General features: G+C 38.3%; 1 protein-coding gene across 1 annotated transcript; it reads left to right on the top strand.

The window, feature by feature from the left end:
• Nucleotides 1–30589: 30589 nt before the first annotated feature.
• LOC139734691 (aspartate--tRNA ligase, cytoplasmic-like) lies at nucleotides 30590–56743 on the top strand. Its single transcript, XM_071645484.1, has 14 exons — nucleotides 30590–30738; nucleotides 43624–43711; nucleotides 44514–44601; nucleotides 45092–45184; nucleotides 46160–46262; nucleotides 46805–46907; nucleotides 47578–47721; nucleotides 49934–50045; nucleotides 51020–51154; nucleotides 52548–52639; nucleotides 54174–54376; nucleotides 55111–55234; nucleotides 55816–55927; nucleotides 56559–56743. Exons 1-14 carry the CDS (start codon nucleotides 30710–30712, stop codon nucleotides 56720–56722), a joined length of 1590 nt encoding a protein of 529 aa, XP_071501585.1. The 5' UTR covers nucleotides 30590–30709; the 3' UTR covers nucleotides 56723–56743.
• Nucleotides 56744–72089: the final 15346 nt, after the last annotated feature.

The following is a 72089-nucleotide window of genomic DNA, read 5'->3' as shown; positions in this document are numbered from 1 at the left end:
GAGCTCTTTTAATGCACAAAAAGTGGGGCTTATAACTGTTTTTTAAAGCCTGCCATGCGTTTTACAATCCATAACCAGCCTTCACAGTTCAAATGAGCTTCCCATTCATTGCACCTAAGCATGTAATGGATTATTACGCAACTCCAACGCAGCCAGGTTCTCTTGAACTTGATTGTTCCGGTTACGTAAGGAACAGGCTGTCAACAAACGAAGAACTATTAAAGTTTGTGGCTGTTAGTACAGTCTACTCTGTCGAAATATTGGGTCCCGTGAGATTTTCGTGCCAAAATTGATTTTTTTAGCTAACTTGGTCAATTTGGGGGTGCTGAATCCAAACAACTTTGGTTCCATTTTTTCCGACTACGTCTTCAGTCGCCATTTTGAATTTCAAAATGGCCGCCAAAGCAAACTGTATTTTGACCCAATTCTCATAATGTGAGCATCATAGAAGGTTCAGATTTGATGCAAAAAACATGTTTGTGATGTCAGACATTCTGATACACCATTTTCTAATATTGTAGATAGCTTTGATACAATTTTTAGGCAGCCATCTTGAAATTCAAAATGGCCGCCATAGTTAAATATATTTTTACCCATATCTCAGGTTGTAAGCATTGTGTGGAGTATAAATTTGGGGCAAAAAGCATGCTTATGATGTCAGTGATGCTAATATATACATTCTGTTATTTAATGATGGATCATTTTCCTTAGCGGCCATCTTGAAATTCAAAATGGCTACCATAACAAATGTAATTGGACCGGTATCTCATATCGTATGCATTGTGTAAGGTTCTAATTTGGGGCAAAGAGCATGCGTATGTTGCTAGACATTCTGAAACATCTTTTTCTGAAACGATGGTTCATTTTGATATTAAAGGTAGCCATCTCGAAATTCAAAATGGCCGCCATACCAGAATGTATATTTTGACCCATATCTCATGTTGTACGCAATATAGACAGTTCACATTTCGGGCATAAACCGGGCTCATGATGTTGAACATTCAGATGCACTTTTTCCCTCCCTAAAATTGCACATCACTTTCAAGGCTGCCTTCTAAAAATTCAAAATGGCTGCTTTTCATCTAATATCTCTGGTTACAAGCAACTTTAAGACATATCAATGTTTATGGCGGCGTACAGTGATGTACATTCTTTAAAACACACACATAGGGCCTATACATTCTGTAATAATAGATTATTTGTATTGGTCGCCACTCTTGAAATTCAAGATGTATTTCGACCATATTTGGTGCTGTAAGATATTTAAACTGCAAACCCAAGCATGGTGAAACACTCATGTATAAGTCAATCACTTCACTGAATATTGCGTAAGCGGAAGTGTTTCCTGTCCTGTAGGTACACTGTTGTGTTGAAATGCAAACAGGCTGCCATCTGAAACATTCCTTTAAAAGCATAGCGTTTGGGTAAAATTTGTGAATGGGAAATCATGTGATTTTGATGTTAAAAACAAATGATTAAAAAAAAACCCCTCTTAATAACTGTGTCTGAGTGACTAAATAATGCCCCATTTAGACGATTTGCTTGTAAGAACTTACAATGTTAGCCCTATATACTCTAATAATTCGTGGGATAGTCACTTAGATCATTGAATGTTTTCTATATAGGCTCATTCCCTGCACGTGTTTTTAAATAAACAGCACTCTAAAGCTGTACACAGGGGAGAATTAGTTCTAAATTCTTCCAGAAATAATGACTTTTGCATTTCTTGCTGTTGAGCATGATAATGAATTCTGTGGCTACCGTTGGTGTAGGAAGCTCGAAGCATTTTATAATAATTGAACAATTTATGCATACCCTTTGGAAATATCTACAATTTAATGTATCATATTTATATGTATTAGAGGCACAAATTAGGTTGTGAGAGTTTACGAGGTTAATTCTCTATTGTATCAAGTCTCTACGAGGGTAAAGCGGGAAATTGTCCTGGTTGAAATCATCCACGCCAAACTTCTGGAAGGCACGGACTGTGTCATAGCACATTCTGCATGATTCAAGGTTTAGATACTTCTTGGTCCATCTGCTCTTGGAGACATTCTCAAATTTTCAACTTCAGCCAGCACCATGAAAGGCATGAAAAAGCAGACCTTTAGTTGTTCCTGTTTTTTCGCAACAAATTGCAGAGCATAATCTCTCCAAATTGTCAATTGTACCTTTATCGTTTCCTTTTCCAGTGATGGAGCAGACAACATGCAATGCAGTAAGTGAAGCAAACCTACAAGATCCATCAGGATAATTGAAATGTTAGAGTCTACGTAATAATCATCAATATCTCTCATTTTCCCGTTGCTCTAATACATACAATGGAATGAGGCTATCTGTTGTGAGTGACGGGTGACAGTAACTCCCATGGCATCTTTGATGAACTCTTGTTTGTTGTTTTTTTCTTTCCATGATGTGGTCTCTGTGTCAGATGGAATTGACTGCTCAGTATTTCAACTTTCAGGCTGATTATTTGGCTCAGTTTTTTTGAGTTTCTAAGGCATGGGTAGGAAAAATGAACCTTTAATAGTGAGAATGAGGAGAAGGCCATGAAACAATGAGATTAAGAGTGATTGTGGAATTACTTAGAACTTATACCTTTCAATATTGTATCGTTTAGCAATGACTGGATAATGACAGGTCTATCAGGCTGTAGAACCAGTAGAAATGTTATGAAGAATTGGTGATCCCTTAGGCTTAATGACTTTGGATCCAATGTTACATGGTGTATTTTTTTTTTGCTCGAGCTGAATGTCTGGCCTTTCTCACAATATTCCAGAGATTGATATATTCTAATTCTCTCAGATACAAATTCTTAGTACAGAACATTAAAACTGCCCTTTTCATCTCTTTCTAGAGTATCTCCCTTGAATGTTTCTGATACCTGACTGCCAAACACCACATTCATCAGCTTCAAGGCAGTGACAATTTCTTACATTACCCTCGTGTTATGATCTTCTAAGTTGTGGAGGAATTCTGATGGATGCAAGCGCCACAGAACTGAGCTGTCATTACTCCTTTGTAGTTTTAGAATCATTGGCTGTACAGCAGTAAGCATCTTGGAAGTCTTGATAATTGAAGATGACCCACTCAAGGGCAATCAGGAAAAAAGCCTACCTCTTCCTTCTTCATTCTGTGTTATTCCAGAAATATATCTAGCAAACCTTAAGTGTGTCAGTTTATGGCCAACACACAAGCTTGTGAATGGGATGCCTGGTAGGGTGACCATGGCATTTCTTGCCATTGCGAGACTTTTCCTTTTTTGTCTTCATTCTCTTGAGGCAGCATCAAGTTTTTGAAGATCACCTTCAATTGCATCAATGCTTTTGTACAAATATTCATTGATTGGGATTAAATAATCATTAACGAGGTTCCACAACGCAAAATAACGTGTTGCCTGAGAGGCAAAAACGAACCGTTTTAGCGCGCAGTTTGCGAACCGCATACCCGCATGGCTATAGGGGATGTAACGCTAACACGCTTGCCCACACTATCGGACAGTGGTATGCCCCCTCCCTCCCCCCCCCCCCCCCCCCGTTACGTAGTTTTTGCCCGTCAGCATCTCTTGATGACGTAATTAGAACCTCATCCTTACATTTTGAATTGAGAGATGGCTGTCATTCTGCGTGAACTGGAAATAAATTCAGTCTAACTAGGACAATTTTGGCACATTCATCTAAGGTGCTTACCACAGTATTATAATTATGTTTTCTATGGCGGCCATCTTGAATTTCAACATGGTGGCCTATCTAATGATCCACAATTAGGAAACAGCTGTACTGGACCGTTGGACACCACAAGCAAGTGCATTCTTGAAAATTTGATGCTTCTACAATAATTGCAAACTGAGATATGGGTAAAAACATTATGGCGGCCATTTTGAATTTCAAGATGGCGGCCTACAAACTCTACAAAGCAATCCATAATATCAGAAAATGATGTATCAGAGTGTCTGACATCATAACGATGTATTTTGCACCAAATTTGATGTTTCTACAATGCTCACTTTGTGAGATATGGGTAAAAATACAGCTTGCTATGGCAGCCATTTTGAAATTCAAAATGGCAGCCTACAAATTGTATCAAAACAATCCACAATATCAGACAAAGATTTATCAGAGTGTCTGACATCACACTCATGCATTTTACACCGAATTTTAAGCTTCTACAATGCTCACTTTATGAAATATGGGTCAAAATATAGTCTGCTAGGGCGGCCATTTTGAAATTCAAAATGGCGGCTGAAGACGTGGTCAGAAAAAATGGAACCAAAGTTTTTTGGATTCAGCACCCCCAAATTGACAAAGTTAGCGAAAAAAATCAATTTTGGCACGAAAATCTCACGGGATTACATAGTAGCCTCTACTATGTGTTATATTTTGTCCTTTTTTTTCCGCACACACTCAATATATTGAATTCACGAAGATTAACGTGGACACAAGAGAGGGAAAGAGGTAGAGAGACTGGAGTTCAAACTCAAGCCTTGCAGAAGACTTAGGGCATATACACCTGAATGGTAACTCTATGGGAAGAGGAGGTTCAAGTTCTTTGACTGAAAGTCGATGCTTAGACAACCGTCCCCCCCCAAAAAAAAAAGAAAAAAAAACAACAACAATTGTTCCAATATTGTGTACTATACGAAGTCTTTTGTTAGAGCGAACTGAGAGACCAGGAGGTTCCGTTCTATGATTAAGCCTCCATATTTCCGTTGAACGAAAAAAACACCCCATGCACCAAAAACAATATCTCACCAGAAAGCAAAAGAGGGAAAAAAAAACAAGAAAGAAAAATAACGTAAGGTAATATACGCCATTACTTATTTCATCGTCAACAATCCTAATAGAGAGCTCTAGATCGGCAATGGGAACGCTAAGAAGACGTAGCCTCCCGGGTTGGACTATAGAAACAACTGCTTTGCGCACATCCAGAACACCATTTTTTGCCTAATAGCAATACCTCAATTTCACCTCAAGTTCACCTATAGTTCATCTATAGTCCAATTATGGAAAGTGATCAAAACACACAAACATGACAAAGAAGTTGTTACTCTTGATAATAATCATGGTATGATATGAACCCAATAGATTTAAGATTTCACTTATTGTTATCAAAGATTGATGATAAATTTAAACAAAATCATGAATCAAATTTACAGTTTGTGTTCATGTACTTCATGTATGTTTTGATTTTATTTTAGATCAATGTGGAAAATCATTGGAGAACCATTCTCGACTCGGACTGTCCTTGTATGCTGACCTTTGGTTTCCCTTTTAACAACGTTTTTCCTAAACAATCAATGTTAATGTGACATGCATGTAATGTCTTTATGTATATACCTGTATCTAAACATGTATACAAATCTTTGTTTATTGTGTTCATATTCTCATACTCCCAAGCTCATGCAAAATATGTGCCATATCCAAATTCAGGCGTAAATATATTTAGTTGTTAATAAACTCAAACTCAAACAAACAAAGGTAACAGCTGTGAGGGAGTCGAGAGAGTCCGGGGAACAGCGCTTATACATTTTGTTCACACGATAAAAACTACACAATCATTAAAGGCATAATTTACCATTTGCTGAAGAAATAAACAACCAGCATTAGTGTTTTAAAATAGTTCTAAAATGTGAGTTAGGGATAGAAAAAACCATTGTTAAAATTTGAATCCATACAATCAATGTTTAGTTATTGTTAAATTCATTAAATGTAAACAATCGTTATAATAAAATGTTTCCAGACTAAACCATCAACAGTTACGGTTTAACAAGCAAAATACTGATATCCCCTTATATTCTAGGCTTTATTGCAAAAACAAATTTATATGGTAGGATGTTTTGTGATACAACAGAGCTACACATATGCAACAAAATGTGATATCTTGAAATTTATTTAAATCACTGCTCCCAAATGTAAACAGGAGATTTAGATGCACACACACACACACAGACACAGACACAGACACACACAGACACACAGACACAGACACACACACATCTATGTATTTGTGGGAAATTAAATAACGATTATCACATGTATATGATAATCGTTATTCAATTTCCCACAAGCTTCTGGTTGCCATCAGGACCAAATTTTGTATATTTTTAAGTAATAGCACACTTAGAATTTAACGTTTGGAAATTGTCCTGTTGTTCTGTTACCATAACAATCCGATTATTATTATTATTATTTACCACTGTGAAACGATTCACCTTTTTGAGAGGTCTCTTCGACAGGATTAGAAAGATATTTTCTTTGTTGTACCTCTTGAGAGTTATCACAAGTTATAATGATAACCTGCATGAGTAGATGAGCTGTCATTCCATGAACTGGACGACAACTGAGACTATGGTGTGAAGCATAGAGAGCATTTAGCTAAGCTTCATAATCAGGTAAATTATTAAAACCTCTGTCACAATCAATTTTATTCATAATTTTCAATTGAATTTGTGTTTTCTTTATTTAAAAAAAAACATGTTATATCAAACAAAATATTTGGCTGATGCTGGATCGGACAAGAATTTACCAAGCGTGCACTGAGCGATCATTGTTATGGGGTAACCCTTCATACGGAACTGTTATATTTATTTTGTTCAACAACAACTTGAGAAAACACATGGCGAGGCACGACAATGTCCACGTGAGCTCTTTTAACGCACAAAAAGGGGGATTATAAAGCCTGCCATGCGTTTTATAATCCATAACCAGGCTTCACAGTTCAAATGAGCTTCCCATTCATCACACCTATACAAGCATGTAATGGATTAATGCGCAACTCCAACGCAACCCGGTTCTCTTGAACTTGATTGTCCCGGCTACGAATAAGGAACACGCTGTCAATTAACAAACGAAGAACTTAAAGTTTGTGGTTTTGTTTCCGCACACACTCAATATATTGAATTCACGAAGATTAACGTGGACACAAGAGAGGGAAAGAGGTAGAGAGACTGGAGTTCAAACTCAAGCCTTGCAGAAGACTTAGGGCATATACACCTGAATGACAACTCAATGGGAAGAGGAGGTTCAAGTTCTCTGACTGAAAGTCGATGCTTATAGACAACCCTCCCCCCAAAAAAAACCCAACTTGTGTATATATATATATATATATATATATATATATATATATATATATATATATATATATAAGGATACATACATACCAGGGCTTGACACTAACGGTGGTCCGGTGGCCCAGGGCCACCAAAAACGCACGTCGGGCCACCCAAAAAAAGTAGGATTTTGCCTTTCTTTTAGACATGGTACCTGCATCACTTCAGCAATACTTAGTTTTTATTTTTCTATGTTTAGTAGGACCGATTTAATTTTTTCTTATGTTTTTCTTTATTTTTTTTCGGGCCACCACATTTTACTTTCGGGCCACCAAAAATTAAAAATCAATGATTTTGGTGGCCTGATCGGGCCACCAAAAATAGAGCTAAGATGTTACATTTTAAGATCCTGAAGTAGCATTTAGACAGATTAATCATATTATTGGGTGTTATCAATGCAAAAATTTGATTTTGATTTTTTTCTTGGACATACTGTATAGTGTCGTGCTCCGGGGCTGTATGACTCATGGACTTTTTTTTTTTAAAGGGAAAGAAAACCCAAAGAGAAATGTGGATTGAGTGAAAGCAGCAACATTAGTAGAACACATAAATGAAAGTTTGAGCAAAATCGGACAATCGATGCAAAAGTTATGAATTTTTAAAGTTTTGGTGTTGGAACCGCTGGATGAGGAGACTAGAGGATATGACGTATGAGTGGACAACAATACAAAGAAAATATAAAGGAAATTCAACAAAAATTCACTTTTCTAGAATTATGAAAGAGCAGTTGACCAACCGCTTTCAGAAAGCAGGGGGAATAATTGCTACCCTTAACATATGTCAATATCAAATTGATGGAATTTGTATATACTTTTCATGAAAAATGGATTTTTGTAGTATTTTCTTTATATTTTCTTGGTATTGTTGTCCACTCATACGTCATAACCTCTAGTAGTCTCCTCATCCAGCGGTTCCAACACCAAAACTTTAAAAATTCATAACATTTGCATCGAGTGTCCGATTTTCTTCAAACTTTCACTGATGTGTTCTACTAATGTTGCTGCTTTCACTCAATCCACATTGTTCTTGGGGTTTATCTTCCCTTTAATGTCGAGCTCGTGGGCTGCACGAATTTTGGGTGTCGGCCTCTGGGATGATTTCGATTTGTTCTACTGAAAGCTGTGGACATTAGTGATATGAATTCATATATATATATATATATATATATATATATATATATATATATACATATATAAGAAGAATGAGTCTCAAATACGCCATCGGTAGATACAACAAGAAGGTTTTTATTCACAAAATTTTCAGCCTGACTCATTCTTCTTATTATAACATTCGAAGTCCAACACGTGGAAAATCCCAAAATGAACACACACACACACACACACACACACACACACACACACACACACACACATTTATATACATGTAAATTATTTCCCATTCAAATGACTTATCGATGATCATGATTCGACAAAGAGCGTTCCAGAGACTCCAACCCCAAGCACCTTCCTTGCTGCCGGGGTCCAACTCTAGTGTCCTAGATGTTACCTCGTGCTATCTAAGGCATATTTTACAACATACGATGACACAGAGTAAGAAATCATTTCAAGCGGGAGAAATTAAATCTCAAGCGGGAGAACAGAAGATTTTGCCAAAATGGGCTTTCGGCGGGAGATCTTCCGTTGAAAGAGGGAGAGTTGGAGTTTCTGGCGTTCGTCCAGTGACCCCCCCCCCCCCCTTCTTCACGAGCCCTGAGTATTGACCGATGGGCATCGACTGCGTTATGTCGATATCCGGAATTAAATCCTCGAATTTGCTCTGTTTGTGAGAAGACTTTTCCTTGAATCAGTGTGGCCAAATGAATGGCCATTATCATGCCTTGTTGCCCACCATTTGACAAACCATATGGACCTATAGTATAGGTCCATTGACAAACCAAGAGTTTATATAGTACATCCCCCCCCCCGATAAAAAAAAAGAAAGTACAGCAGTTATAGATTCACTTGTTTACTTTCACACGATCAAAGCCAAAGGCTCATTCTCTATAATTGAATTGGTTGAAGTTGAAAACTTGTAGTACTTCTATTATGAAGCCGGCTTAGGTAGCCCCTCCCCCCCCCCCACCCCCACCCCCCAAAAAAATACTAGCTACAACAAAACAAAACAGAGAAAGAAAAGGCAAAATAAGGCAAGAAAATGAAAAGTCATACACCTGAGGGTCTAATTAGTCAACAACACTGTGCAATCGGAAAATGGACGTATGACTAGAAATATCTACACGGTGTACTTCATCTCTTTTTACTCTAACATACGATCATAATAATGTGGAAGATATGTTTTTGATGTATGTAGTAGACATGAACAAACATTAACCACCATTTTTGTATGTGTTTGCACCTGTGTGTGTGTGGAGGGGGTGGGGTATTGAGGTGGGGCGGGGCTACTTTCACTCTTCTTTTTTTACGATGCAATGAAAGAGAAAGGGATGGCCCAGACACCTTAATCAGCTTGATCTGTCACGGGATGTTCCTCGTCTTTTAAACGCGAACTTGATTGGCACTATTGACAGGTATTGGTTTCTTGACAATGAACCTGAAGTCGGACGCTACCACAGGAGGGGTCTCCCATTGTTGGCTAATAGAAGAAAAATCAAGAAAGTTCCAGGGAAGCACACCACCAGGGACGCCAATCGACCGCGAATGATCCCCGCTGCTTTCATGACAGCCCAGAGTCTATTTTTAGTGGGGCTTACTGATGAACTTCAACTCGCAGAATTCGAAATAATTTCATTTGCGACGTCGAGTGCGATACTTCCAGACATGGAAAGACAAAGCTTACAAACATATTATACCACGATGTTGTCTCTAAAAAAACAAAACAAAAAAAAAAAACCAACAACAACACATAATTCATTTTTGTCTCAAAGTCCTCGCACCCCTTTTGCATCCCCTCTATCACTCTCATCTTCGTTCTTGAGGAGCCATTTTATAATCATATTTTATGATTCATTCCGACTGTCAAATTTGAATTATATCATTATTTTTTATAATGTACTTTTATGACTGTGCTTCAATCGGTAATGTTCTTTCGTAATATTAACATATACTTGTAGTCTCGCACGATACCTCGTTTCGCTTTGTTTGGTTTGTGTTTATCTATGCTTATTTGTTTTATGCCTGTTTTAGTATGTTTCATTCTCTCCATGTTCCTTTGATGTTATCTGTAACTTTTATCAATTTTAAGTGCCTGTTTAAGTACGTTTTATTCTCTCTGTGCTCCTTTCATATTGTCGGTAACTTTTATCAAGTTATCAAGTTATGCTATTACCAGGCATAACTTGCATGTTCCCTCGCCATGTCTTTTATGTCGTTATGCTGAGACGAGAGGAAGGTGCATTCCGATGTCTTTTGTTAAACATTTCAGTGCTTTAGCAATGATTGACAGATGATGTCATCTTAAGAATATTGGTTTGGAAGGATTTTTTTTTTTTGTGGGCGTTCCCAAGTAATCTGAAGAAAAATAGAAGAAAAAAAAATCATTAAAAATATATGGAATACTTCTAGATAATTCGTTTTACCGCAAAAGTGATGTTGAGGGTACTTCAACGCAAATCTATATGCATTTGGATTTCAGGGTCCCTTTAAGATGTTAGCCATGTTCGAGCTGGAGGAAATTCAGATATGATTGACATGAAAATGATATCATCACGATAGATTATATTACAATAAATGACGATTGGAATGATAAGAAAATATTCAGGTACCATGCATGTACTTCAAAAAAGACCAAATAGGAGAAAAAACGGACGGGTTAGATTTACTCAGTAGTGAAGATTGATAAAGGCATCATCAGCTTTCATTTATGATCATAAATCTCTCACTCTGTCCGCAACTGACTGCCTACCTCTCCTTCTCTTTCTCTTCCCATATACGTCCTTATAGATAGGCCTACACACGCATGCGCATACACACAAAAAACCAACAACATACATACACAAAAACACAAAAACTAACAACATACATACACAAAACACACAAAAAAAACCAACAACATACATACACAAAAACACAGCACATATTCATACACAATGTGACGCTCGCCTGCTAAAAAGCGACGTAGGGATGACGTTGACTAAGTCTCATGGGAAAAGACATCTTGATATTAAACCACATGAACCGCGTCGGCTCCGCTTTCAACGATGGCGTCAAGTTTCCTTCGTAGTGCGTAAGTGGACGAACATCGATTCGAATCGCAGAGGAGCGTCGTCAAAATAAGTTCTCTTCTGTCGTTCCGCTAGCCTTACATGTCGGCGTATTTCATTTCTTTGCAAGAATGTTGTATTTTCCTTCCTCTCTTGACGAACCATATTGACCTAGGATTCACTATGAAAGTCTCACCCCCTCCCCCCGCCCACCTTCCTTCTCTTTTGCTACAACTGCGTCGGCTATTTTTTGATTAGCCATTTCTCTTCGTCTTCCCATCCAATATACCCCGAACTAACATACTGGTATCCTGCCACTGACTGATGAGAAATCTTTGGAGATCGAGGGTCCAGTTGAGATTTTCTCAAGGCTGCGACACACTAATATGGTACTCTCGCGATTAGAGACAATATAAAATGAAATAACGCGGTGCAAAATCAAGTAAGTGATGAGGGCTTAGTAATGCAATAAGTTAGGCTGTTAATCACGCGAACAATAGGCGATGAATGCCACAATTCACATGTAACGTAACGTATAGGGCCTGTAACACATACACAAGCGAGTTGGTACCAACAAAGCATGATGCGAACACGGTCGCTGTGTGTACACACGTATTTTGTACACATGTGTGCGATGAACCGATTGAAAAGCGCGGGGAGAAATTCTAGACGTCCGATACACCTCGAATTTCGCTACCCGGTGTGTTTCTACTGAGAATCGTCCTTCTCTTTCCATGATGTCTCTGTCCCTTCAAATCGGCTATTTTTAGCTAGGTAGCAGCTGGCAAATATTTGATTGAAACATGATTTGAGAGCAGCATTAGTGCGACACGACCTACATGACCTTTCACCCCACACGAAGCTCCCATGTTTTCTCCCTGTCAGGAGGTCTAGTACGAGAGGGCTAAACATGGAGGTAGAAAAGAAGAATAAGCTATGGGTAAATCGACGTACGAAAAGTACCCAAAGCCTCAACGGTATTTGCTCTCTGTATGTTTAATGTATATTTTCGATGTGTTTTTAAGAATAATTGATAAGACTTGCGATGGCTGTATTTTTTTTTTTTTTTGATGATGAAGCAACCCAGATTCTACTATACTATAAAGTAATTGAGAAACTTGAGGACAAATTATGCACAAAACATGCCAAAAAACCCCACAAAAAACTGCTCGAATGTTTGAAAGGAATGAGGCATAAAAAATACGGTCCCGTGTAGGCAGCAATCTATTTTTATCTCATTTCATGTTAATTCAATTTTTTTATGTTCATCAATGGACCAATGCATCAGATAATAAGTGAAATGAATTATACATGATATCAAGTTCGGATGGGCTATCAAATAATCATTCCAGCCTATAGGTGGTCAATACATGAACATTTATATAATTATGTGTGAATATGTTGCAGAAAAGATGGAACCTGCTTCAAAAAGCCCAAACTTGTCAGTCGTAAGGGGTCCCAGAGGAAATTCAGAGTGAAGGAGATAAGGAGCACACACAGATATATACCACTTTGACTTTGAACAATCTATTACACACTCATATGGCGACGACTATGATCTGTGATAGTCGTCAGTCAGTTATGCCATCATCCAATTTTGAATCAAATCCAACAAACCCAAATGAAATTATCCTTTATTTTCGGCGTAGGCCTACATGAACGTACAACGTATTATGAACGGTTGATTAAACATTGGTAACCATTGTATATTGATCAAGTTTCTAGGTAGGTCCATAAATATCTTGTTACAATGACAGAATTTCAATAGAACTCAAAGTCAGTTTCTGGTAAGGCTATCCAGAGGTTGTACTCTTTGAGGAAACTTACAGAATTTCGCGTTGATTGTAGTATTCTCATCCTAATATCACTAGTCTCTCATATAGAGCCTGGTTACTTTCAGTTTGCTGTGTAGGCCTAATCATGACAACATTGCAGAAGATAACACACCGACGACATAATAGAAGAACTCCACAAAAATGGATTTTTCATGAAAATTACGCATTCCATCAACTTGTTACTGACATAAAGGATAATATCATCCCCCCTGCTTTCTGAAAGAGGTTAGTCAAGTGCTCTTTCATTAAGCTGGAAAAGTGAAAGTGTGATGAATTTTCGTATTTTCTTGATAATGTGGTCAACACATTATAAAAATGACATAGATGTCATAAACTGGAGTATAGTCTCCTTATCCAGTCATATCAACACAAAAACTTTTACAATTCTTAACTTTTGCATCGATAGTCCGATTTTTTAAACTTTCACTATGTGTTCTAGTAATGTTGCTGCTTTCACTCAATCCACATTTTGGTTTCCTTTAGTCTCTAGTATTTGTCTTTGCGCAGTCCACTAGCAATCGTTTCAGGTTGCCTTTTGTTCCAATTAAACACAACTCACTTTTTCAGTAATTTTGTCACTCACTATAGATATTAACTAGTTTTCACTTCCTCTGAGCGATATTCCTTGGACGATATACTCGTACACATGCCATATTAACCATGCATAGTTTTGCCCGAAATTGTCTTATTTGGTTTCTAAGTCCTCCTCTCCTGCGTTTTTGTGGTATCATAATTGCATGTCCTGTTCTTTTCTCTTTCCCTATTCTTACTAATTTATTCATGATTTCTCATTTCTCATTTTGATTGCTATGTAAGTGTCCCAGGAGTTGACATTTCGTTTGGAAGACTTAAATTGTAAACATTCAATGTAATCATGTAGCATGATGCACCTACTTTCTTATTCTAAACGTTTCACCTGTACATGTGTGGTATATTTTGTTTTCAATTATTCCCAGGAAGTGGACGCTATTTCTTTTTTGTAATAGACGAAAAAATGAATAATATATATATATATATATATATATATATATATATATATATATATATACAGTCAAACCTGTCTATAGCGGCCACCCAAGGGATACGGAAAAAGTGGTCGTTATAGACAGGTGGCCGCTATAGACAGGTAATCCAACTTTGTGTGCATTGCCTACATGTACATGTATCATTGTTGTATATACATGTACATTTATGTGTGTACGTATGCACACGTGTGTATCATGCATAGAACAATGCCGGTGTTTATGAAATTGTTGCACAGTACACTATAGTAGCATGTGCACAGTCATGAATTAGTGCATTATTGTGACTGAATAAGTGATGAATGCAACGGTGGCGATCACTGAATGTTGCCCAGAAATGACTGGCACGGCTAAAAAGCAGAAAAACACCCTGAATTATCAGCTCGGCTACGGCTCCATCGGGTTTTTGGCCACTATAGACAGGTTAAAATCTACCGCGGGAAACAACATTTGTGGCCGCTGGCCGCGTTAGACAGGTGGCCGCTATAGACAGGGTCTTTAACATGGCTTTTCTCTCGGGGGGATTTTTCAGTGGCCGCTATAGACAGGTGGCCGCTATAGAGAGGTGGCCGCTAGGTTTGACTGTATATATATGTAAGTATATATAATATATGTTTATATATATATATATATATATATATATATATATATATAATTCCTGTTCGTATGAGAGAAAAATACATCTTGTGAAAACTTGCTTCATATCGCCTCAGATGGTTCGAAATGCTGGGGTATTTCAAAGAGTACGACAGTTATACCGGAAACCAAATATTTCAGAGTTGAGTAAGAATCACTGAACTGGGTATTCTCCTTTATTTCCCAAGAAGAAGTCAAAAAAGTTACTGACTCGTAGGATTATAACGTTCCTCAAAAGGGGTCTAAGAAGAAGGGAAAAAAAAACACTTGCCCGGCATCGAAGGTAAAGAATCAGTATTTATAAGATTTCGGAGTTTATTGTGTTAGCAGTGACAGTAGGTGTTACTAGTTAGAAGTAGGCGTGTTTGCATACGCCCTCCCTTCACATGGAATGTCGGCTTCAACAAATGAAAATATGATGTAATTGCATGGTGGCATTCTATGCATTATTTCATGCATCGTGATTAAAGTGGTCAGCATGCTGAATTAATTCTTTAAACCCCTTTGCTATCAGTCAAGACATTGCAAGATAAAGCGTTATTATTGACTATTCCCATTTTTACCCAAATGCTCGTCTTCGTTAGATTGAAGTCATTAGTAGATCTTCAATTCCGCACACCGACCATTCAAGAAGCCACAGAACGAAGCCGGGCTACTTATTACAGCAAAATGATGACATTATTAATACATGTAGTTGAAAGAGAGGGATAGAAATAGATAGAGAGAGATAGATGAAGAGAGATAATTTATAGGGAGAGAGATTCGCATTATTATATAAGATCCTTTGATGGTATGTAAGAACGTTGTCAAGAAAATGATGCCACACCGACTCGATCTTTCCTATATAACCTGCAATCCCAAGCCTTGTCCAGCCTTCAAGGATTAGTAAGATCGATAAATCGTGACATAAAGGGTTTGCAGTGCAGGACTTCAGGGAGATAGATACCCAAGCAAAACCAGATTGAACTCCCCAATTAGACTTACAGACCAGACTTTTATTAACGATGAATGGCTATCAAATCGCTTCACAATATTACACATAAATATATTTGTCTCTGTTCAGCTACGGTTGGGCTACAATCAACAATTAGAAATCTTACACGTTACCAGGAGGGGGAATCGATTCTGATCACATTTCGGACTCTCGACTTTTTGATGCTTTGTTTTGATGTATTTTACGCAGTAACGCTAACGAGTAAACGACTCGCTGTGAGGCCATTCAGAGGCGAGTGCACTTCAGTTGAGCGTCGGAAGCGATTACGCATCACAACATATGCGAAACCTCGGTAGAGAAAGACGTGCTACCTGCATTCCGCTTGATTGACGCAATACTATGCAGTGACTTTACTTTTAAGACGCTTTTTGTGTGCAGCAGCGGACGGATAGAAGCTCCACTGCTTTTTGAATTATATTTGGTCTACGCTACTAACAATGATGTGATATTTTGTGCGTGAAACCAAAGTGCCTTCAATCGGAATTACACACTTCTCAACATTGTTCTCATGTAACTAAAGTGCTGACTCGAGAGGTGATAAGTGCGTCCGCTAAGTGCACATTAATTCATACGTAACATCGGGCGTTGGATCATTCTACGAATAGATGTGACACTTTCGTAGGATGCCTGGGGTTCGAGCCCCACAGCCGCCGTCGTCTGGCCCTCCAGCTAACTACAATCGTAGAAGGCGCCACTCACTGCCCGCTCTGTCGTCTGCTCAACTCAACAGACTCTCAGCGAATGCTTCCAAGAATGAGAACAACTTGAGTAAGTCGCTGCCTGAGAAAACAGCATCGCGAAAAGACGAAAAGAACGCTGAAGAGGGTAGCACGGTAAAAGGTGACAAAAGTGGGAAATCGGCGATCAAACCCACTAATTCAATCGATTCAAAATCATCAAGGGAAAGTAATAACAACGAAAAGGATGTTAAACTAAACAGTGACTCTATCGACATTGCAGACAATTTAAATCGTTTGTCTGTCTGCAATGGCTCCTCTACATTGCAGAGTAAAATTCAGTCGAGCAAATCTAATGCAGTCTTTGTATTTCGCTTCGAAGAGGAAGACGATAAGTCCCCATCGCCCGACTCGAAGACAGATGCACCCGAGAAGCCGTCGTCAGTGTTTGCATCCACTCCTTCCGTGCATCCGACATCGCGGAAGGACGAGTCCTGGTCGGCGGATGCAGTTGAATGCAGGAATGCTTATAACGTCCTGCTGCGCTCCTCCGAATTCGACGCGATGGGATTTTGCGGGGTCAAACACAAGCGATTTCGCGAGAGCGGAAAGTTGTACATGACAATGTCGCCAGTGTTGGAGCTCAAGACTCCCACGGACGAGACGGAATACGAGTCGGAAGATGAATGGTTGTCCGTTAGCAGCTCAGACTACTGGACGGATGCTCGCTCGTCGACGAGTACGAACTCCCCTAAGCTTTCTCGCGAGAAGGACCCGTCGGGGCGACTGAGGGTCACCGTTAACGGGCGACCTGCGGCAAGAGAGGTCGCAGATGGAAACTCTACTCACAGTCTACGAGCCGCGCTGTCCCTCTCGCCTCGTCGTAGCTCAGGTAGTCGAAACCCTCTCGTTGCTCTGAGACGAATGAACCAACGAAATCAGGAGAAACCTTCACCGCCGAGATCGCCGCTGCGAGGTCGGCGACAGATCCGAAGAGGCAGCTTGGACTCGGCTGTCGGACACATATTCCAAAGTTTGCAAAGTCCATCATCTCTCTCGCCATTATCTGCATCCACATCTAATGCAAAATTAGGATCATCATCATCATCATCAACATCATCGTCACATTCATCACTCTCTTCCTCATCGTCACTCTCATCCTCATCATCGACGTCGACAAGCGTCACACGTGGTGGCGTTCAAAATGTGTCATCCGATCCAGCGTTCTCTCGAAAGCCTCACATTTACGCGCGTCGCAGCAGTCTCGGCACCTTGCCCGACCTCGTCAACAAGGACATTGATCATGGTACGTCACGACGCAGGTCGCTCCTCGTACACAACCTCATTCACTGATTTGCTCTGGTCTGGTCATGGATTGTGCATCGGCACCATGTGTCGTCGTATATGATTATGAGGAATTTGAAGACCAGAGACATTTTTACAGCGACGATGACGATATATCAACTAGAAATGTCGCCTTTTCAGTTCTTTTCTCAGGATTCAAATAGAAATAAGTTAACTAGTGACCGGTGTCCTGTCCAGTTGTAAGGGTTTCTTTCATACTATTTTGTCCGTCTTACATCTTACATTGTTTTTATTTCAATTCATGTTTTCATAGTTTATGATTTGTTTTCTCACTTAATTTTAAAGAAAGTGTGCTTGACGTGAAAACAAGAGAAAACTATGATTTTATTGTTTGTTAAGATCTTTATCTTTTCCATTATACTCTTTATGTTGCAATGGGTCTTGACACTGGAACCGGTTCTTGTTTCATAATGGCAATGCAATCGAATATTTGATTAATGCAACTGTTACGAACTTGACTTCTCTCGTTTTTATTAACTCCTATGGATACTGTATCATGCACATTGGTCCACTTTATGATCACTCTGAAATATTTCATGATTGTGCTTAAATTGTCACTGTCTGTATGCAAAGTCTGTCGTGAACTACAATATTTTCTTTGATTCGGTACAACTCCCGATGTAACTCGAATCTTGCTCAGGTGCTATTATGATATTATGTGAATATCACGGTATACTATGTATAGTGCGTCAACCTGTACTTCCTAAACAGCGGTATGAGATGAAAACGCGGTATGTGATGTACATGTACCTAGATTTTTTTAACCGCAGCCGTCTCGAAAATTACATTATTACATTTGATTTCTACATCAATCATTTCAAACTGTAAAATATCATGCATTGTACAATCCCAACTGTAATTTCGTGCCATATGAGGAAGACAGTATTTTAATAGAACATAATCTTATTAGCAATGGCAAAGCCCCGCCATTGCTTTTTTAGGAGTGGAGGGATTTAAAGAATAAGTTGGCAAAACCACTGACAACTTCTCATCAAATTTCACAAAATCAAGTCTATGGAAGCTGTGATGTTTTGCCCCTCATGAAGGGTAGACTACAAGAAAGAGAGGATGCTAAGCGAGCTATAATCTAAACACAGTCGAATTGAAGGCGTAATTATTGCACTTGCTTATTATATTGAATATTACAATGATCATGTTGATGATGATGAATGTGTATGTGTGCGTGTACGTGTACGTGTGATTAAACTATGCCATAGTTTACTAGCGAAAGTCCTTTCTTGCATAGCACTGGAAATCAAATGAGCCACCCGTTTCTTTTTCTTCTTTTTTTTTTGGAAGTATTTGTCAAAATACGTGCATGCGAGGATAGATGCGTTAATCCGTGTTAATCGGAATCAATTCAGGTCTGAAATATTATGTCAATTCATCAAAACTGAATTGGTAATATATGTATATAAGGTGTACATGATATCTTTGTGCACTTATGTATGAGATGTGGGAAATTTTCACACTGTGTACGTCATGGAATGATTTGCGACGTTTCCATTACATACTCTGATCTCTACTGATTACTGCAGTCATTGTTATCTTAGTTATTGAGTTATTTTCTGGATTTGATTTTTTTTTTCTCACTCAGAGTAAAGTGTACTCCTCTTCAGGAAAAAAAAAATCGTATTTTTCACACAATGTTCTCATCGGTCACGGACTATGGAAGAACATCACTAGATATTAAAGGACAAGTCCACCTTCATATACATAAGAATTGAGAGAATGCAGCAATATTAGTATAACACATCAGTGAAAGTTTGAGGAAAATTGGACAATCCGTTCAAAAATTACGAATATTTGAAGTATCTGCGCAGTCACTGCTGGAAGAGAAGACTACTACAGTGTATGATGTCACATGCGTACAACTATTTATAAGGAAAATAAAAAGAGAATTTCACAAAACTTCACTTTTTGAATAAAGTGCACAGTTCTTCGACTTGCTACTGACGTATGTTAAGGGTAATATTATTCCCCCTGCCTTCTGAAAGAGAGAAGTCGAGTGTTCTTTTGTTATGGGAGAAAAATGGAAATATGTTGAATTTTCTTTATTCTTTCTATATATCGTTGTACTCATGTGACATCACAAGCTATAGTAGTCTTTTCATCCAGCCGTGAATGAGTAGAAACTTAAAAAATTCATAACTTTTTAACGGATTGTCCGATTTTGCTCAAACTCTCACTGATGTGTTCTACTAATATTGCTGCATTCACTCAACCCACATGTCTATGAGGGAGAACTTGTCCTTTAAGAATACAATCAATATCGTGCCGGGCTCTTTCCTCTTTGTATATGTTTTGAGTGTCGATTGACATGTGAAAAACTCCATAGCGTTGTATACACTGACATAAGTACCCGGTACAAAAAGGGTTAAAGAAGATCGTGTGTTGGGGTCCTATCTGATGCATACACCAAAGGATCTTTTTTCCTCTCTGAATTCAATGCCGTTTTTTTTTTATACAGGTGCATATTTGGGGAGCCTGAAAATGTTTGGCTTTGATCTGGTATACTCCTTACTTACTATATAGGATGAACAGTTCCTAAGGCCGTAGCGTAAATAGATTATCATCGATTATCATCGATATCATCATCATCATTATCATCATAATCATCAATATCATCATCATTATTACTGTTGTTGCTATTAAGGCGTAGTAGATGTGCTTGATTTCACCTTGACTCCCTTAAGACATGACAAAATCACGTGCTTAGACCATGGAAAAGTACACTTAATGACCGAATGACCTGTGGAATTAATGTTATATACGATTTCTGCGATGATTAAAAGTGTGATCCTCATCATATTGAACGACTGTTAGTTGGCTCTCATGTTGATTTGACATGTATGTGGAAGAACTTTTCGCTCTTTTTATTCCAAATATATAGGCCTGTAGCCATTTTTGTTTTGTTTTAAAACCACCATACATGTAACATTTTTTGTTGATGTAAAAAACGCGTGAATGAAGTTATAAAATAATCATCTGGACATGAATGTCAGTAGGTTTCATTTAAACCATGATGCTAAAAATGATGTAATGACAAGATGGTGTTTATCAACGAAAAATGAGCTTCAGGAACACGTGCCATTTTTCGGTTTCAGAATGAATACATAACCCGTTTACTTATTTTTATCAGAGTGGCAATAAACTGGGAAATCGGAGAACTACTTGTATACTCGAAATGTAACGAATGAAAGCCGATTCGACACCGGTATAATCAATTTGGGTGAGGTATGGAACACAGCGTAATCAATTATTGTCACTGTGAAGTGATGTCATTGGGTGTCTTTAGGCGTTTTCACATCAGCCCTATAAAAATCCAAGCTCGAAATATTTTTCGCAGAAAATAGCAAAATAGCGCGCTATTTCGAAACATTGGGCTGATGTGAAAACGCCTTTTGAGGCAGTACGACCATGCGTTAGCGGGATTTGTCACAGACGTTGTCTGTGAGTTGAAAGCTTGACATGTCTTATTTTGTTTATTCCGTCCCCCACCCCCAAAAAAGAAACAATTTAAGTATGATTCACTTTAATATTTAGGCCTACTACTCTTTGTGCATGCAATTATAATTATGTATATGTGTTACATAATAATTGCACTATATGCTCGTGTGAGCCGCAGGAATTCATAATTTCTGAAGGTGTGTGTAGGGGGGGGGGGGGGGGTCGACGAAAACGAGTACTAGTATGCCGTGAGTGCGTCCCATATTCACGGGGGTGCCGGGGAGGGGACGCTTTCAAATCAGCTCGCAAATAATTATGTTCAATCAAAATTACGATAGAAGAAATTGTTACTACATGGGTGGTCTTTTTCATTATATTTTTAATCTTACAGTGATATCTCGTTTAATAATCATAATTTATACATGTGGTATATGCGTGACTGACAGGACTTATTTCTATTTATTTTTGTCGCTTGTTTTTCTATCTGTCACCAGTGGCATGTGGAGGGAATCTTGTGGGTAAAGAAGACTCTCGTGAGATGTTTGAAGTTTATTAAATTTGTCTATCGACGGGCGATGCGAACAATCGCCTGCCACCTCTCTGGGTCTGTATCTCGCACGTTTGATTCACCGTGAAAAAAGTGCAAGCAAATAACGTACATTGTACATGTTATATATACGTATATGAATAAACACCTACAATCGCTCATATTGGAGGTATAGTTAGTTTGTCTGCTTTGGTGTATGCACGTGTTCCTGTTTTGGGGTCTGTTTGAGGTGTGGTGACATGCACGTTTGAAGTATTGTCGAAACCGCTATAAGGTATAGGCCTTATAAACACAGTATAGTTAGAATGTGTGCTTTGATGTGTGTGTCTGTGTGTGTGTGTTTGTGCGAGTGTGTGTGTTTGTGTGTGTGTGTGTGTGTGTGCGAGTGTGTGTGTTTGTATGTGTGTGTGTGTGTACGTATGTGTGCGTTATTCAAGAATGACCGTTTGTGTGTGCTTCCGTGAATACATAATGAAAGGGAGCAGAGACTATAACGATAGTTGTTGCCATGGTTACAAAACCACGGAAAACGCTTTAACCCAATTAAAATTCAGCTTTTAAAACCAAGTTTGGCAAACTCTATCAATATTCGGATCCCTGTTGAATAGACGGCCACGATATCAATACTGTGAGTTCTTAATGGTCAATTCAAATGAATGATCAAAACGTGAAAAATATTTTTAGTATTGTTATAATTTTCATAGCTATGATTGATATCAAACTCCAATTCTTTACTACTGGCTTGCCATGTAGAACCAAAGATTGTCGTGACATTAGCTGTGGCAGGCTGGATAAATTTAGGGCAGAATTCACCAGAGATAGAGAGGATGAGTCGTATATGCATGCTGCCTGTGACCCGAAATTAGCTACATTTAGTGAAAATTCGAGCAAGAATCTAATAAATTCTAAGCAGTTTGATTTCATTTTGAACGTGATAACGTCCATAGCGTCTATTTTAGCATATTTATATTTTAGTAATCACACAACTGACGTGCATAGTATTTATAGTACCCACTTTTTTTACACATAACCACACTCCCAATGGGCGAACGACACTTTCAGTATAGTGTTCACTGCAGTTTTATGTCCACATCTCTTTCCCTCTTTTAGGTCTTGAAAGTCCACCGATCAATGACGTTTGTAAATGATATATACGTCCAACAAGAACAAGCTAAATGTGGCTAGAAGGATCTAGAGTATTGTTTCACTCAGTGTGAATGTAATCATTCAGTGTTAATAATGCGAACAATTTATCTTAGATATTAGTATTAGGTGGAAGATTTTTCGTAACTGTGCGTATCGACTTCAAGCTTGGTCTTCATTGTTGCAACCATTGACATACCCAGGTCCACTCAGTGCAGGATTGAACAAAAAGCGTGTTGTATAGTGACGCACCCGTGTGAACTGTATTCGTGCTCTTGTGTGTACACTAAATATTTGTCTTGGGCACGCATGTTGCCATTGTTTATACCAGGCTTGTTTTGATGTTGATTCGCCAGCGTATTGATTGACGTATTACATACACAACTCTAGGGGGACTGCGCATCACGTGACTTTTGCCGTGAAATACATTCGACACTCCCCCGGCAGCCATCTTTTCTTTCCACACCTTTGTGATATCTGCAAAATTGATCACTTCATACATCAGTGATGAATAAGGAAACCTTGAAGATAACAACCTTTCAGATATAAAAATGAATCACTTCAGTATTTTCATCTCTGTGTCAAAGAATATCGCGCCGAGACTAAAATCATTATCTTTAAATTGCCTCACTATTATACCCTATCAGCACAGCCATATCTAGGGTACCCCTTATTGTCTCGAATTTCGTAAATACCTTTTTTTTTTTACATAAAGATAACAACCACTATGTCTCAGTCCAAAATTGCCAGAGCAAATTGCTCTATTTGATTTGGTGTGAAAATTTCCATCAAAATGATATGAAAATAATTCGGTTGCATATGCATGGGTTCTTGACACAGCTTTGGCCAGCACACTACATACAGAGGCATTCGTGAATCATGGATTACGGAAAAAAAAGCTACAAAAGAAGATCATCTCGGGGATTTCCTATGTCCTCTCACAACTATATGATTGCCACATACATTAGCCGTGCGTGACTCAGAACATGTGCTTGCAAGCGATTTGCTGGCATCGGTCCTTATTGGCGGGGGGAAGATGGGGGTCTCTGGGGGCAAAACACGCCCTTGAGTCATTGTCGAATGGCACAAAGGCCTGTAACCAAACAACGCCCTTCTCCCAGATGGGGAAGATGGAATTAAACGTGGCGTTCCTCGTGAGCTCACGTAGTGAGACGTCCATTGCTTCCTTCTGCTTTGCACAAGGTTCAAGATTGTAGGTATGGATAATGAAAAGGAGGAAACAGACAGGGTATTGATCGTTGTTTGAAAAGAACAAAAACAAAATATGGAACAAAAGCAGTTGTACGGGCATGACGGTCAAGAAAATACGTGGCGGAGTACGTGTTGCCGAGGGCACAGCGGACATTTCGTTTCACAGAGATTAAGTTGTAGATCCTTCAAGAATAGGAACGACTGCTTCATGATCAAGCACGTGACCAGACTACACACGTCATAATCATCATCAGATTGCTGAAGCTTGAGAAGAGATGATTGCTTCTGAAGGAAGGGCCGAGTAAGAAATCTCGATATTGAGAGAGGTGAGGGGAAGTTTTTGGTAAAATCAGGAAGTATACCTGACCCTGAAGAAGAAAGGGAGGACAGTCTATGAGAATGGTGAAGTGAGGAGGCAGAAACATAATGACAAATTCTGCGTAAAGTCGAGATAGAAATAAGATAATAATGAGAAGGTTCGGCAAAACAAACAAATAAAATGGGACAAAAACAAAACAAAACAAAAACAAGGCGGAATGAGCAGCTGCGTTGAGAAATAGGAGTGAAACTAGAAGATGCGGAAAGGTGTCGATGAATTTTAAAACTAAATATTTTAATATTCCTGAGTCCTTCATTCTCTTGGTAAGCCAACCTCCCCTCTCTCCTTCCTTCCCCTGTGTTTCCTTGCCTATTTTACGCTCGAGCCTCTTGATTAAGACCCTCGATTTATATCTTATATCACTCTGGCTTAACTGCCTCACAGAGAAAACGCAATTAGCTAATACTTTGAAGAATAGGCTTCCAAAGAAAACGGCTCATCTACGTGAGGGAAATGATATCGATTAGGTCGGGGCGATCGATAGCATCTGAAATGGATATACTCCAGTCATCGCACATCGAAGTATACCACTCCATGCCATGCCCCTTGTGTTCATTGTCTAGACGCACCAGTCCGTTAGTTACGTGCTGTCGTCAGCGGAGAAGAAAGGGAACATTTCGTGACGAAGAACTGTCGGTGCGGATCGAGAGAGAGAGGGAATAAAACAAATACAGACATCATAATAGAGTAGGTTACATCGTACTTCCGTATGAGTCATGTGTGTGTGTGTGTGGGCGTGTGCGTGTGTGCGTGTGTAGGGGGAACTTGCCATGTTTATGCATTATATAAATCAAATTATGCAGTTTCGGCTTTCTGTAGCACCAAAATGGCTCTTTGCTGAAATTCAAAAGATTTGTTTTGATTTTATTTGGAAAGTAAATGATCTGTTGATAGAGCTTATAATGTATCAAGATTATAAAGATAGATGGTGGTTTGAGGATGGTGAATGTTGAATTGTTTGTAAAAACTCAGCGTATAATGTGGGTGAAAAAAAAAACCCTCCTGTATGGAGAGCGAAGCATGAGTGGGAAAGTGTCATTTTGAATATAGTTTCAGGTCAGTACCAATAGGGGTAGAAGTATTTTCCTTCGCAATTATGATGCCCAAAATAAATTATCTAGTAAGACATCTTTGTTTTATTTACAAATGCCACAGGCTTGGCAGGATCTCCCCAATATTGCCGATATTTTGAAGAGGGGAAAATAAACCCAATTAGATTGAACGATTTTTTTTTTAATTGAAGGGAAAAGGCATTTGATGCAGCCTTACGATTGAAGGGAAAAGATTTATCATCTGGAATATTTGATTTAAGAGCAAGTTGCCATAAGACCGGTTGTTTATTTTCAAAGCTTGGGTTTAACCAAGGAGTTTGTTTCAGTCTACTTTAAAAAATGGAAAATATGATGGTATTTTGCATGATTGGTATGAAGTAGTTATGTGTGATTACAGTAATATATCTTTCAAAATTTGTTAGCAAATTATTACTCTAAAAGATGTACATTCAAGGAATATTTATGTACATTTTGTGTCTGGTTTAAATGGAAAAAAACCATTATATTGCTCAGAAAAATAGAGACGGCCATCAGAAAATTGATATTTCCGAAAAAAAAGTTTAAGAGCTGTTTCTATAAGGCCTAGAATTTCAATGCTTATCGGAGATCTTATCAGAATTTCAATTTAAATTACTTAATGGAGCGATTTAATACTAAGGAGCGCGCACTTCAATTTGAATTTTGATTGGTTGCTGATAACTTAAATGTTTTGCTTTTTTTTGTAGTCAAATTTCAGAAACTTACTCGCATTTATTTTTGAATTGCGTTGAAATTAAAGAATTTTGGCAGGATATGGTTGCAGCATAATTAAGAAGTGCAGATTGGCAAGATATACAAGTGGGCATAGAAAGGAATTTTCATAGAGTAAAATGGTGCAATATTGTTATTTTGATAACAAAAAATGCCTATAAAAGGCAAGGTTACCATCAAGATTACCGTCATTGGCAGAATTGAAGAATATATTAGGTACATATTGTGAGGAAGAAAATAAAATCTCCATTAAAGAAATAAATTGGATTTAAATTATCAAAAAGAGAGTGTTTTAAACATTACAAACAACAATTTTCATCTCCCACGTGTTTTTTGTCTTTGTGTCCCGCCTGTTTTTATCATAACATTGTCGATACCTAATATCTATTTCTGACAGGTATAGGTTTTTAAGTAGTTTTATAATATCTCTTTATTTTTTATTATAACAAAGGTGATTTTGAGAGGCAAAATAGAAATGTTATCGTAATGGTATAGGGGTTGGAAGGAAAGGATGGGTAATTGTGTATATTGGCGGAGTGGGGTTTCCTTTTAACCCCCCCCCCCCCTTTTTTTGAGGGGGAGGGGGGTTATAGGCCTATAATTATTATATGGTTGGAAGGGTAAGTGAGGTTAGCTATGGGATGTCTTTTTTATTTACATATGATATACTACCGTTTTTTCTTCGGTCATTGCTGTACGATTGCCATTATTCTGAAAATGTATATCATTCCATCTGTTATCTCTGTCTTAAAGAGAATTATCCCTTTATGTTTGTACGGCAATATTAAAGAGAATTTATGTATTTTATATTGGTTCTTTTTTCGCGAGGGAATGAATATTATTAGGAAAAAATTGTGTGTGTTTGAGTAATGTGTGCTTCCGTTACTTTACTTTTTTTTTCCTTTTGAAAGTCGATATTATTGAGCGGCTCACATATCTACCAACTTGTCCCTTACGTGGGCCTCTCTTTTCAAAATACAGGTATACAGTGATTTCGAACAAAATGATTTTATGTATGTTTACATGTTTTTGTATTTTTTCACAATTGTATCGGGAACGTGTGATATTGGAAATAAAGTCTGATTAAAACTGAATTGAAATGATTCACTGGTCAATCACCCCACTCCTCCCCCCCCCCCCCCCAAAAAAAAGGAAGAAAGAAAACAAAGAGAGAAGAGAAATATAAAATGTAGCCTTGTCGTAGATGGCGCTACACCAATCTGCCCAGAGCGCGGGTTGATAGATCTATCAACACCTAGATGCCAATCAACACCTAGATGCACGTTCAGCTCTTCAGCATAGAGATTGTCCTCACTCTCCATACATAAGCTCTTTGCTTTTAAATCACGTTTTTGGAAATTATTACAGTTATCTTGCGCTTATACATGGTACTTCATTTTTCTGTTTATTTGGTGGAAATGAAAATAAATTTGAATCATGAATATTTATTACGCAAATTTCAACGTTATTGACGAGAAGGTCAACAAATGGCTATTGGGAACATCACTTAACAAAGTAGGCCTACATGTGAAAATGAGTAACAAATGGAAAAAAAAACACAATTGTATTTTTTAAATATGTATACATATGCATATAGTACAAGGCAATTAAGGATGGGGAGGGAAATGGAGGGTCCCACTAAGGAGCAAAGCTTGACAAGTACGATATTGAACCCTCAGAAAATACATAAGAGAGCGAAAGATGAATTAAGTTACAAAACGATATAAAACAAAATAGAACGAACCAATGTCAACTGGCGTGAAATCAAATTTGGAAAAGAAAAAAAAAACGAAGAAAGAAAATGAAACAAATAACGTGATACAAATTGCCGGTCAGAATGAAATATGGTGACAGAATAAATGTGGTATATTCGGGGAAGGAGTTTGACTCTTATAGGTGGAACTCTCATTTCCTCAAAGATTATCAATGAATTATTGAAAACTCAGAGCATATATACTTAATACGCAATAGCATATGAGAAGGTATAGATTGTATCATTATACAAGTAAAGAGAGAAGAGCTAAAAATCATCTGAATTAAACGTTCAAAATAATGGAAGGATTTACATTTTAAAATTCATTTCGCAGTTTTAGTACTTGCATGTCAATTGAACTCATCCAATATGGCACCTTGCAAAGATCCGCCTAAAATATGTAGATAATGTGTGATACACTGTGATAGCCGGGAGCCTTCGATTATTCTTTACAGATGAATGACACTATGTACTGCTGTTTTGTTCGTCATCGTAATCATCATCGTCATCGTCGTCGTCATCTTCATCATCACCATCGTCATCATTATAATCATCATCAAAATGACCAATTTTGCCACTTGATTAAAGGGGACGGCTAGTAACTGATCAGTGGGAATCAATGGGAATGTTGGGGGATGATTGTTCTAATTCTTGTGGGATTCATTTAAGAGTATACATTATATATCTATTGTTGTGTGAAAATCATCTGCTTCAGATCGGTCTCAAATATTAAAGTAATGTGCAGTTTAATGGCTCCAGGTTAGCATGCCTGTACAGTGACGGGTCATTAAACTGTACATTACTTGAATATGAGGCCGTTCTGAAGCAAATTATTTTCACACAACAATAGATATATAATGTACTCTTAAATGAATCCCAGAAGAATTGAAACAATCATCTCCACCATTCCCACTGATTCCCACTGATCAGTTACTAGCCATCCCCTTTAACAATCCGTGTGGCTTATCACTTAATATCAAGACAACTAGGCACTGTGACATGTCTCTGACTGGTAACACAATTTCCTTGAAGAACAACTTATTCCTAAAGTTTCATCCACTAACTTCGGTGGCATTATAAGGCCTATATACTTGATATCATGCACGACAAATTCATGCTGGGTTATAAGAGAATATCGGGGAATCAATAAAAAATATTTTGTAATGATATTAGCATATATATACATAGAAGTGACTGCACTTTGCAAAGTGATCGCAAAAGCTTGTTTGAGGAACGCATGGCACGCTTTTACACTAACATATTCTAAATAAAAACTAAAACTTTGGCCAGAATTTGCACCAAGGTTTCTCCTCAAGTACTCCGTTTAGTCGGTCCCTCTAAGGGGGTTGAATGTCTCCTACATGCATGGTAGACTGTGAATATAGACCGAACTTCCAAGAACTGCAGCTAGTATTAAGTCTGCGATATTACCAAAAGACCAACGTCTTTTTTAAAACAAAGAGTTTACCATCGATTACAGGATCACCCAGCATCATGATCATTTTTTTAAGGTAACTCGGAGAAATTTCTAGAATGGGTAATAGTGTGAAAGATTACACACGTTCGCTTTTCCTATATAATTTGCTTGAAGAATATGATACATTGTAGTACATGGGGATCAATGTAGATTATGAAAAAAGCTGACATTACTGTTTGATCTTATTGCCGCAACTGTCTTATAGGGGGATTCCATCCTAATATTATGTTACTTTGTATGAAAACAGAAAAATCAGAAAAGTAGATCAATGAAAATCTATAGGAAAAGATTAGACACACACACACACACAAGTTATGAACCGTGTAAGTTTTTCAAGATAAACACAAATTGGCAACTCTTTGTGATATATGTTGATCAGCTTTCCATTCTATTCGTACACAAAAAGTTAAACAGGTACCATAATTATTTTCATTTCTGTTACAAAAGGAATTTTCTTCAGATATTTCCTTACTAAATAATATGATAAGAGTACAATGTAAGACGTTTCATGCCATCCTTATCAGCGGATAAGTTCTGTTGTTCAAGAAAAATGTTTTTTTTTAAAGTGAAAATTAGTGAAATTTTGTGTACAAAACAAATGGAGAACTGCTCAACACTAAGTTACACTAAGGACCTTGATACCCCACCCTAATCACCACACATTGACAATGTACAAAACAAGAGTGAAAGGAAAGGTCCATCCCCTCTGCCACACCCACCCGATTGAGCACGTTTATGTCAAATGATGGCGCTACTGTAAGCACTACAACTTCGGCAGCCACGTGCCTAGCTAGCTGGCTGGGCAGCTGGCGCTGGGCATCAATGTGCGTGGGCAATGCGAGAATCGCATCAATGCTTTGCTTTTTGGCTGATGCAACGTAGATCCCACAACCTCGCCTCCCGTAGCTAGCTTACGGCTGGACGTTGGACCGAACCTAGTACCTGCACACAGGCGGTAGCAGCAGTCGAGTCCTCGTTGTCACAGCTCTGGAGGCCGGTGTGTTGTACGTTCGATTCGACACATAACGCGTATATCTTGCCAGCCAGCTGGGCGAGTGACTCTACATCCTATACTATTATACTGTAACGTTAGGCAGTGAGCTTGTCTGTGCTCATTGACATAGATATCAAGAAAACTGTCCACACCACCATGTCAGAAGTTGCCGGCAAAGAACAAGGGTAAGTAAACTGCTGCCCCTTCCACCCTACGAAGACAAGGGAAACCCTGTGTTATTCATTATAGTCTAGACAACCGTTGAACGAACGATCGGTCTGTACTAGTATCTGTCCGTCGGGGAATGTTCCGCGGAGACTACGTCTGGCTTCACGGATCCCCTACGTATAACGGAGGACAGCGTTTATGGCAAAATATAAAAAGAGTCCTCCAGACAGACGGATCTTTCTGTCTAAGACAACCGGAGCTATTTTACCTATGTAAAATATGTCATGAATTTATATGTGTGTAGGCCTAGGCCTAGTCCGTAGAGGCTAGACTAGTGTAGTACTGCACTGGCGCGGCAGTATTGAAACCAAATGGGCAATTTAGTAGACAACAAGATGGCATAATATACATGTACACTGACTGTATTTATTTTGTTTGTACTGTAGAATTCGCTCTTGCTAACACTTACCACCAGTAGTTCGTCGTGTAACCTGAAGGGTTGTCTTTCACGGTTATACTTATAGTTCTAGTTCATAACTTTACTGAAACATTATTTTGAGAGACCAGTAGTGGCAGTGCAGTGGCAGTGCACTGCGCTGTATCTGTATCACTAACATTTTTACACTCTGAAGTTACACTACAGGTACTATAAGGTGTACTAGAAACATATGTAAATTTAATACCCGGTAGTCTAAACTTTTTGATAGTGTGGTGAAACATCATGATCACAGATAATATTTATGGAAGTGATGATTTATGCAAGTGTTCTTGCACTTTGCAGGATGTTTCATCATTGTGCGCGCTGTCTAACCAACATGACATCCAAAATAAGAACTTTCCATGTTTTATTAAACTGGTAACTGTTAGATAGTTTATTCTGCAGCAGGGCAGCTAGTGCTAAGAAGGATGCTTTGAAGGATACTTTGTCACCCGGAGTCTGGACTGGATCGTGATCCTGGATGTGACACTGATAATGTAAATGACACTCTGTTGTCATTGGCAGATTCAGAGCTCAACCCAGCATTGATCATAACGTTTAAGAATTCATTCTTGTCTTCTTCTTCTGTTTATTCTGTTTTCTTCATTCCTAGTAGTAGAAGGTTATTAAATGCAGATGAGATGACCTGTGTGTGTGTGTGTGTGTTTGTGCGCATCAAATTGCAAGGGCACCCTGGTGTACAAGTGCTTGGATGCATGGAGGGTGCATACTTAAAGGGACTGTACCTTACTGGTTGAGGTAGGGATTCATGTTTTGAACATTCCTAAGTGAGAAAAAATTAAAAAGCCTTTATGAAATATGAAAGAGCATAATTTTAAGAAGGATTCAACGTTTATTTGATGAAAATTGGTTTTCAAATGGCTGAGATATCCCAAAAAGTGCTAATAATAAAAGGCGACATGCCCCAACTTTATTAGTATCTCTTTGTTTCGCCTTGTTTTTGGATATCTCAGCCATTTCAAAACCGATTTTCATCGAATAAACTTTTGATACCCCTTAGAACCGCATGCTCTTTGACATCTCATAGAGTGGTTACTGAAGATCTCACAAAACATAAAAAAGCTAAATCTTCACCTCGACCAGAACTGTACACACCCTAGCGCAAGTTAAAAAAAAAAAAAAAAAAAAAAAACTAATCTCATGCTCTAATTTACTCCTTCCAACAGATGACAACAGAAGGCTTCCACCGTGGGTAGAAGTACAGCCTCGTGGGGTTGTTCCGTATTGCAGGACAGTGGGGGGGGGGGGGGGGGGGGAGAAGGACTGCTTGTGTTGTTTTGTTCTAGAGTGGCGTGTACGTGTCTGTCTTGCGAAGGGTTGGATGTAGTGGTTCAGGTTGAAGTCCACCAGTAAGTTTTGCATTTTGTATGTACATGTACAGCAGAGTCAGCCTTATGAATGTCTTCTCTCCCCTGCTGAAGCGATGTCCAACCAAGTTGCTGGAGCATTTCAGATGCACTTTTCTAGTACCTAGCGATTTAGCACAAACCTTGCTGCTCTTCTTCAAATCATTTCTAGCTGACGTATGCATCCATCCAGCTGTGTTAGGATCCCGCTCCATATAGGCCTATCCACCTAGTGTGTCTCTTGCTCACCTTTCAACCGATGACCGTGGTCCAGATAAGATAGAAGAAACAAAAGACTCCCCAAACAAGGATAACGAGGAGGATGAAGCTAAGGAGGATGGAAAGACGGATGCGTATATTACTCTACGAGAGGGTGAACAAGCATCTCTTGTCTTGAGTGTTGTATGTAATTGCAGATTCCATTGTAAGAAGGCCAGGGTGTTATTTGCCTTTTGACAGATCTAATGTCTGATATGTGGACCATTCTCAGAAAAAGTGTTCAAATACGGAATTTTGGTGTCGCCGACATTCCATAATAACATGATCAACCATATACATTACCACAGATACGTTACCACAGATACGTGACCGAATTTTGCTGATTGGTCTTGTACTTTCAGGGGATCAAATCTGGTCAAAATTCATCCCTACACATTACATGCTTCGTTTTGTTGGACCTCAGGATTATATTCTTATACCAAAAGGACAGGGACTCGAAAAAGAGCAACACTTCCTCATGATTTTTCTTTCTGCGTCAGTGTCTCACAACTTACTGCCAAATTTTCCGACAGATACGTTACCACGTAATCAAAATGCTGAAAAAAATTGTAAATGTTTTGACAAACAAATCGTTGTGTGCTCACAAACTCCAAAGTTCTATATTATAAGACCCAGGCACTTTCATATTCTATGCAACAATTTTTAACGTTCATTTTACAAGACGAAGCTATGATTCAGCATATCAGTTTTTTGCTTTTCAGAATTAGCAGATACGTTACGTATAATTCAGGGCACCCATGGTGACAAATAATGTTATGTAAAACAAAGTGTTCATAAAACAATTCTGCATCGATGCTTCCATAAAAAATTAAAGTTATGTTCAAATGAAGAATATTCAGTAGAAATTGCTCAGTAACTTCACTGACAGATTCATGTATGGTACGCCAGATACGTTAGCTAACTTTGAAAGAGTAAAAAGTAGTTTATGAAAAGCTTCCGAGAAAAGTTTCAGTGTTCTGTTGCATATTTATTCTAGTGTTTTTTAACATATGAAGAACTACTCAAGATTCATTGATAAGTTGAACAATTATTTATTCATTTTCATTAAAAGGGGTGAGCCAGATACGTTACCATACGTCAAACAACATTTTTAGTACATCAAGTTCATAGAGACTGTACCTACTTCCTTCTAAGTGCCTGCAAAAATATATTTTTTTTATCCTTGTTTGCATTATCCATCAAAACTTAATGAATATTTAGAGTCAGATGGATAAATACATTCAGACGTAAGATGAGAATATTCTGTGAATGAAGAACTCAGCTTTCACATTTAGGGCTCTTTTCCACTACATTTCATAGTTTGAATATTACGTACAGTGTTTAAAATGGTTAATTTGGGCTTACATCATTCATTTTTACATCATTTCACAGGGTAAATAATTAAACAGGTGATATTTATTAATTCATACACAACTAAAATTATTAGTTATATTTTACCAGATACGTTACCAAAGGCGATTCGATGTTTTCAATAGTTATTTTTCAGGAAAGCAATTCATATTTGTTTCCTGTGAAAATTTCAGATCGGATTGTTCCCTTTGCATGATTTGTGGGATTCGAAACTTTATTTGTAAGCGAAATTTGTTGAAAATACAAAGTGAATCTTAAGGTTATATTTCTTTTCAGCAAAAAACATATTTCAACCTACCACACAGACATAATTTCTACCAATTAGCAAGAGATTACAACATCTTTACCTCTTGAAAAACCCCAATATCTTTAGGGGGACAGATGTCTTTTCCTGAACAGAAATTGGATCAAAATAATAAATTTAATTCAAAGTTAGGAGTCCATTACAACATGTAAATTTGCGGTAACGTATCTGATTGGTGATCAAAAATCATATATGATGCTCTATTTCAATTCATTTTTACTCAATGAATGGCAATCATTTAGAAAGTTCCACTTTTTGTTTTGTATTTGACCGGTTTTGGAGTTATCGAAAACACATCTTTGAATGTATTACTTTGTGGTTGATTTTTCAGTTTTACTCATGTGAAATTGAACACTTAATATAAACTGAGAATGGCCCATGTGTAGATTCCACTCGAGGACAGTCGTGATGGTGATGCCCAGGTATTTGGCAAATGGACGCGAGTCCAGAACTGTATCATTCAGGGTGTATTGATGGTGGAAACTGTTCCTCTGACAGATGTTGAGTGACATTTTTTTTTTTCTTTTGCATTGAGATCCAAGCCATCTGTTTGACCAGCTGCTGAGTACATAATTTATCTAGGTCTTGTTGCAGGAGCTTCGCATCCTCCGAAGACTGGATAGTCGTGCACATGATGGTGAAATATGATCTGCAAATAGTCTGACTGAGGTGTCTGTCTAAATTATATTTTTAACCCTATTCTAACTGGGAGGGGGGGGGGGGTATCAAATTGACCCCCCCTCAACATTTTGTGCCATGATTCTGCAACGCACAAAATATTTTGGCGCATCGTTTCATGACTTTTTAATTGAAGTCTCCCGCATATTTAGAGATCAAATTTGTGACATCCGGGTACCATACACAGTTCTGAAGTTAAGTAGTGTTTTGCATATATGCATGTCAACCTGAAAACCGCTCAAATTCATGATATCGTGTGCAAATCCAATACATTTGTGTGTGTGTGTGTGTGTGTGTGTGTGTTAAATTGATATAAATTTGATTATTTCAACTTTTGACCATTGAAAGTAATCAATTCTAATGTATAATTTAGATAAGCTTGAAAAAAAATGCCTGCAACAAATTTTTGCAAAAAAACAAAAAACTAATGGAAAATAAAAGGTAAAAAACCCAATAAAACCCATGATATTAAAGGACAAGTTCACCTTCATAAACATTAGGATTGAGAAAATGTAGCAATATTAGTAAAACACATTATTGAAAGTTTGAGGAAAATCGGACAATCCGTTCAAAAGTTATAAATTTTTGAACTTTTTGTGCAGTAACCGCTGGATGAGAAGACTACTGCAGTGTGTGAATAACTTAGATGTCACATGCGTACAACAATATAAGGAAAATATAAAGAGAATTTCACAAAATTTTATCTTTTGAAAAAAGTACACATTCGTCCGACTTGTTACCGACAAATGTTATGGGTAATATTATTCCCCCTTGCCTTTAGAAAGAGGCAAGTCAAGTGCTCTTTTATTATGCGAAAAAAGTGAAAATATGTTGAATTTTCTTTACATTTTCTTTATACGTACTGTTGTACGCATATGATGTTGTTGTTGTTTGTTGTTGTTTTGTGTTTAGTGGCATTTTCCATTCTCTTTAGAATATTTACGCCAAACACTTATCTATAAATTTCTTTTCCTTTTATCATTTTTTTTTTTTCAAAAAGAATATTGTAATGAGTATCCTTGGTCAGCTGTCGGTACGTCTATTTGCCTGCTTAAAATATCATATCTTCTGGCCAATCCGGCTCATTGTCTCGAGCAGACTTCTCAGCCGTTAAAACGGCCTAGGCCCCTCCGATATGCAGGCAGTAGAGTCCGATGCTTACCAGCACAGGAACCTCAATTGGTCCGATACAGAGCCAAACAAAACAAACAAGCAATACAATATTAATAAATTACAAATATATATAATAATCACATATACATTCTTTAATAAAGTAAGCAATCTCTGGGCTGTGGTGCGCATGAAAAGCCTCTTCAGGGTACCTCGAGGCAGAGTTAGTGCAAACTATGTACATTCATAACATGTATGAAAGTTTATCTATCAGAAAAATCGTTGTGATCTTTTAACATATAACACGAGAGCTTTTTGGTATACTGGGTTAGTTGAAATTAGTAAGCTTTGAATGCTGTTCTCATGAATTTTTGTTTCAACTAACATCATACCTCTGGGTATAATATATCTGGGGCAGAACATAAGAAAATGATCAACTGTTTCTGGGACGTTACAATATTCACACATACCCGACACATGTTGGTTTATATGAAACAAATTGTCATTTAAACCTAAGTTCCCCATCCTAAGGCGATGTAGGATTGTCTCACAAGCTGTAGTAGTCTCCTCATCCAGCGGTTCCAACACAAAAATTTTAAAAATTCATAACTTTTGCATCGATTGTCCAATTTTCCTCAAACTTGCACTGATGTGTTCTACTAATATTGTTGCATTCTCTCAATCTTTATGTTTATGAAGGTGAACTTGTCCTTTAACAAAACAATAAAAATCAAGATAAACTGATTTTGATCATACTATTTTTTTTTTTTACAAGAAAATTGTTTGATGTGTCTTGAGGAACTCTTACACCAAAATTTAGCAATCCTTCAGTCTTTTTAATGGGGTTGTAGGGGTCATTCCATGGGGTTGGGTCTTCTCTAGATATTCATGTTGTGCAGGGAATAAAAGTCATATTCTGACAGATTTATCAAATAGTTGTAAATGATGTGGTTTGTGGTTATTCTTGGAGAGAAATGTGTGAAAAAATATTTGATGAATAAAAAACAAGCCTGTGTACAAATTTATTTTGTCTGTGACTATTTCACTTTTGATGTCTCATGGTTTTTCTAGGTCCAAGTTGTGACATAAATGTATGCCATTTTCATGGCAATGTACTACAGAAATATACAACCTTATTTAGCTTTCAGCATTATGCATTATACCTATGATAATAAAGAGAGGCCAGTGACTTCAACAAAGTCTCTAAGGCACATAGATAAAACACCAGAGCATCTTATTAAAGCCACCTAGCCCGGTAGCTCATACCAATCGGTATTGCATGGTTTCACATACACTCTTCCGATCATATTAAAATGATCAGAAACCTTATTTCTATAAATGAGAATTATATTTCAGGAGTATTCTTATCCAAAAAATTAGCATCAAAATCCTCCAAATAAACGAAAAGTCCGGCCTCTTCGCGTAACACCGGCCAAGTCGCGTATCGCGGCAAAAAAAAAAAAAAAAAAAAAAGAAGAAGAAGAAGAAGAAAAAGAAGAGCTACTAACTTCAGCAATCGTACAGTATTCATGTACGTCACTAGCAGTTCTTCCCCAATACCAACCTAACGGCGGGAAAACCACTCACAACCCGTTGCGTTATCCTGGACGGCACAAGATCTGTTTTTTTCTGCCGAAGTCCGTGTAACACTGTGACGGGAGTTTTGATATTTCCGCTGTCAGTCGGTAAGCTTTTGCGCTATGTTACGTAATAAATAACGTAGGTTGTACTCTGTAGTTCTAAAAACTGTATTGGAGGAAAAAATAAAACACATCTAAACCTCTGAACTGGCCAAAAATACCGTGGACGATGATACTGTAGTCCCACATACCGAGATATTTGTTGCGGGTTCATGATCGTAATTTTGATCGCCAAATTTTACCTTCCATGCACGTCTCTGCGAAAGAAGCATATGTTCCTCTCTTAGAAAACCGTACAAAAGTATATCTAGTGTATCTTCACGGCAATATAACATTATTTTACCTCCCGATTATTGTGAATTTTGGACCTTTTGTCATTGGTGTCTACCGAGGTTGACAGGGCAAGTGCTGGTACATGTATGTGTAATTCCGCGAAAAATTTATCATTTATAATACTGTAATGACATTTGCTGGGTCAGTTTACCCAGCAAATGTCATTATTATAAATGAGAAGTTTTTCGCGGAATTAGACTTACTTGTCCGGTCAACTACCAAGGTAGACGTGCATGCTAGAGTAGTAAACTAGTAACATAACATTATTAGACCTACCACTGTACTATAGTATAGTTGGGGGGGGGGGGGGGGGTAGCCTGACCAGACCGCTGCAAAGCACAGCAGTCTGACATGTAGCCGGGTTGGACCTACTTGTAGTACTACTCATCGACAGCCTAATGTTTATTTGCTTGATAAGAATATTTAATACTGAAATTCACGTAACGACCTACGTCATTGAAAAAATCCAGCTCTATCAAATGCCGTTGTTCCCTTTTCGATTCGAAGTTTCAGTGCAAAAATATCGCTGACGAACTTGCGTGGCCTCGTTTCAGCTCCCCGCGGTAACGCTCATTATTACTAAGCTACTCATTTGGAAATGCTAACAAAATGACACCAAAAAGGTTGTGCCACCTCGGATGGTACCAACAACCCATTTTTGGGGTCTTGGCCCATGGACTAATACGCGTCCGGTCCCACAACCTGTCCGGTCCCACAACGCTTTGTCATACTAGTCGGAAATCGTAGACGTTGAGAAATAGACTCAGTTTGCCTTATTGTGCTGGTGATATTTCGGGAACTAGGAGCTGTGGAATTCTTTCTCTCGAACAGATTTACTTCGAAAATGTCAATGTTTTCCTACCAAGATTTCACTGACCCGGTAGATGCTCTGATGAAGTGACAATTTTGATGGGGGTTGAATAAAAAAATGGGGCCTAGTATTTTGTATGGCATGGGGTCTATTTAGGGGTCAATTGACCGTCGTAACTGCAACCCTGACCCTAACCCTAGCTAAGACACCGAGATCTGCTTCACTCTAGGACACCGGGGGCTGTGCCCTGCCCTTGCTAGAAAAATATCTACACTTTGTAGCTTACATCTGAAAACAAGTTTTTAGCTTATAGTATGAAAATGATATGTTCCCGTGTTTTACATGCTATATTAGTATTTACATCATTCTGAGTGTAACCTATATTTTTTGTTTCAATTTTGATGGTGGGGGGGGGGGGTACACTTGAAACTCTAGCTAATGGGTATGCCAAGAGGTAGAAATGTAAGCAAAATTGTTCAAATTGTTTACAATGTAATTCCATTCACAAACACACAGACACATCAACAGGAATTAATAGGAATATAAAGTCATCCACGGCATTCAAATTATTTAATTTCATTCGTAAATACACACAGACAAACTACGTGTTAAACTACGTGAAAGAGTGAAAAGGACACTTCCACAGCACTTCACATATACTTATGAAGTAGTAAAGCCATCCAGCTGGAGACAGAAAATGAAGGCAAGAGATCCACATGGGTATGAAGATGTCAAAACACGAGATGCGCTTTACAGCAAGAGGAGGAGTGCTGCTATGACTGAAGAAGAAAAGCAAAGACAAAGAGACCTCACAAGGGAAAGAGTGCGGCTTTGGAGACTGAGGAAAAAACAGAGAGAGGAAGCCGAAAAAGCAACACTCAAGAGCGAATGTAAAAAACTGGACAAGAAGAAGTTAGCTGCACAGAGGAAAAAATGGGTAGAAGAAAAACAAAAACAGAGGGCTAATTGGACAGCGGAGAAAAGAGCAGAAGTCAACCTCAAACAAAGAGCACAGAGAAGACGAAAAAAATTGTATGATTTCTCTTTAATAGTTTTTTAGTTGAGTTGACAGTTGATGATGTTGTTGTTTGCATAAGGTCAAATTGTGTAAGGCTTGACTTTCATACCAGAGTTACAAAGAATTGAAGTCTGTGTAACAAGTATTGTTGTTGGAGAGTACTCACAAACACAGCTTGTTTTGAGGAAATGTTTACTGAGGTAGTAAGAGTAATGACCTACGTAACGTAGGTACTGCTGTATGGAAAGGCTCACTACAAGCTTACTTTGAGGAAGATGCTTAAGTATGACTGTTGGCACAAGAGAGCATGATTCAGTGTTTAGAATTTCAATGACTAGATTGTTTGGACAGAAGTTTTGCTGCATGTTTTTTATGTGTGTAGTAACAATATTAGTGTCTTATTGCTTTCTCTAGATGAAACAGGCAAAATAATTTGAGGTTGGATTAAGTTTCATGAAGGTATAGCATAATCTCTTTTTAATAGATTATCCTAATTTTCATGATTTTGTTGACCTACTAGTACTACAACATACTGTTTCCTTGTAAATATATTTTTAAGCAAAACTATGACTTGCACTCTTCCTCACCTATGTTACACAGATGTGATGTCCGTGTAACAAAGGTGCTGATACTTTTGTAGGCTGCCATTTTATATTGTCGACGTCCGACACTTCACTCTTGAGATGATCTTTACAATTAAGGATGCAGCTTGCCAGTAATGATTGACAAAATGGGGATTGGTTCATTACCCTTGAAGTATGCAAATTTTCAGAAAAACAATTTCCCTTTACTAAGAGAAATATTTTCCAAGGCCCTAAAATTGGCTAAAAATCACAAAGTACAGTAGCTCATGGCCTCCTGCTTGATATGCATAATTCCAAAGAACTGTTACGTTGTATTTGTGGGAACATACATAAAGTCTACGTGTGTAGAGTTTTAACATCACAGACCACAACAAAGGAAATCAGTTGATATGTCCTAGTGTACCTGTGTTGCAAAGACATACTGTCTGTAACATAGTAGTACACTGTGGGTGAGGTTGTTGTACAAAAACCCCTAATGATAACAATAAAATCAAATTTTCACTTTGATATCCATACAACTCACTTGCTTCAAGTGTAGTATTTTTAATGATATATTGTTATTGTGTCACTCTTGAGGAAAAAGTTCAACTGTTGGTTAAAATTGTAATTGGCTTTTTAGACATGTTTAATAATAAAAGTGTCTTGCAGTTGATATCAGAACATACAATCTTACTAATGTTGATCTCATGTGCCAGTTAGATAACATTTTGATGTGTTATGGTGGAAAAAACAACAAAAAAAACTTGGATGTGTTCATTATTATAATTTCAGAACACAAAATTATCGAGGATGTCAAAAAAATGTGTAACATAGGTATTTTTGTCATACCGGTACCTGTTTAGCCATGGTAACTGAAAGTGTGCAAAGTAATAAACAGATTTCTAGTGGAATAAGTTGAAGAATGGGAGTAACAAATCAGGGGGAAAAGGAAATTTAATTTACATAACTTGAATTTTCAATTTGTATGTCGCAATTTCAGTTTCAACCCCATGGAATTATGCCCATAGGTGAAAATATGATTTCATGCGTAAATTTGCGTAATCAATTTATTAAAAATAGAAAGCCAATATTTTCTATTGTATAGCCATGTAATCTTATAGTTGACATCCGGCTCTATCTTCAGGCCAAATTTTGCGACATCTCCAGGCCAAATTTTGCGACGATCATCGGCGGCCGAGATCTGAAGGGGGGGGGGGGGGGGGGGGGGTCAAATCGACTCCGACCCCCAGGTAAAACCTTGAAAACAAACAGAAAACAAAAGGGACTCACTTGAACACTTCAGTTGCCGAGGAATCAACATCGTATCTGATTGTCCCCGCCGAACGAGTTCGAGCAGGGGACTATGAAACGAGCTCCGTACGTGTGTGTGTCCGTGTGTGTGTCCGTCCGTGTGTCCGTGTGTGCGTCCGTGTGTGATCAAAATCTTCAATTTGCTACTTCTCTGTCATTTATGAGCCAATTTTGATTCTGTTTGCTTTATATGATAGCACTATGTGGGAGCTTTGAAACTTCTACACAGAATTTCAGTTGTGACCTTTGACCTTGACCTTTGACCTATGTTGTACATTTTGCTACAAAATGCTACTCCTTCGCCATTTCTAACCCGATTTCGATCCCGTTTGCTTTATGTGATGGCACTAGTAAAGGGCTTCAAAACTTCTACACAGAATTTTGACCTTTGACTTCTTTGACCTTTGACCTTGATTTTTTTACCTTTATTGTACATTTTGCTACAAAATGCTACTCCTTCGCCATTTCTAACCCGATTTCGATTCCGTTTGCTTTATGTGATGGCACTAGGTAAGGGCTTCAAAACTTCTACACAGAATTTTGACCTTTGACTTCTTTGACCTTCGACCTTGATTTTTGACCTATATTGTACATTGGCTACAAAATGCTACTCCTTCACCATTTCTAACCCGATTTCGATTCTGTTTGCTTTATGTGATGGCACTAGGTAAGGGCTTCAAAAGTTCTACACAGAATTTTGACCTTTGACTTCTTTGACCTTTGACCTTGATTTTTGACTTGTATTGTACATTTTGCTACAAAATGCTACTCCTTCGCCATTTCTAACCCGATTTCGATTCCGTTTGCTTTATGTGATGGCACTAGGTGAGGGCTTCAAAACTTTCTACACAGAATTTTGATCTTTGACTTCTTTGACCTTTGACCTTGATTTTTTACCTATATTGTACAATGGCTACAAAATGCTACTTCTTCGCCATTTCTAACCCGATTTCAATTCCGTTTGCTTTATGTGATGGCAGCAGGTGAGGGCTTCAAAACTTTCTACACAGAATTTTGACCTTTGACTTCTTTGACCTTTGACCTTGATTTGTGACCTGTATTGTACATTTTGCTACAAAATGCTACTTCCGGCGGGGACATATATTACGCACCGCGTAATTTCTACTTTTCCTTGTTGAAATAGATGTAAGCCTACAAAGGCTGTTTGTCACTGCAAATTTTGCCTTAGTCCCATCAATGTTGACTTTTTGTAACATGTTTAAGATAATATTGTAGTTAAGCGCCTAGAATTCCAGTAAAAAATATATATGTTAGAGGAAACTCAATGGCTAAGGATTGCCTTTGGTTATAAGGATAGGAAAAGGCAAAGAAAAACCAGTTAGAAAAGGATCAATGATTTGGAATAGGACAGAAGTCTTGCTTGATGTTTATCTTCGAAGCTCAATCTTTTGAGGTGCTTGTAAGTTGTGAGGTGTTGAGTTCAAGTCCTCTGTTGTGCCTGTCTGTAGTCAAGCACCTTATCCCTATTGCTTTGTCTTTCGCAGATGACTTGAAGCTGTTGGTTCCATGATAAGTTGCTCTTAAGCTCTGAAGTGGTTCCTGAGTGGTCAAATAAATTGAAGTGCACAGAAATTTATGATAATTTAAAAAAAAACGGAATTTTTATGATTGTGACAGATCTTTCATTTTTTCCTCACAGGGAAGGGAAGCTGTCCAAGAATGCCTTGAAGAAACAGCAGAAGGAGGCAGAAAAGGCTGCAAAGAAAGCTGAGAGAAAAGCACAGCAGGTGTGTTACTAAATTTCAATTGGACATTGCCAAAAATGTATGCTCCACTTGCCCAAATGGGTACGTTGGCAAGCATCCAGCATGTTATGTTACACCCAAGCCCAAGGACCCATTTATTTGACTTTTCCACATCAACAAGCTCTGTATTCGAATTGCCGACAGCAAACAGCCACTTTGGCTTGTAGCACCCTTGTGGCCTTGTCTCCTTTGTTGTCTTCAAAACATGAGAGTCTTATTTTTGGTGCCATGTTACCCTAGATGATGGTGTGATTATCCGACTGGACACCTTGGCCAAGAAAGTTTGAACTAACTTGCTCCTCTTCCCTCTTGACAACAGCATTATGAATGACTCTGTGTATGATAATAGTGTAGTCAAATGAATGCATTGCAGGGTATGTGTTTGACAACAAATCGTATATTGGACATAATTTTTTTTTTTAAGTTGACTTCTTGAAAGCCTTCTCTCATGTGATGTAATATCATGAAGGTACTTTTAAAGTAACCCTTTGGTCATTGTTGTAGTTGTGGTATTTCTTGTATTTGACTTCTTGATGATATGTATCATGGTACACAAACTGGCCTTTCAAAAATATGATTTTTAAACACCTTGCCAGATTGTTAAAATATGAAATACAGTGTACTCAAACTCTGTGGAATATTAGTTCAACATTTATCAAATTCAGAGTCACTGGCATTTCTTTCCTTTTTTTGTCGCAACGATGGTAGTGTGAAGAATTTACTGTTGATTCGAGGAAATGGTCATCTTCAAGTAATTCATCTAAATGATCTTTCCTTGCTCCAGGCTGCTGCAGCAGATGCTGCAGAGGGGGATGACTTTGCCAAGGATCGCTATGGCAACCTACCGCTGATTCAGTCGCAGCACAAGATAGGCATGTATAACTGCATTTTGTAGTTTTCACACTCGCCTGTAAAATGTAGTTGAAGCAACCTCTTCATAGCAAGCCATATCAATTTCATAAAGTGATATCATCCATTATTCATCACTTGCGGATTATGTAAACATGTCAGATTGAGTCCAAGCTGATTTAAAGTTTGTGAGTGCAAAAGCAGTGCCTTCCTTTGAATTAACTGTTTGTTTTGAATCCTCAAGAGGCCCTCAGACATAGTAGAATAATTTTTTGAGTATGATGCTGCATTTGGACCCAGAATGAAATTTTGCACATTCACTTCTATATTCCTGTGTGTCAATTTAGTGAATTAGTACATTCTTGTCATGAAAAGGTGAGTTTTATGTTTTTACCTTATCTGCACTGTTTTCAAGTGGTGTAACCAAACTGATGGCACAAGATTGCAGCAGATTTTTGTGCTTTGTTTCTCTAATAGCGTCACATGACCCATCTGCCATTTTTGTGATTTCAGAGCGAGAGATCACCCGCGTTGAGGGGTTGACGGCCGACAGAGTGGACCAGAAGGTGTGGGTGAGAGCCAGGCTGCACACCAGTAGGAGCAAAGGTAGACACAAAATCCGCCAATCTTGCCTGAAGACTGATTTGATGCTTGATATTAGATGATTAGCAACGCAGGAGATACTAAATCATGTATTCCTCTACCCTGGAAAAAGTGTGAAATTATAATTACTACCTCGTGATGCAGAAAGCTAGCCAGTAAAATACAAAGATGCCAGTTGTTACTTTTATGCAGTATTTTGTACTACTATATTTGTACATTGTGTGTATTATTGTATTATTTTTCTGCCAAAACACTGCAGGTTTCACTCTGTATGTGTATTGCAGGAAACATAATCACACTATTTTTCCCCTCCAAAATAAGCCTCTAAAGCAGCCCTTGCTGCAATGTCATTTACAAGGTTGGCATCCCTGCAAATATAAAAGTTGGTGGAAACTCTAATGTATGTTGTGAAATATTTCATGCTTTTAAAGAATTCATCGAGTTAGAGTGCCCTTTGATAGAGATGACTTTAATAGTTTGTTTCTTGGTTCACTTCAGGGTATCTATCGATGCAGTTGTGAACAACAGTCATACCATGAACAGCTCTGGCATGTACCCAATATTGTTGCTCCAATGAGGATTTATGGTTATTGATCGACATTGTACAGTATTGACCTTGAAGTTCTAATTCCTGCATTTATGCAGTAGATGTTTCTGTGAAATGTTTGTTGCGATCTAAAATTCTTATGATATGATTGCAGTGGATGGATGGTAGAGGTAGATAATATAAATAACCCCCAATCCTGTCTGAAAATGAACCCAAAATTAATGCTGTTACCATTTGAAACACCTCAGATTTAATAGGTATCACATTGAAGTAAACAAACACAAATAAAGAACAAAGAAACTAAAAAGCTGAAGCATAACACAAATAGTGCCATGGTGCAAAATGATGCAAAACACCAACTCACAAATGAACAATGTTTAAGATTTAGTGTTATGCCAACACCCCACCCCCCCCCCAATCTTTTGTTGCAGGCAAACAGTGCTTTATCGTCCTCAGGCAACAGCAGTTCAATGCCCAGGGTCTTCTGTGTGTCAGTGACAAGGTCAGCAAACAGATGGTCAAGTTTGCTTCCAAGTGAGTCACAGGAATGAACCATAATTTACATCTTTATAATTATTTACCTTGTTCTATGCTATATATTTTCTTAATTTGTGTAAATTTGTGTTAACAATATTCCAGCTTCTGCCTTGAATGGATTTCCATTCTATGTATTTTAAGCATATAATTTGATATTAGTTGGACTCTTCGTTTTTTTTCCCCTTTTTCAAGAAATGTATACATCTTACCCCTCAGATTATGTCTGAAGAGCACGACTGGTATCTTTATTTATTCATTCATTCTGTGTTCTTTATACAGGGTAATATCTTCAGTACAATTTTGGAACATTTACAGTCCATGACAATACAATACAAAAGTAAGAATAGATTAAATTGGTCCACTCTAAGAGTTCATTTTGATAAAGATATTAAAATTACAAATGTATTACTGTATACTATTTTCCCTCCTTTTTCCTCCTTTTTTTAATCCATTCGACCTTAAAGATAATGGCCTTGGGTCTATTGTTATGCCAAAATAATGTCACTTAAATACAAGTATGTGATTGTTTTTCCATGTAGCATCACGAAAGAATCAATCGTGGACGTTGAGGGAGTGATTGCTCGTGTACCTCAACCTATTGAGAGCTGTACACAGAAAGATGTGGAACTCCACATTGAACAGGTGAAATTATCATGGTGCTTCAAAAGCTGTATCCACAGTCATGATAATTAAACAGTGGCCAAAAGACCAGATTCTTTTTTTTTTTCTGAAGCTGTTACGCGATCACATCATCGTCGGTGTTTATCATAAAACTGCAATTCAGCTATCTTTGAGAAGAAGTTTTACAAACATAGACAAAATATCTTGATGGGATTAGACAATTCTAAATTGATTAGAATCCTTTGTGCATTGTTTGCATACTCGTCTATTCATTACAAATTCAATTCAATCGCAATTTGTTTTCAGATTTCTGGAGTATACGGCTGCCTGGGAATGGCCTTTGTACCATATATGTGTGTGTGTGTGTGTGTGTGTGTGTCTGTGTGTATCTGTCTGTCTGTCTGTCTGTTTGTCTGTCTGTTGGCATTCCTACTGATAACACTGCTGAAGAATGAGAGCTAACCTATTCACTACCTCACTATGATGTTCAGATATACATAATATTGAGTAGTCAGCTGCAAATCTTATCTTCGAATGTCAGGTTTTGCTTTCCCTGAAAGCTGGCAATAAAAGGCTATGATCTGTAATGTTCTCAGTGACATTCACAGGTTGACTAATCCGAATGTAGAAATTCTGTTGAGAACTCAACAGGAACCATGAGGTAATACTGACTTACATTTGATGTTGGCAGATCTTTGTTGTGAGTGCGGCGGAGCCCAGGCTGCCCCTACAGATCGAAGATGCCTCCAGACCAGAGGCACATGGCGATGATGAGGTTGCCCTGGCAACAGTGGGCCAAGACGTCCGCCTCGACAATCGGGTTCTTGACCTTAGGGTGAGTTACCATCGGGGGCGTTTCATCAACAAGTTCGTCAGAGGTTTTCACCGACGAATTTGCTATCAGCCAGTCAGACACAAGGATTTCAGTAGCTTTTAACAGTTGTCAGTGTAAATCACTGACAAAAAGTTTCATGAAACGGTCCCCAGGTCCTCAGGGATATCTATGTGCCTGTGGGTAATGCAATTTTGATTTTGTCGTAATTTAAGGAGACATTGACTCTCAATCTTGGGGTCCCTGGTTAAGTCTAAGCGAAGCAGCGGTTGTGTCCATAGGAATGGCACTTTGCCCTTATTGTCTCTAAAGTCCTTTGGAGAGCACTTGGGGTCTGTTTGAGTGCTCTCCTATAAGGCAAACTGAACCGTAGTGAACCTGTACCAGAGGAGTGCTTGAACTGTTTCGAACCGAACCGAACCAAAAGTGGACCACTTCCTGATATGTGTATCAAGCACATACATCATAATGCAAAGAGTTCATTCTCTTTGTTCAGGACATATGTAAGTGGTTTAGACGTGCCAGGTGAATGACCCTGTCACTACAAAATGCTTGACCCGGTCTAAAAATAACTCATGAGGAATGCTTTCTCAATAGAGCGCTCGAACACTCCAAATCTGGCACAATACAGTTTGGTTTGCTTTGGTTCGGTTTACTTCGGTTTGCTTTTGAGCACTCAAAGGCACCCTTAGAGACATTGGTCCATGGCTTGTTGTTTACAGGCATTCACTTGCCTTCATTATAGCAGCCATATAAAATGAATCCAAAACGATTTTCATAATTTCACATCATGTAGTACATAAATCAACAGCTCCATGTATAGATCCGTGGAATTTATTGTGGTCCTTGAGCAGAGAAACCAATAAATCGAAAATCTGAAACAAATTACACTGAACAGTGATGATGACATCAGAGCCTCATATATTTCAGAAATGTAGCAGTGTAATTCCATTACAATACCGCTTGCTCAACAAGTTCACCTGTGAAAAATCCATGCATACCTTCTTTTGTTCTGCTTCCTTGAGCCCCTACTCATGCATTCTTATGGTGAGGCTGTCATGTCATCATCCTTGTTCATTGCAATTCATTATAAATTTTGAAAACATTCTCATTACTTATCCCAATCACTATAAATTCTGAAACTTTGTACTCAGTTTGACTAATTTATAGTTGTTCAAATGTAAAAGTCTGAAAATCATCCGGAGGTCCCCTTTAAGACTGGGATTTTCTGACTCCCAGATCTCGGCCGTCGATGGCGCAATCGCGACGAAAATTGGCACACACATTGCCTATGATGTAATCTAAAGTACCATTGAGTTAATTTTTTCAAAAATTATCATTTACAATAAATTATGCTAATTTATGCATAATGATGCATGAAATCAGACAATTTGGTATAAATCGCGAAATAAAGCTCAAAACAGGCACATTTTTTGTGTAAATATTCTTTTTAGTGTCCTTAGCAAATGTAAGAGAAAAAAATTGCGCAATCAGAAAAAATTTCCTAAGTATTTTATTGTTTTTTGAATTTCTTATGTATTTCTCTGTTTTTTCGACTTTATGTTTTTCATTGTTTTTTCGCTGAAATTTGTCCGCGACATTGTTCCGAACAAGAAAATATGTTATTAATTGATTGTAATCAATAAAACCCCAAAATGATAATGCTTTTATGAAATTTGCCTGTAAACACAGTTTGCATTAAATTTGTACACAAATTCACGTTTTTGAGCAATTTTGGGTCTGACATGCACGTGCATATTTATGTGCAACTTCGGAACCGCGCGCCCAGGCATCGCAAATTTGGTGTCAAAAGATGCGGGAGACTCAAAAGAAAAAAGTCATGAAACGTCGTGCCGATAGCTTCTCGCGATAGCGATACATCGCGCGAAACGTTGAGGGGGGGGCGCCTCGGAGGCCCCCCGGCCTAGTTCGGGTTAAAATACAAGTAGCATGCATGATATGAATAATGACTAATATATCAAATTTTATTTCTATTACCAACTACTAACCCTATTTTCATCATTTTGGTGAATGACTATAGTTAAATCATAATTGATGATAATGACCAATTTTGAAGAAAGTTACCGTTACATGTTTACAGAATATGGCACAACATTTATTTGTAGGAGTGTAAATCCTGACCAAAGCATACATCAAACAAATCCAGTTGTTTTAATTAATCTCCTTCTTCCTTTTGTCTTGTGAATGTATGTAGACTACCACGAACCAAGCAATCTTCCGCTTCGAGGCTGGTGTTGTCGCAGAGTTCCGCAGAGCGATGCAGAAGCGAGACTTTGTAGAGCTGCAAATGCCCAAAATCATCTCAGGTATGCATGAAGAGTGTTTGTCTTCTGATACCCCATTCATACAAGGCATATAGAGCATACCAGAACAACTGATGTGATTAAAATGCTATAAATGGACAAAATGGCTCTAAAGTGCTCTTAAGTCTTGCCCTTTTCAAGGATGAGTTGTGGACTGCCATTGCAGCACTCCAACTCCTGTATAAATGGTTATACCAATGTTCAGAGCACTCCAGAAGTGTTATGGGGTGCATGTTGTGTTCGATGTTTCTGTAAGCTCCAATTTTACTTTGACAGTTGTACTTCCCTCAGCTACTTTGTGTGTTGTCTTAGGCTCTGGGGACTCTGTATATGAACAGACTCAAAGGGATACAAGTTGATACATTACAGGAACGCTCCTGTGCCTGCATTTGTGGCTAATGGGGTATCATATTGAAGTACATAGGTTGATCCAGTTTGTTTCTTACTGGTATTTTCCAGGTGACAAAATTCCACATGAAATCAGGCATTGTACAGTTCTATATTGGTTCTTTGAAGGCAAGAGTAGGGAAGGAACAGTGTGTATTTGTGATGCTCTTTGAATCACATCACTTGCATGGAAATCCTCACCGTATTTTATGACATAGTTCAAGGATGTTTGTTTAAGTTTAGGAAGGAAAGATTTTCTTTCTTTTGGAGGATGCCTATGAAACTGATGTTTGCTATATATCTTGGGGACAGTTATGAAGAAAAAATATGTGAAATTTATTCTGAAGAAATATATTATTGCACAATATGAATGACAAGTTATTACTTGTGCATGGACATACTCGTGTGACTACTGTAACAGTGACTGTAAGAGGGACCTACATGCCATAGTCAATGATGCACCAACAGTCAAATGGAAACAAAGTTCCCCAGTATGTCTGTTGTTAACTGACCAATATCTTTTAAAGGCATTGTATGTAACTTTTTGATTTGCATGCTTCTTTCAACGACCTTTTCTTTGACCTCCGCAGCTGCCAGTGAGGGTGGGGCCAATGTGTTCACCGTGTCCTATTTCAAGAACAATGCCTACCTGGCACAGAGTCCCCAGCTCTACAAGCAGATGGGGATCGCAGCTGACTTTGAGAGAGTCTTCACTATTGGAGCAGGTATATATGCCTTTCAACCATTGATCTTTGTAGGAAGTGTCTGGATATCTCATTGGCCTATTCACATTGTAGAAACATAACATGTTGTTTTCGCCATTTGACACACTAAGCCGCTGCACTGCCATCTTACCAGGCGCACTCTTATGGGTACTTGCATGCATTTTTCAGCAGAGTCTGTCACCAAGATCATTGTGGTGTCTTGAGCTCTATACACAAGTTTATGGGCCATATGCATGGTAAAATGATGGCACGGTAGCTTCAAAGCAATTGATCAATGAGATATCCAGATACTTTCCACCGAGGTCAGTAGTTAAAATCCATTGAGCCCCATAACAACATTTCTCTGGTTATGTAGTGTAACTTTTTTTTTTCTTATAATGTTCATTGTTTGTTGCAAATATTTCATAAGGTAGAATACCATGCAACAACAGTTTTCCAATCATGTGAGCCCTGTTTTGGCCATATACCAAAGATTACTTTAGTGCAGAAGCATTGGAATCCCTATAGAAATTGCTAAGTTAATAACTGATCCTGAAATTGGCAAACATTTCAGGAGATACAAGTTGATATCCATCTTTGAAGTTGGCAGACTCTTGTGATTTTTATATATCTGATATTGTGTATAGATTGAATGCATTCACCCCGGACCATCTAGTCATTCTTCAATGTAGCATACACAGTATTCTTCAGACCTCCCAATCTAATGATACACAGAGTGATAATGCACAATCCACAGTTTTTATCTGTTTGTCTTAACTGGGCATCTGTCACATATGCCATTCAGAGTACTGTAGAATGAGGAATGTTCGCGTGCATTTTAATTTCGCGAGAGCCAAGATTAGCAAAATTAAAATGCACGTGAAAGTTCTTGTTTACACTATATGCATGGGATGCTAGAGGCAACACGCGAAAAATTAATGCCGCGAAAAAGGCCGTTGGCTCCAATTCTCGAAAATTTAATGTCGCGATGATATTGTGTTTTACAGTATTTCTTCCTGGTAACAGTAAATTGTTATTTTTACTTCTGTTTGTAGTGGGAAATCTAATTAAGAAGTATTTCTGAATATATAGCATGATGTATTTTTTTTTCCTACTTGATGTAGGAATACTTTTCATGGCATTATGTTTGCAACTTGCTAAAGAAAAGTAAAGGTGGTTCTTGGTGTTTTTAATCACTGGTAGTCCACGCATGTGTAACAACTGATCTGAACAGAATTGAAATGCAAACCCAACAGCACTTTGAACTCAACAGATGAGGTTTCATCAATCTCTGAGTTGGTGGATGTATTTTGTTTCACATGATGTAATTTCTGCATGGATCATGAAGTGACGCATACTGCAGTACATTGCAATGTGTAAAGCTTTATAAATTTCTTTCAATCCCGCCGTACAGTTTTCAGAGCCGAGGACTCCAACACTCATCGACATCTGTGTGAATTTGTCGGCCTGGATTGTGAGATGGCCTTCAAGTATCACTACCATGAGGTGAGGAAGGCTGAGCACTCTCATATCTCTTGAGTAAATCTTTGGTTCCATGACATTTGCTCCTGCGACATTTGCTCCCATGAAATATCTGCACGCTATGCCAAGCATAAATTTTACTACTCACAAACATGACTCTAACCTTAATCCGAATCCTCATATCAAACAAGGCATGAAACCTAAATCACAACCCTAACCCTTACCCTAAGTCCTTGAAGCAGATAAGACTGGAGGTGTTGTCGCAGGAGCAAATGTTGTGTCACCAAATCTTTTTAAATGATTTGTTCTTCAAGCTGGCCATCCCGTAACTGGTAGGTTTTCTCCTGCAAATTAATCGGATGCAGCACATTACTTCACAGATAATGCATTCTTGTTTTTATCACATGAGACAGAGAAAGAAATAATCATGCAAAGTCTGGATTTCTGAGTATTACTTTCACACTATCACCCTACGTTTGCACAGTGTATTCCTGAATCAGCTAGAGAGTGTGCAAAATATATCCACACACACATAAAAAAGAGAATTTTAACAATTGCTCACTGAATCTGGGCTTATCCGGGATAAAACCTGTCCAGGGAATGGCTGTATCACAGGGACTTTGATTTGATAAAAGCTGTGACATAGCAGTGGGCCGGGCGTTGTGGCGTGTGGCTGTAATCCAGCTACTTTTGAGGCAAGGGCGGGGATATAGCTCAGTCGGTTGCACATCTACCTTCACATCCAAGAGTACCCGGCTGAGTACCCGAGTCTCACGGAGCAATGTTGTGTGTAAGCATTCCGTCCCCTCTATAGTAAGAGGCAAAAACACTTTGTCCCTCGGATAGGACATTAAATAGAGGTCCCGTGTGTGTGCTGGCCACGACACACGCACGTAAAAGAACCAACTTCATTCATTCATCACAAAGAGCAGGAAGCCAACTCGGTGAAGTGGTCCCCATACCCATCCACACAAGAAAACAGGTGAATGATGCCAGCCCTCGTGGTTTGCCCCAGGTGACTAGCAATAGTCAGCAACTGGTATCTACCAGGCACACACTACCATACGCATGAATGAACATTATAGCAGTGGATTTAGGTGTAAGTGTTTAGATTTTGGTGAGTGATCTAATGTTGCTGCACAAGTGCATCATACAAAGCCCTCTCTGTTCCGTAACTGTGAATTCCTTCCTGTAGTATTTGTCTGCTCTGTTTTAAACATTCACCAAATATGATTTTCAATCATTTGCATGATAAACTTGATTTTTGTTGTCTTGGTATATGTGGTTGCTTGTCATATTACTGTACGGTGAAAACTTGCAAAATGTTCAGCCACAAATTTCAGATCCTATATTTTCATCATATCTCTACCATTTTTCCATCTGATTTTACTCTATTTGTTCATGGAATTGCACCAGAAATTTGTTCTTGTCACTACCACCTGCACTTTGTAAAATGCTAATGGTATTTGATAAGACTATTGTTCGTGATAGAGGTCAATGACTGTCACTGTCTCTGGAACCCTGCTCTCAATTTTGTGATTTATCTGCTTCTTGGCAGGCCCTAGACACTATCGGCAACATCTTCAATGACATCTTCCGGGGTCTCCGCGACAACTACCAGACGGAGATCAACACCATCCGCCGCCAGTTCCCGTCGGAGGATTTCAAGTTCCTGGACCCGCCCCTGCGCCTGGAGTGGCCCGAGGCCATCAAGATGCTGCGAGAGGCGGGAGTGGAGATCGACGACTTGGAGGATCTCAGGTGAGATGTGCTCCCTAGGCACTTTCCATTATGGGCTTCATGAGTGATATGGTGATGGTAATTGGGGTTATAAGTTCTCAGAGTAATTATGTGAGTGTTTTCACTGCTCTTCCGTAGGGACACGGCATTACTGCAAAGCAAGATATTTTTTGGCGGTATGAAATTATCGTGAATCGGAGCTGACGGCCCTTTCTTGCGGCATAAATTTTTTTTTTTGTGAATTGTCACTGGCATTCCGTGCATATTGTGTAAAGGAGAACTTTTGTTTGCATTTTTATTTTGCGAATCTTGGCTCTCACAAAATTTGTGAAATTAAAGTGCATGTGAAACATTCCTCATTTTATAGTACTGTAAAACATGATGTATTCGCGGCATGAATTTTTTGCGAATTGGAGCTGACGGCCTTTTTTGCAGCATGAAATTTTCGCGAACTGCCACTGGCATTCAATGCATATAGTGTAGACAAGAACTTTCGCATGCATTTTTATTTCGTGAATCTTGGTGCTCGCGAAATTCGTGAATTTAAAATGCACACGAACACTCCTCGTTTTACAGTATTATTATTACCCCGGGAATTGTTTGCTCACACAAAATGTACGTAGACGAACTGGGAAGTAGATGAATTGACACTGAAACAGATCCTTATCAACCCAGCCATTCTGTACTGCCCTCTGAATTCAGGATTAAGTGGAATTTCAAGAAAAAAAAACTAATCTTCTGTATTTTCTCATCAGCACACCAAACGAAAAGTTCTTGGGCCGGCTAGTGAGGGAGAAGTATGATACTGACTTCTACATCCTGGACAAATTTCCCCTGTGCATCAGACCGTTCTACACAATGCCTGACCCCAACAATCCAGTAAGTAAAAGGACACAAAGTGTATGTATTATATCACATGTCCTCATTTTATAGTTACATACAATTATGATATCTGTTTGTGAGTGTTATGATTTTTCCCCTCCTACAGCATTGTAGTTCTCAGTTTCAATCTCAAACTTACATTGCAGAGTTATTCCACTGGAATCACTTCAGTTTTCGTGAATACCCCTCACATTTTCAGTCACCTCATGATGATAGTTTGCTATGAAAAGAATTATTACATTGTGACCTTGAATCAAATGTTTTGATATGTATGTTATGTTTTTAGTCATCCAGAACCCCCTGCACAGTCCCTGAATCCGTGTGTTGATTTCTTGATACCAGGTTCTATCAAAAAGAGTCACATGAACTCAACCTCCTTGATGCATATATTTGATGTGTAAGGGAATACTCCCTGTATTAGCATAAACACTGCCTATTAGCTTTCTGTGGTAACACTCTATGATTGAAAATATCACAAATCTTTTTGTCTGGATGTCATTGCACCCTAATACTGTATCTTCTGTCCCCTCCCCCCCCCCCCCCCCCCAAAAAAAAAAAAAAAAAAATCCCCTTTGCAGGAGTACTCCAATTCCTATGACTGCTTCATGCGGGGAGAGGAAATCATGTCCGGGGCTCAGCGAATCCACGACCCGACCTTCTTGATGGAGAGGGCTAAGCATCACGATGTTGGTAAGAATCCCCCCCCCCCCCAAAAAAAAAAAAAAAAAAAAAAACCAAAACAGAACAAAACAAAACAAAACAAAACAACAACAACAAAACATACAAAGATGAAATCATATATCTTGTGGGTAGCATTTATAGAGGACTCATTGATAATCAAACTTTCTTCGTGACAGAGGAATTTTGTGTGGTCCAGAATTTATTTGAATGACATTGTTTTTCTAACCCTAATATAAAAGTACTTGTTATCGTAGACCTATTTGGAGAAAATTTTTATGTGGTCTATTTGTTTTAAACACTAATTAGAAATTCCAAGTATCTGACCAAGACAGGTATTTCAACATTCAACATAAATAAATTTAATTACTTAATGCCAGTTTCAGTATCTTATGGTATTCTTTAACCATGTCTAACTTTTGTATGCTATTGAATATATGATGACAGATATAACAACAGATGTAGTATTTTTTGATACATCCAAACTGTATTGAACAGTATCTAACTATATTCAACAAGCAAAAATGAATTTAAAAGGTCACCACTAGGTCCTCAAGAAAGAAAAGTTCATTGAGTTGAGCACACTTCTAGATAGACCTGTTGATTATAACATATGTTGCAATATTTTTTTTTTCATCTTCAGACACCTCAAAGATCAAGGCCTACATCGACGCCTTCCGCTACGGAGTGGCCCCCCACGCTGGGGGTGGCATCGGCTTGGAAAGGGTGACCATGCTCTACCTCGGGCTCGACAACATCCGGAAAACATCACTCTTCCCCCGTGACCCCAAGCGCCTCACGCCATAGTGATGCAGAAAAGAAATAAAGAAAGAAAGCAAATACCAGAACAGGGAGTCCCTCATTAATGAGATAGGCCACTTTTCGACATCCCAAGACCATTCCCTGCACTTGGAACAGACGTTTTTTGCTGATGTCATGTTCAGAGTTAAGATTGCATGGTGCATAGGTTCTCTAATAGTATTGATGGCTATTGTGAAGGAGGCAGTGTTAGTTCCCTGTGACATGGAGAGGAAATAACCAAACTGACCAGTCACATTAGACTGTTAGAATTATAGAAGAAAAAGGGGATTCCCAAAGAGATAGGATGGCATATATTTGTGTGCAAAATGCATGCCTTAGTACTAATTTTCTTCTCTTTCTTTTCGATAGCGTTATTTTCCCCTGAATTTAAGATTTTAGAGGAAACCTCATATGTAGAAGTTAGTTCAAATTTTCTTCAACTATCAGCTTGCAGAAAGTGGTTATTTTGATCATTTTAAGTAGATATAGAGGAAGTTCTAAATATTATGAGAACATTTATAGGAGAGAAATATTACTTTGTTGGAGGACTAACTTGTCTCTAGGATGCACTTTATAGTAGCTGACCAAATTTGGAAGCTGCAAAGCAGCTGGTCCAAATGATGCCATTGTATAAAAGGAAATGCTCTCAGAGCCAATCATATACTAGTAAAAAATTGCATTTATTTTCTGCCATAGACTAGGTATTGCCAAATTGATGAACCTTCTGAGAGACTTAATTGAGGTGGAAGAAAAAGTACTGAGCAGATTCAGATGTGTCGAGCAGCTCAAAAGTCTCAAATGTTTCATAATATAAGACACTCATTGTCAATGAGAAGTATGGATCTTTTTGCAAGTGGTTACCTTTTTCAGATTTGCCATTACATGAAAATTCCGAAGGGGAAATAAATATGTTCGTTTCATGCAGAATGAAATACAACTTACTATCACCATGCCTACATCTCCATTTACATTTATATATCACATTGCAATATTTTGTATGTACATTTTTATGGAACTATTTTTTTTTTTTTTTTTTTTCGGTGATGGTGGATGAATCAATACATATTACCATTTCAAAGGTTCCATTGGGCTTTTTTGTTATTGTTTGTAGAATTACAAAGTATAATACCATGTATCTTATTGCCTTGGTTTCTCTAGAGGCTGCTTTTAAATCATGTGTAATACTGTAAAACGAGGAATGTTCACAAGCATTATAATTTCGTGAATTTTGCGAGAGCCAATTTTCGCAAAATTAAAATGCACACGAAAGTTCTTGTCTACACTATATGCATTGAATGTTAGAAGCATCTTACGAAAATTTCATGCCGCAAAAAAGGCTGTTGGCTCCAAATTATGACAATTTTATGCCGCTGAAATGCCTTGTTTTACAGTATGTGGCAATTTTCTGATTAGATTCCCCCCCCCCCACACACACACACACACACCCACCCAGGCAGTGTGTTCACCCGTTTAGGACAGACGAGTCCCGAGTATACTTGGGCAGTGTCTATGTAAAATGCGTGTTGTAGCGAAATCAGTCCGTCCTCAACAGGTTAATTGTCACCTGCTATCAAGAGACAGAGAAGAAGCCTTGCATGGGTTAATTGTGACTTAACCCTTTCTGTGCCGGAGTACTTTGGACAGTGTGTACACAATACTTTGGGGTTTTCTGTGCCAGCAGGCACTCCAAGGACACAAAGGGTTAAACTAAGGAGAGCAGGCAAGGTATGTTCTTGAGGGAGAGTGTGCCCTAATTTTGAGACTTGCACAATGTACCCACTACCGAGTCGTCTGATAGTTGTTAGAGGTGTTAGAGGTGACCAAAGGCTTTAGTCAAAGACTTTGTATTTGTTAGAACTAGAAGGGCCTCTCAAAACCAGCATCACAAAATGGGCATTGTGCATTTAATACATTGCCAGTGGCACTGGCATGGTTTATACTAGACTATATATGAGGTCTTTGCTCTTCTGGGTCTTATTTCATAAAACTTATCAGTAACAACTGCCACACTTCTATGACAAATTTGCTCTCAGCCAATCATATGCAAAGATTTCCGTAGCTTATAACAACTATCGCAACTTTAAAAAAAAAACTATACCATTTTTAAAAATTTATATAGTTTATTGATTTAAGTTTGTATGCTAACTATCATAACTTGTTATTGATAACAAGTTTTATGAAATGGGGCCCCAGTCTTTGCTTTGCACTTATTAAAATTGGATATGTACCACAGTCACTGCGTTGGTATTCTTTGCTTTGAATGGAATGAGTTTGTAGAAATTTTAGAAGCTAAATTCTTGCAAAAGTGCCTTCAGCTTTGGATCAAATGATGTAATTATCACCCAATGATACATAATATCATGTATTATCGTGGATATCAGTAATTGTAGACATAATGTACAAGCATACATTTTGCCACAATGGCTTGTCTAAAGACCAATGTGGCTGGATTATTGATCATCAATGCCAAACCCCCCAATAGTATGGTGAGCTGTCATGATGTAGGTGCAATATCAGAATGTGTTTGCCTGGTTTTGGTTCACATGGGCAGAAGTAACCAATTTGTCAGGTAGATCACAATGCAGCTATCACTGCTAGACACTGCTTTTTACACAGGAAAAATCTTGTGAAAACTCATGTAAAGCATGCAAGCTAACAGCATGACCAGAGTTGGTGCTGTATGTACTGTGTGTGTCCAGTGTGGATACAGACCCACCATATAAATATTCAGACTACACAAGTACATGTACTGCCAGATCTGAGCATTTTAGTGAAATATTATTGTGCATTTGTGTGAGCTAGAGCTCGTTTTGAAGGTCACAAAAACTGCAACCAATGTTTTCTTTTCTTTTCTTTAATAAGTGGGGGAATTTAGTAAATAACAATATCATCAGAAAGAAGAAGGCATCTGTTGGTGCAGAGGAACTTCATTGTAATAAACTGCTTAGGACTACTGAAATTTCCTCATTACATTGGGTATCTTGTTATATCAGTGATAAAAAAATATATAAAACGAATGGGACTTGCAAAATTAGCTCATTATATTGGATATCATGTTATATCAGGGATAAAAACAAAAGAATATAAAAGGAATGAGACTTGCAAAATTACCTTGTTATATCAGGTATTTTGTATCAGGGATAGAAGCAAAGAATATAAGAGGAATGGGACTTGCAAAATTACATTGTTATATCACATATCTTGTTGTGTCTGGGATAAAAACAAAAGAACATAATAAAGGAATGCGACCTGCAAAATTACCCTGTTATATCAGGTATCTTGCTGTTTCCAACCTTGTTACAGTGGACTCCCTTTATATCGAAGCCCTCGAAACCGGCAGCTTTCTTTCGTTACTGTATGTCGAAATTTTGCTGTGACCGAACAAATAAACGATAAAAGTACATCAAGTGGATTATGTTGCGGCCTAAATTTTTACTTCGTTGTAACTGAAATTCCATTATGACCGTGTTCGTCATAACAGGAGTGCACTGTATAATGCTTTTCCAATGTACTCATGTGGTTCATCATTTTCACGATCACAAGATAAACCTGCTAACTTCTAAAAGGAGTATCTTTGACCGATGCGAAAATTTTATTAATATTCGCTCATGAACCCGTTGAAGACGAGTCCCGAGAATACTCGGGCAGGTGTCTATGATAAATGTGTTTTGTAGCAAAATCAGTCCGTCCTCAAGGGGTTAAGTGATTCCATCAGTGAATGAAGTATGCATTCTGTGGAACAGAAATAAATATATACATGTTTAATTCATTCATGGAAAGAAGAATGACTTTAAAGGGACTGTACAGTAGTAAGGTAGGGATTCAGGTTTTAAACATTCCTAAGTGAGAAATGAAAAGCCTCTTGTGAAATATGAAAGAGCATGTAATTTTAAGAAGGATTCAACGTTTATTTGATGAAAATTGGTTTCCAAATGGCTGAGATATCCAAAAAAGTGCTAATATTAAAAGGTGACATGCCACAACTTTATTAGGATCTCTTTGTTTCACCTTGTTTTTGGATATCTCGGCCATTTCAAAACCGATTTTCATCGAATAAACTTTTGATACCCCTTAGAACTGCATGCTCTTTGACATCTCATAGAGTGGTTTCTGAATATCTCGCAAAACGTTTAAAGCTAAATCTTCACCTCGACCAGAACTGTACACACCCTTTAAGTAGATAAATCTCTCTCTTTTAATGCACATTTCCAAAGAGTTTTGTCAAGCGCATACCAGATGTAACATGACATAATATTATTAAAGTGATGCATATTTTTTCCTCCTGGAATTCTCAACGTGAGATGTTAAAGTAAGATTCTGTTTTCAAGTGAGCGAAATGAAATTGTCTGTTTGTGCATGATGTGTTGAATGCTGAATTGCGGGAGAGAAATCATGTATTAAATGTCGATAGCAATTGCCACTAGCCCACATGCTGTCTTTTGGTAACACACTTTAGTTGAGGTACCCACATTTGCACTACATCTTTGGCCTTTACTATATAGCTTTGTTTTTTCGTGTGTTTTTCCCCCTTTCATTGATGCTTGCATTATGCTTTGAAAATGGACCCTTCTCTTGTATGTGTTTTAGAGAATTTCAGTTTATTTGTACAGACTTGCCAGTCTCCATATGTTGTACATGTATTTTCTTTATCAAACTTTGGTCCTTTGTTACTCATTCTCTATCTTCCATCCATGATTATGGATTTTCTAGAGCAGATTGGTAGGATGTGACTCCACAGGTATACGATCTGTAGTTTTAAATCTGTTATTTTACACAAAAGTGTGATTTTTTTTTCATTTTTTTTTTGACATATGCATTAAATGTTATATGGGATAAGCAAACAGCAGGCATGTTACATCCAGATGCACTGACGGAGAGGTACATAATACAATGTTAATCTTCATATGTGATGTAACTCAGGGAAGGAAATAAACCGCTTCTTTTCTAGAAGTACATTCCCACATTCCTTTTGTTGATTTTGTGTGTCATATTTCTCTCTTTTTTTTTTCCTGCCCATAGCACCTCCCCCACCCCCCCCCCCCACCCAGCTGATCAGTGGGATGATGCCGTTGGTGAAGAGTGTGCAAAAATCTGATGTGATGGGGATCTTTCTTCCTCCCCCACCCCCTTTGAAACTGTATCTTGTGGATGCCCATTTAGCCCTAGGTAACAAACTTCAACCTTGGTTTTGTTTGAAAGTGGAAATGTTTTGTTTTGTTTTGTTTTGTTTTTAGAAATGACATGTCAGACAACTTATGCAGGATCAAAAGAAGAAGAAGAAAAAAAAAAGCATTGCAGCAATGTGATTGTGAAACCTGGTTAACTACCAGTGTTGTCTACCTTTTCCCTAAGAGATTAATTCTATGAGGAATATAAAGTACAGTATTGGCAGTTACAAGAATTGTATTGTTTGTTATTATGCCTCCGCCACGAAGTGGTGCCGGAGGCATTATGTTTTCGGGTTGTCCGTCCGCTTTCGTTTACGCGATAACTTGAGTAATATTTACTGGAATTTTACCAAACTTGGTCCAAGTATGAAGTATGATGGGGCAATTATTTGATTAGATTTTGGGTGAAATCGGCTAAAGGTCAAAGGTCAAGGTCAAATCATGAAATTGTAACTGTTTACGAGATAACTCAAAACTGGATGAAGCAGCTTTTACCAAACTTGGTCCAAGGATGATGTATGATGCGGCAATTAGTTGAGTAGATTTTAGTGACATTGGCAAGAGGTCAAAAGGTCAAGGTCAAATGCTACAAGTGTTGCAATTTCCCCCATATCTATGCAATGCCCGAAGGTATTTTCTTGAAACTTGGTGTGGACATGTACTACTGCGTAAAGATTCTCCAGAGAGAGTTTCATGTCATAAGGTCAAAGGTCAAAAGGACAAAGGTTAGGTGAAAATGTTGCAATATCACTTTTCTCGCAAATGGTTCAATGTATCTTTGTGGAACTTGTTACATACGCATGTACTGTCTGGCAGGGATTATCTAGGGAATTTAGGGGTTATGGGTCAATAGTCAGGGGTCAAAGGTCAAGGTCAACTCCTCAAAATTTTACTATTTCCCTCATATACTTATGTGCAATGGTTGCATTATTAGTTTCAAAACTTAATACATGCATTACCTAATGGAGATTCTCCGGGAAATTTCCAGCCAGAAGGTCAAAGGTCAAAGGTTAAGGGTCAAAGGCCAGGTTTCAATACCCCCCTCCCCCCCCCCAAAAAAAAAAAAATCTATTTTGTACCGTCATCACACTCTTTCTTCATAATTTGGAAATTACTCAATGCATAAACTTCCCCAAAATTCCCCAAATATAAGCAAACCCAGTTCAAGACATTTCTGACAAACCTGTCATTTCAATATTTTGCCAGTTATGTGAAACTGTCATGGATCACACATTGTGAAGACATTGTACTACACGCCTATTGGGAGAATCATGCATTATGGCGGAGGCATCAGTCGCCATAGCGACATTTCTAGTTTCTTATAGGCTTTTCACAAGCACTTTGTAACTCTTTAATAGTGCCGTCATCTAGAATCATTGTTGCCAGCGTTATGCACACTATACAGGACAGAATGTGCTTGTACTTGATATAATGTATTATCTGTGTGTGTGTGTGTGTGTGTGTCATGATGATACATTTATTTCTTTGTGTAAGCATATACACTGAATTTATAATTTGCAATGATTTATCTCAAAACATGTCTGAGGCGTTTTTGTTTGATTGTTGGTTTGCTTTAAAACTATCGGATCGTAAGAAGTGATTATTGACCACTCAAAAACTAATCATGCATATTAAGATATCTAAAAGTGATTGAAGGTATGATAACTGTACGTTTAAATTTCAGGTTAACCTACTGTATTTCCAGTTGAAGCAATGGTGTCGGATAGACGCCCATTCTGTTCATCCTGTCATGTAAACTTGTGATTCTTCCCTACTAACTTTTCAGGTTCCCACGAAATGATATCTGTGTAAAACAGTCGGCACAATTTCAAATTCCTTCCCCACCTGTTGGTGATCGGAAATGAGAAGTAGCATTCCTTGATGGTGCTATGAATAATTCTATTGAATACACTGATATATTTACCACGTCTTCCAATCGTCTTGAGATGACAGTGGCAATTCTTGTTTTGTTTTTGTACTGACGTCTTAGATGTAACATTCTGAACACCGAGTGTAGATTTTAATACCTTTACAACACAGATCACTATGACAATGTATGAATGCGGTGTGACAGGATGATGTTCGAAATTTCGCTTCTCCGAACACACAAATTCCCCATACCCTCATGTTAATTAATCCGAAAATGAAAAGTATTCGTCAATTCGAACATTTGTGGCATTATTCCGAAGGTTCGTTCATCCCAAAATGTAAAAAGGTTCATTATTTCGAATATTCGTTAATCCGGAAATGGAAAAGAAAATGAAAGGATAAAAAAAGAGGAACACACGAAAAAAACAAAACAAGACAAGACAAAACAAAACAAAATAAAACAAGCACAAAAATAAACCTTTTTAATGCCATATTTCGTTTTCGGATTAACGAACCTTCGGAATAACGAACCTTCGGAGTAACGAATCGCATTTCATTTTCGGATGAAAGAACCTGATGATTGTTATGATCACTGACAAAAATCTATTACCATTGTCTATAAACCCTTAATTATCAAGCCTTTATATGCTTGCAGTACTTTGTTCTCTCTTTGTGTTTCCAGCATAGTGAGAAATATGGTTTTAGCGTAAATGAAATTAGTTCCAATATTCGCATAGGTAGGTACACTGTATTACAACCACAGATTATTTGTATTTTAGATCATTTTGATTTTCCCAAGTGTAGCATATCTAGAGTTTCAGAGAAACTTGTGAATCATTTTTTTTTTTGATAAGAAAAAGGAATAAGCATGGATGTGCTTAACAACATGATTTTTTTTTTCATTAAAGTCATGCATGTTCTTTGTTGTATAATACGTACAAGTACGAGATAGAGTTGCACCCATTTATAGTGTAAAACAGACAAAGTATGTGTGTGTGTTTTCAACAGTAAAAAGGACATCGTTTTGATAATGATAATTGCACCGTTAATAAGAGAAAGAGCTACTTTGATCATAGGTTTGTAAGTCATGCATCCCGCAAAACAAACAAACAAGTAAGCAAATGAAACAGAAGGATGCAAAATAAGCAAGATTGTGAAAATCATCAATGTGAGTAGACTGAAGTGATAAGGATTTCCGCCTGATCCCGTAGATCCTTTCCCATCATTCCCAATGGAAACTGATCTGTATGAGTCTTTTAAGATTAATCAACGATGGTTACAATGAGACGTTTATGAATACTGTGAACTGGATTTGCAGGATTGATGAGATCGTTGCACTGGAGAACGAATGAAATGGAAATTAAAACGGCATATGATTATTGAATTCTTTTGTTCTGACAGTAACAACAACTTTGGTCCCCGCTGGGATGACGAAGCGGCAACACTCATTGCTAAATCATATCGCGTATCGTTTTTTTGTTTTTGTCAATGTCTTGCGTCTTATGATGAAAGAAATATGTACGTTGCACAGTTTGCATGGTTTGCAATCAAAAGTTGTCAGATCCATTCATAGTCATTTGATGACGCGTCTGCAAACTTGATTATTTACCATTTGCATATGAAACCAAAACCCAGACTTAGTGCTTCAAAATAGTTCTAAGATTTGAGTTAGGGATTTTAATCAGTATGATCAATTTTAAGTAACTTTAAATATACAAAATATGAACAATTATAGTTATGACAAAATTGATTATACTTTAAACCGTCTTCAGTTATCATTTATCGAGAAGAATACATGATTATCTCCTTAGGGCCTATATTTTACGCCTAATTGCGAAATTTTGATATGGTTGGATGTGTGCATTAAAATAATTAGATAACTCGAACAAATTTTAAATCACTGCTCACAGTGGGAAATTTTGACATGAAATTTCACTAGGATTGAGAGGTTTGAAGTTTTTAAGGCCGAACCGTAACGATGGGCCCTGTCAGTATGGATCTTTCTCCTCTCCTCAATAATGATTTTGTTCATACGGAAGCTTATGAAAGCCACCAAGGAGATGAATAAAGACACGAAACTACGTCTTTTCGACCAGTAATTTAGGCTACGGTCACAACCCCCAAAATCAGCCTGCTCGGCGACCGGTCGGCGAGTTTTTAGCCAAAACCGGTCGGACAACGACCGGTGACCGACCAGTGACCGACCAGGCGCCACTGATTTTTAGGGCATCGGTCGGTCGCCGCTGAAGTTTTAACGCGGAGTTCAAATTTCAGCGGCGACCGACCAGTTTTCACTCGCTGCCCAAAATACGCTCAGTGTCCGAGCGGGAACCGCCCAGGCACTGACCTAATCGAGCGGTCGCTGCCGAGCGATTTAGGGAACAAAAATAATAGAGACAAAATGACAACAGCACAGAAGAAAACCAAGAGATGGTGTAGATCGAGCGGTCGCCGTCGAGCGATTTAGGGACTAAGAATGTTAAGATAAAAATGACAGAAGCACTGAAAGAAAACCAGGGACTAGATGGAGAAGATAATCTAACGCAATGTGGAAGAAGCAGGGGGAGGGATAAGAGGCAAGGAAACTCCACCAACATTTCAGCATCTCTACATCTCGGCAACCAACATGAGATGAGGGACATGGAAGTCAGAGGCAACCACTTTGGGGCAAAATAGATGAAAGCTAAAAGTTAGTGTCGATATGTTGACGTAGTAAAATATGGTGTGGTTACCTTATCATTCATTAAAGGCCTATTGATTGAAGAAAAAATGAATGACAAGAGATGGGAAAATTAAAATATGAAATTAAATAGGAATAGAAAAATACTGTAAGATATAGAAGCAAACAAGATATTTTGGAAAATTCTAATGTATTCTAATCTTTGTTCCATCTTGGGTGTTCCTCAATTTTGTTTTATTTCATAATTTCTAGTTATCTGTGGTATCACATAGCTGAGGTTTGTTAGTTAGATCTTTTGCCTCGAGTTTCATCTTAGATAATTAATTGATTAACATATCACAAATCACATATACCAGGTACATTGATAAACACAGGTAGCTCGTGAGAATTTTCCGGCAGAGACCGGCGGGTGGCCGCTGGTACGCCTACGGGTCACCGGTAGATGAGCTATCGATCACCCGTGGGTCGCTGAGCGATTTCGTAAAAATCGGCCGGTGGCCGGTGGGAGATCGTCCAGTTGCCGATGGGGCATCGCTCGGTGACTGCTCGGACTCTGCGCGTTGCAGATCCCCATATTTCGCCAAAATTTTTTCTGAAAATCGATCGGTGACCGACGAGAATTCGACAGGGCACTGCTCGGTCATCGCTAGGGTTTTACAGCCTGCTCAACATCTCCAAAAACTGCTGAGCGGTGCCAAAATTTCAGCAGCAACCGAGCAGGCTACAAATCGGTCGGTCGCCACTCTGAGTTGTGACCGTAGCCTTACTCTCGGGTCTAAGAAGGTGATCGTGCACATGTACGATTATGAGATCTCGTCTTCTTGCATTCTGGGGCCCGTTGCATGAAAGTTACTATTATGGTAACTTTGCCATCCAATGGTAACTTCCATGGAATTCTTGATTTTGATCGGCTGTTGAGTATTGTTGCCACGATAGTTACCATAGAATGGCAAAGTTACCACGATAGTAACTTTTATGCAACAGGCCCCTAGGATTTGAGAAGACGAGATCTGACACCACACCCTCTTGCCTTTCGGACCGTAGAATTTGAGAAGTCGCCTTCTCTTCTTCTTGGACCCGAACTGGCAGAGAAGGCGAGGAAGAAGAAGATCGAAGTGCACAATATCTCGTCTTCTCGATGGGACTTAAAGAGGAAATTAAAAAAAAAAACTGAAAGAAAGAGGGAAAAAATCCTTACAAACAACGTTCTCAAAGTGACTAAAATCGGACAAGAAATAAGGAAGACGTGACATTTGAAATTTCGCACTTTTTTTTTTCGGAAAACAGTTCTTGACCAGTCCCTATAGATAATGAGAGAGTTGATGATGTCATGCCCTCACAATTTTCATGTATTTATATATGAAATTCGAAAAAAATAGCTAATACAAGTAAAAAGCATATTCCCATACCAAAATATATCAGAGTTAACATTTTTTCTTTTTTATTTTGGGTGGTCTTAAGGCAAGTTCTATATTTATACAGCTGAAATATGAGATTTCTGTCATTTCTGTATATGAAATGAATAAGGAATACTAGTAGTGAGAGCATGACATCATCAACTTGCTGATTTGAATATTCATAACGACTGGTCAAGAAGTGTTTTTAGGAAAAGAGAATGAAATTTCAGAATGTCATAACTTCCGTACTTCTTATTCCATTTTAATGATGTTTGCACTGTTCGGTGGGGGATTTCTCTTTCTTATGAAACTGATGTAATTCTGGGAGTGGATTTGTCCGTATGTTCAGGATCGCTTCAGTGATCTCATTGCAGACATTGCACCTCCTCGTTCGTCGTCCGAGAGGGGAATGTCCGCAATAACAAAGATATCGTCACATACTTATTGGTACGCCTGAGAGAGAGAGAGAGAGAGAGAGAGAGAGAGAGAGAGTGTGTGTGTGTGTGTGTGTGTGTGTGTGTGCGCGTGCGTGTGCGTGTGCTTGAATGTGCATTCACATTTCACAGGATTTTTGTATTATCAGGGAGGTGTATTATTTCATCTTCCAGTACATGTCTTCCTGTACTGCTGTATGGGGAAACTATTTCCAGATATGAGACCTATATACTATGGCATATACAGAAAGTAAAAGCTGAGCAGAGCCAAACTTGCGTCCGTCGTGGAAGCTACGAGAATGAGAGGGAGAGCGAGACCATGCAGCATCGATTTCCTGCTGTGTTCCTGTACTAATCAAAGAGATAAGATGTTGTAGCGAGATAATATCCAGTCGATATACATAATAATATTATTCGTAACCTCTAGTACCCATGCAGAGCTGCATTACTACGCCTTGCAAGTTTTGTTTGTTTGTAAATATGTTTGTTTGTTTTTATGAAAATTCTACAGATCTAGGTGCCACAGCACCTCATTTCTGTCGAAATCTATATCTGGGGGATTATGATTATCCTACCCCAAGATTTATCATGCATAAACATAATTATTTAACATTATATTGTGTGTCTGTGTATATGTGTGCATTGTACTTCGCATAACGCATGCAACAGAATGTCACCATGCAGAAATTACCAAAACTCCAAGATCAACCGAGTTTGGTGATAACCAAAAAGTGGTATTTTCAGGTCATCGTGGAAAATCTATCCGTGCGACCTTATTGCCAGTTTCATGATGCAGGATTATAAATACATGACTGTATCATGTACATACGTGTGGTCTGTGTTTACAGACATTTATTTTTATTGATGTAAATGTACATTCATCTAATCTGGATATATAAGTAATGGGCTATTTAGGAAATACCCATGCAAGATTTCCCGAAAATTCTATATTTTGCTAGAGTCGTTATTGGGTTGTTGGTGTGATAGTAGGACCCAATAAGCCAGTTCGTGATTAGCTCATGTACTCTAGGCGTTTTCACATCAGCCCGATGTTTCGAAATAGCGCGCTATTTTCTGACTTGGGAAATTAATCCGATCACGAGATAGCGCGCTATTTGATAATGTGAATACAAATTAGCGCGCTAATTGATCGAGAAAATTTCTCGAGTCCAACTCGGGAAGTTTCCGAAATAGCAGGATAATCAATGCGAACTAGCGCGCTATTTGATAAAGTTCGGGCTGATGTGAATAGGAAATGAAATAGAGCGCGAATTTGCTATCGCGAAAAATATCTCGAGCTTGAATTTTTATCGGGCTGATGTGAAAACGCCTATTGGTACACTTCATTCGTTTTCAAAGCGGGATGATGCATAAGCTTGCCCGACGTAACAGTTTATGTAATTCGTATTCAAACGAAGTATGAACTTGCTTTTAGACCAGATCTGGTGACCAGAATAGTCTATCAGTTGACACTTTAGCAGGCATATATTTCATTGTTTTGTATTGAACGCAAAAAACAACCTTTTTCTTCTGATGTTGCCAAATAACAGGCTTGCTGTCAGGTGGATGTGCTGGCAAGCACTATTTTAATAGGGGTCACATGAATAATTATCACATCGCAGATGATTATCTCAGGGAATTAACAAACCAAAATGCCTGTTGGTACAATAATGACCTTTTTCTGCTCATGCGAAATGTGGAATTACGAACTATTCTATTGACGGGTGACAAACTCGCCAATTACTATATGGACATGGCTGGACGTTAAACTTGAGTAGTTAGTGAGTATTCCTTTATGCCAGGCTATCGCAAACGACATACAGTATTAACAAATTACACCAAAACAGAGCAAAACATTACATAATCATTATAAAGAGAAATTCCATAAATTTGCCATTGTTTCTGATAGCCAAAGACTAATTGATGCATACATCTGCCATCTTTAGATACTTGAGAGAAAGCTGAAACATCATTTTCAGTATAATGTTGTGACAGCACGAAAAGTTTTGTTTTCTTGCCCAGGATGGGTCCCACCATAAGTATATCTAAGGTTTGTTTTAAATGCTGATTATGTCCAAACCGAAATTTATGTTCGTCGATTCACTATAAATCGAACCAGTTATGTATCTTTCTGTCTACATTAATTTATGGATAAAACAATTGGGGTCAAACTTTGTAGTAAAATTGACATCTTGTTTATACTTTGCTCTCTTGATCTCTATACTGCATTTCGATCAGAAATATTTCATGCACTTACATAGGCCTATACTTAAAAAAAGAGCTACCCCGAATAGTTCCCTTTAAAGGTACGATGAGACCTTCTGAATTGTGACGCCACTGCTGCGATTACGTTTGGTGCAGCAATCAGAGACACGCATGTGCTTTTCCCATCGCATTTTTTTTTTCCCGACAGGCGAAGCGTTTGAAAAAGCCAGATCGCAGGAGGGGTTAATGACGATTCACGGAGCGGGTGCCAGCGAGCGGCCCTGGCGATGATGATGCCAGAGGCTACGGCAGTCATCGCGCCGGATGAGATCCATTTTGCACAATTATCATCCGTAGATTTGGAATTGACCATTGCATCTATATTTATATATACGTAAGGCGTCACGCGAGGGGGTTAATGAAATTTAGCCCCTAGCTTGTGTCGGGCGAATACAGAGTTGAATATTTCTTTTGGCGCACTGCGGACAACGCTCAGAGACTTGAACGTGAGTTTCAGTTCCTTTTCAGCTTGGATGTTTTTGGACATTTATGTTTTCGATATTGATACAACAATGGGATTTTAAGCCAGGCATATCGTGTTGGTGTAATTTTGTTTGACACTGAAAGTTAATTTGTCCTTTTTGCAAGAAATGTTATTGTTAATGTGGCGGTCAGTTTGTGGCGGCGAAAGGTCATGATGGTGATTTCCTTCCTCCATGAAGTATGCCGGCAGCGTCACCTGTGTATCGAATAGGGAGCAACGGTCACACTTTACGCAGGATAGCGCAATTATGGTATCATCCTTAACATTTCTTTTTTGGATGGGGTTGCCAAGGCAACGATGCACTTTTTCGCGCCTCGATGAGTGAGGACTCCTGAATGCCCGTCCGCCGGCTTGCGTCATGAGAAGAAAAAAACCTCGAGCGAAGCAACAGCAGCTGGCTCCTCCTCGCGGTTCTCAGTGAAACGTGGCTGAAGTGTGGTATCGCTTTTGAATCATTGAATTAACTGGAGCAACACTTCATATATCTGCATAACACGGTTTTCCCCTTTTCAGACGGAATTCCGCTTGTATATTACTAGTATACACTGCAAGCCAGGGATGTAATGCGGGTTTATTGGCGACTAACGTGTATGCATACGGTGTGTGTATTTGTGTTCTTCAAATTTAATTCATTGAATGACTGCATGATGAAAAGCTCAATGCAAGTTGCCTTTCGCGCACCAAGAGGTTTCGTTGGAACGCATTCTCATTTGACATCAATTGCCTATACTTCGGAATAATTTCAAATTTGGAATTCCCTCAGGCCCTTCACCGGTATAATGTGCATGGAACCGCTGCTCAGTCGTGTTGTCTACATCTTTAGCTCTTTGCGCGTTACGATGAGAAATGGGCCGTGTTGTAATCTATAATATTGACCTCCCCTGATTATTATGTGGTGCGAAATTCCCAACGTTGCACCACTGGGCTTTGTAGGATATCACTTTTAGCTATGAAATCTCGAAAAGTATCAACACGATACTTAAAAAATAACTGCACACAAAAAACCTGACTTTTTAAAGCCAATAATACGCTGTTACAAAATATTCTAATACGTGATGACAACGATGATGATCTTG

This window comes from Diadema antillarum, unplaced genomic scaffold (assembly GCF_040938485.1).
Source record: "Diadema antillarum isolate AM-2024a unplaced genomic scaffold, OU_Dant_1.0 seq00000541_RagTag, whole genome shotgun sequence".
NCBI lineage: Eukaryota > Metazoa > Echinodermata > Echinoidea > Diadematoida > Diadematidae > Diadema > Diadema antillarum.
Note: the sequence above shows the minus strand (reverse complement) of the source record. Positions and strands in the feature narration are given on the sequence as shown.

Coding starts and splice junctions, on each gene's coding strand:
- LOC139734691 (XM_071645484.1), top strand. CDS start 30,710: ATGTCAGAAGTTGCCGGCAAAGAACAAGG. Junction 43,712..44,513: donor CTGAGAGAAAAGCACAGCAG/GTGTGTTACTAA, acceptor TCCTTGCTCCAG/GCTGCTGCAGCAGATGCTGC. Junction 55,928..56,558: donor GGCTAAGCATCACGATGTTG/GTAAGAATCCCC, acceptor TTTCATCTTCAG/ACACCTCAAAGATCAAGGCC.